The sequence below is a fragment of the Diospyros lotus genome, chromosome 4 (genome assembly GCF_014633365.1).
Source record: "Diospyros lotus cultivar Yz01 chromosome 4, ASM1463336v1, whole genome shotgun sequence".
Lineage (NCBI taxonomy): Eukaryota > Viridiplantae > Streptophyta > Magnoliopsida > Ericales > Ebenaceae > Diospyros > Diospyros lotus.
Window position 1 is genome coordinate 36251756 of NC_068341.1, and position 72089 is coordinate 36323844.

The following is a 72089-nucleotide window of genomic DNA, read 5'->3' on the forward strand; positions in this document are numbered from 1 at the left end:
AATAGTACCATGCAATACAACACATAAGAAATGCAATGGTTTCTGTAGCATAAACGTGATGGCAAGGCCCCCATAAACCAAGCATTAGGCCAAGCTACGCCCACATAGGAATACACACATGCAACATACTCTAAATGCACATGTTTGCCTAGGGTACCCAAATTGGCTCTTAGACCAATCAAGTCATGCAAATGCCCACACATCCCATCACACACAAAGCATGTCCCAGTAGTGAATGCAACCCAAGCCCTATGCAACACGCACATCATGATATGCACAAACTTAGGCGGGAATCTGGCAGTACTAGCTCTTCTAGCCTGTCTAATGCTTATCGTAACAGCCGATGACTGGCGCCTATACATCCAGCCATCAACTGCCATGACCTACGGTTGACAGTCAGTGGCTTTATACCCCATACCCTTAAACTCACTTACTGACAACATCAAACTTATACATTTTCCACTTAACATTTATTAAACCACTTCCATGACATCTCATGCACCCGTAACATAATCATTAATATACCATTTCTATTCTTATTCCTTCTAATTTTCATAGAACCATCTCAGCATACAAAATAGACTCTTAACATATTTCCATAATCTAAATCATATCATTTTCTAAGAACCTAGCCCTAATGGGTTCGGTATCATTCCCAAGGGAAGCGGGGCGATACAAAACCCCGTGACGGACATAAGAAATGACATCAAGGAATCATTTACTTAGCTTATTTAATCACCAATAGATCCATTATCAACATATAAGACATAAGATAGTGGCCACACGGATTTGCATTATTAATGCGTGAAACCGAATCACGGTGATGGAGGGTTTAAAATATGAAAAATAACAAAGACTCTCGCTGGAAATGAAGAACATGAGGAGAGGGTTAGGAGCTTGCCTTTATTTGGATGATTCTTGCCTCTTCTGTGCTCCCGGTACGAAGTAAAATGTTCTATAGGAAGTAACAAAATTGTAGCTTATATTAATCAGATCTAACCGTGTAAATAGTATATTTTAACCGTATAAAATCCCTAATTTAAATATATAACACTTATATTAATTTTTACTCACTTACTTGAAAATTTTAGACTTCAATTAATCCCAAAATCTCCTTGATTTTTCTCATCTTCCCTCCATTCTTTAGCTGTTGCGCTTCCTCTTCTCACTCCCTCAATTTTCTCTTTGTTTTGGTAGCAAAAAGTGGTCGAATTGGCCACTGAAATGGCCAAAATTGGCCTTAAAATTAAGTAAAAACGAAGCTTGGTGGCTAAGGCAATCGGAGGGCCTAGCGCGCGCCACATGGCGCGCTAGCTGCCGCGCATGGCTGCCACCGCCTTGGGTCGAAATGACGTCGTTTCGGCCCTCCCCTAGCTGATTAAAATCAGCAAAATCCCCAGCCTCGCACGCACACCTGTGGATCGAACCCATGACTGCCGCACCCCGCCCTTGCGCACGACTACTTGAGCCCGCACCACCTTCAACCTATATATGCTTTCAATTAAATTTAAAGTGACTTTTAGTCACTTTTCAAATTTTACACCAACATCCACAGCTTTCCATTAATTACACACGCGCCCCTTAATAATTACCCTTACACTCGATCTTCCATAAATTGACATTTACACCCACATCCAATTTTTCTCTTATTACACTTACACCCCAAAATTTTTAAAAATTTTGCTAAATTAATTTATTCCACTATTTTCATAAATACTCCCAATTAATTTAATTAATTACCTAAATTTCCTTTAAACCCACAAAGATTCAATAATCTCCACAGACACAATAATTAATAATTAATATTTCTCTTAAACCCAAAAATATTTAACAATTGTTAATTGCTCCCACCAAATTAATAATCATTTATTTAATTCCCATATTTCGAGATGTTACAATATATGTTATATATATATATATACAGATGGAAGGTAGGCAGGGGATGGAGCGACTGCGACGGTGCCGGCACTAGGCTGGAGGCGGCGGTTGATCTCCAGCATCACCATCATTCACGACGCCGCATGCATCAAAAACCCTAGCCTAAAAAGCTGGCCCCTCCATTGTTCAAAATGCCGATTTGGAAGTTTGTGGTGCAAGGCGATTACATAAGAATCGGGACCATGAACAACTCGTGAAGCAGGTCTCTAGATCTCGACGACACAGAGTCCCTGATGAGTGATTTCTCGATTGAGTTTGGTGGGACTATGATTGTCGTTGATAAAGACGAAGTGGCGGCGCTGTTCTGCTTGAGCTCATAGTTGAACGCTAAACTTGACATGTTCATAGCCACATTTAAGGTTGGGTTTAAGCTTCAAAAAATCAGTTGCATCAAGCAAAAACATGGGTTAGGCCCGTCAAATCTCGACATCACCACCTCCTTTGTAGCCTCCATCGCTGCAACCAAGAAGTAGAGATCGACCGCCACTTCTAGCCCTGCGTCGTCATCGTCATCGTCTCCTCGATCTCTTCCTTCGTCGCCATTGCTCCATCCCTTGCCCGCATTCCCTCTACACACACACACACACACACAACATATATATATCTATATGACATAGGATTTTCTTTTTTATTTTTTTCCACATGTGTTAAAGTGGGGCCCACTCAAAATGTTTTAAAATGCCAGGTGGCGTGCCACCTCAACGGGCGTACTCGCCTCTAGAATTGGATTTAGGTTATGGCTAAAATTGCAACCAATCAACCAAAATGGGTGTTTATTGCCAAAATTGAAACGTTTGGAAGAAATCGTAAAAACCTGAAAAGGTTTGGTTTTTTTATGCTATTAGTCTTAAATTTATTTATCAACGAGTCAATTTAAAGAGTTGAATGTAGAACTTCAGTTAGTATCTGAGACATATTTATCTATCTTCAGGAACACCCCACGTCTAGGGGCTTTCCTCCATTTAGAGTCTATCCAAGAGAGGTATCTAAGAGAGTCTCTTGACCTCTGTCAACAGTTTTCTGATCCTTCTTCCTGGGCCTAATAGTTTAACAGATCGTGACCATAACACGTCAATATCAATTATGTCTCTTGCAACACTAGTTTATACAATTAATTAGCTTTCAACTTTGGAATTAATCAAGAATTAATAAAAGGGCTAATCATGAAAATAATCCAATCCTTTTCGCGAATTTGCAATTTTATCCAATTTTTTAATTTTGACAATCAGGTTCAAATTGGCTTAACTGGGTGTAACTTTATCCAACACGTAAAATTGATTTAGAGAAAGTGTGTTCATACAGACTTGACATACCAGATGTCATATAATAATATTTGTGGGATCTATGTGTATATATAAGTAAAAAAAATGAAACAAAAAAGAAAAAATGTAATTTATTGCACATAATTTGTTTACTTTTTTCTTTTTACAAGTTTCATTTTTTTTAATTTATGTGTATATGTGAATTTCATAAATATTATTATTATATGACACTTGAATGTCAAGTCAATACGAACATACTTCTTCTAAATCGATTTTACATGTTGAATAAAATTGCACTCAACTGAGTCAATTTGGACTTAATTGTCAAAATTAAAAGAATTGAATAAAATTACAAATTTACAAAAATGATTAGATTATTTTCATAACTAGCTCTTAATAAAAAAAAAAAAAGAAGACAAAATTCTTCGGATATTAGTATTATAATAAAATCATTTTTTTTTCTCGCAAGACTAACTAATGACCACATGTGTAGAAGCTCAGACCATTTCCCATGTCAAGAGCACTTGAAAACGTGTACAATCACAATCTTTTATATTAAGAAGAAGAAGAAGAAGAAGAAGAAGAAGAAGAGAAGTTCACTATAATCATTGCATAGAAGTATTCATTGGAAGAGTTTTGTGAAAAGGGACATTAATTTTCATATTGAAAAAATCATCATTTTAGTTGTGTTTTTTATATAAATAAATTGATTTAAGGAAAATGTTGTGATACCAAATGGATAAAATGATGTACTAGACAACAAGAATGGTGTATTATATAGATACTTTTCTTGAATATCATAGAAATTCAAAAAATTCTATGCATGCATGGCACCCAAAGAGAAGCACGTACTCTTTGATTTGCAGCACTTGCAGACGGAGCAACTGCAGTTGGGGCTGCAATTGCAGCCGGAGCCACAATCGCAATTTGCTTCATGACTGCACTCTCACCCTGCAATTAAAACACAATAAAAACAAATCATAATAAAACTTTTATATTTTTTTTATTTTAATGAGAGGTTTATACTCGCCAGTGTACGAGTGCAGTTGTAGTCCAAATTTATATTTATATTTTCTGGATGAATCCAGGTCGTCCACTGAGAGATTTATTTATGACAAAAGAAAAAGAATGTCACACACACGCACACGCATTTGGACAAATTGACAACAAGATTTTTTATGGTTTTGTTTTTAGACAACAGATACTAGAAAATAAAGTAAGGCAAAAATTGAAATAAACATTAAACGTAAAAATATGAATTTGGATAGTGCTTGAGTTAAGACAATTTCAGTACCAACCCGTTGATTCCCAAATTTTAGCATAAAAGATTAGCAACATTAATTTAATTTCAGATATGAGGATTTGTTATTAAATGCAATTAGAGATGATGATAGTTCTAGGTTAAGCAATCCCCATACATGATATGCGGGATTCTAATTTAAGCAACTACCATAAATTCAATTACAATTAATATACAAAACAACTAAATTAATCATCCGGATTTGGGTATGATAGCGTTTCCAGTTCTAGTAACTCTCATACATGGCATGAAAGCTCTAAGTTAGGCTTACGCTCCAATCCAAACCTAGTGATTTTTTAATAATTAATACACACTCATACTGAAATTTAAATTAATGTTACTTATTTAAAACGCAGCTTTCTTTGGGATTCATTGGCGTTGGACACTGTCCTTGCCTTAACCCAAGATTAGATTTAACTACTCATTTTTATTTGAAAGTTAATTGACATAAATTTAAATGACGTAATTTAAATAACAGAATTTAAATGACAAGAAATTTAAAGGCATAAACTAACCGGCCATTTAGGCGGTGGATAATTAAATGACAAGAATTAAAATTGCAGAAATTTAAAGGCATAAACTAACCGGCCATTTAGGCGGTGAATAATTAAATGACAAGAATTAAAATTGCAGAAATTTAAAGGCACAAATTAACCGGCCATTTAGGCGGTGAATAATAAAGTAATAATAAATGACATAAGAATTTAAAAGAAGAAAGAAAAAAGTAAGATTATAAGAGAAAGTACTAAAGAAAATGAGAAAGAACAAGAACAATTATCAAAGAGAGAATTATAAGGAAACAACTAAACTTTTATTCAAGAATAATAATCACACTTACAAATGCAATCAAGTGAGCTATTTATAGGCCACAAGATGCAATACAAACCATACAATTTCAATTATTCAATTAGACATAATTATATCTAATGGGCACTCACACACTTAAAGTTAAATGGATTTTAGCTATAATACACACCTAATATTAAATGGATTTTAGCTAAAATACATACCTAATAAAGCACTCATAAAGTTAAATGGATTTTAGTTATAATATCCACCTAATAGTTAAATGGATTTTAGCTAAAAAACACACCTAATAAAGCTCTCACATAAAAAATAAAAATAGATTTCTATAAATTGGTTTTTAATCTTCATTAGGATTAAAAATAATCCTTGGGCCTTCTCCAAATAATATTTTCCATGGGTTGCTCAAATTGGGCCTTAATTCTTCATGGGCTTGAATTCTTCATGAACTTTAATTTTTCATGGGTTTGATTTCTTCATAGATTTGAATTCTTCATGGACTTGATTTCTCCATGGGTTTGATTTCTTCATGGACTTGAATTCTTCATGGACTTTAAGTCTTCATGGGCTTGAATTCTTCATGCCTAAAAAAATAAAAATAATTTAATGTTATTAATAAATTATATATTATATATATGTATTACACATGGCACATATATATATATTAGATTATATTATATATATATTACATGCATGCATATAATGATATATATGTATTATATATAATTTTATATATTATTATTATTTACTTTAGAACTTCATTTCATTCATCTTTCAATTTAAATTTACATATAACCATAAAATATATATTAATATCTAATTTAAACCATATTTAAAATCGAAAGAAGGGTATAATTATAACAAAATTTTTACAAACTTAACCACTAATCATACTCCCCAACTTAAACATTGCTAGTCCCTTAGCAATCAGACTATACACCTGCCAAACTTTATTCACAATAACTATATGAATGTAAAAATTTCAAATTCGAAACCAAAATGCATAAAATCGAATAAGTAATTTAGCATTCTAAATCAGATTTTTGGTTAAAGGTCATACAATCTCAGGAATAGAAATTAGGATAACCAACACACAGACTTACTCCCTCAAAGTTTTGACTTCAAATCTCACTATGAATTTTCTCTCCAATAAAAAGGATTCCTCAGGTGTACACACAAGGGGGTGCACCGTTATAAGAGTAAATGCAGAACAAGTTCAAAACTCGGTGCCATCCCAAATACAAGGAACGTATTTTCATGAAAGAACAAGGAAATTGACATAGCTTCATGATTAGAATAATGCTCTAGATGAGTAACTTCTGAATTTAAACATGATTCCCTACTCCAAACTCGAATTCTGAGATCACATGATTTATAGCATCAACAAGGACCAGACTGGGTTGTAATGGGGCTATAAGGTTAATACGGGTTGTCAAAGAAAATGTAGAGTGTGCAAAGGGTGTGTCGGGATTTTTTTTTTTTTAGCATTTATTTTGAAACAGTTATGCTGAATAGCTAAGAGAATTTGCCCCCTTTTTTTTTTCTTTTTCTTCTTTTTTTTTTCTCTTTTTTTTTTCTCTTTTTTTTCTTTTTCTCTTTAAATATGAAAATAGAAAGACAGATTAATTCCCAAGATCACACCAGGTTGGATAAAATTCATATGGTTATGGGTTAACCGAGAGTAACGAAAGAAATTGTACTACAAATGGCTCAAATGGGATAGCAAGGGAGGTTAATTTAAAGAAAGAAAAAGGTTTAATAGGCTCAAACTGAAAGAAATTGATCCCCCTATCATGCTTCTCAGTCATCTAAGTCGAAGTTTGAAACCAGTAAAATTCATCCGCTATCATACTAGACATTCAAAGCGAATTGATATTTTGAAGCCATTGAAAAGATAAGATAAACAAGAGAGCATATTTAGAGTAAGTATTATTTCACTCAGAATTAATGGTTATTAGGCTCAAACACTTACTTGGGTAATAGTCTCCACTTCTGTTGAGGGATCATACAATGTACTAATCAGCTAATTACTGTTACCTTTGACTTTATGACCGATAACCAATTTTTAAATTTTGAATCCCCGATGAATGCAAATTACTTATTCTAATGCACATACGTTTTCAAATAAGAAATCAATGCATCCATGTTTCGTATTGCAAACTTAACCGGCTATCAGTGCATAACTTCAAAACTTTAGGAATAGCGTTATTTGAAACACAATTTTTTTTTTTTTTTAATAAGAGCAGATAAAGATAATCAATTCACACAAGACTACAAACTTGCAATAGCAAACTCACAGTTAAATATGAACCAGATAATTCATAACTAAACCTTACACCCCCCAACTTGAATTGCAGTAATAAATTAGGGTTGTTAGGAATACCTGTAACTCCACAAGTTCATTTTGCTGTGAACTGCTAAAACTTAAACAACAAATGAGCACACCATATATATATATATATTTATATTTTCATACCAAAATAAAAATTGATGCAAGTCATAAGATAAAAAAATGCGTCTCAAGAGTACAAAAAGTACTCCTTACTCAACCATCTTATCAAAGACTTTGCTAACAACATTCCACAGTTTTGTTTTGTTTTGTTTTTTTTTTTTTTAAAGAACACAATCAAGAAAAATTCTGCGAGTTGTACAATAACTAGATGCGTCTCAAGAGTACAAAAAGTACTCCTTACTCAGCCATCTTAATAAAAGGCATTTCTCACAGTGATAAATCTAAATTAATCGGACCCCTTTGGCGCTTGTTACTAATTGCCCTAGACCAGTCTATCCGAGGCTCATGAGGATCGTACTGTGGAACATAAGCATGTAATTTCTCTAGCAGCTTATCAATGGTGGATGTAGAAATGAGAATCTTTCTTGCTGAACGAGAAATGAACTGTTGGTCCACAGCCTGATCAAGAAAAGAGAGTAACCCATCGAAAAAATGGTTAACATTTAAAATTCCAATGGGTTTGGTATGGAGATTACTCTTGGCCCAGGAGATTATACAAAAGATTTCTTCAAGTGTTCCAAAACCTCCTGGTAAAGCAATGAAGGCATCTGACTGATAAATCTTACAAGCCATGTGCTCAGACATAGAAGTCGTTTCTATAAGTTGACCGCGTGTAATCCCGGAAATATGTGGTTCAGCTAAAGGGATTGGCATTATACCTACCACAGATGAATTTCCAAGATGTACAGCTTGTGAAACATAACCATTCAATCCACGACTTCCCCCTCCATATACCAAATTATTTTTTTTTCTCTCCTAATTTTTTACCAAGTTCGTTCGCTGCAAGTGCGTAACAAATATCGCTCCCAAGTTGAGAGCCACAAAGTACGCATATGGTATTGATTCGACGAACTAACTGGCCTTCCATGTTTGTTCCTTTTGTATGTCCTGAAAAGAAGTTTGGCGATCAAAAGTAGCTATACAACAATTCAACAAGAAATAAATACAAACAAAAATCATGCGTATGTATAAGTAGTTGTGATTGTGGCTCACATCTTCCTCTGGTTTTACGTCCAGAAACGGCTTAAACACTTTCTATGAAGCGGGGATAAGCTTCCCATCCAATTTTCTTATAGATTGGCAAACAGGGTCGTTTTTAGTCAGATTCCCAAGACTATAGCGTTGGTGGTCACTTCTGAACTGGGTCCATAAAGCAAGAAGTTCTCTTTGCACTATTCCACATGGATGCGTCTCAAGAGTCAATCGGATATCATCCAAAGACTCCTTACTCAGTCCATCCTTTATGAAACTAATTTTATCTTCTCGATTTATGGACGTAAACCCCACAGATTTGCATCGTGTGTTACAGGTCCATCGAGCACATTTGTAACAACCATTCACTCTTTTCGCTCTTCTTTTCTTGGCAAAACTACTCTTCCCTAAGCCTGGAAAATGCTTAAAACTAGGTGAAGTTTCACCAGCTAATCGAACTTTTGCTTCGATCAGCCAACGAATATCTTCAGGGATGTTATTAAGCATCAACAACCTAAGTCTTTCACACCTAGCAACATAAATTTTTTTCAAATCATTCTGCGGGAGAGATGGATAGTACTTGTGAATTTTTGAGAGATAAAGATCCATTTTTTTTTTTAAAAAAAAAAAAAATTATACTAAGAAGAAAGTAAAGAACTATAAACTTTACAAAAGGGATGAGAGTACCTGATCGCAGAATAACACAAAGGAGAGAAGATTGAGCTCAAGAGGGGTGACTTGCCTCATACAGATATGGAGTCTCTTATAGAGCAATGGGCATCACTATTCTACACTCGACTCGAGGCATGCCATAATTGCACCGTCAGACTTGACGTCGTTTAGCGTCTCATTTTTCAACATTTGGCAGTGTGCCTTTTTTTTTTTTTCAACGCTCGGCGCCTCTGTTTTCAACATTTGGCAGTGTGCCTTCTTTCTTTATAGGGCAGTGTGATTGCACTGCCCAAGAAAAGATGGCTACCACCAGCGTCAATTCTGTCTCTCTCAATTCAATTTTTTTTTAATTAATTTTGTTTTAATTTTTTTTTTTAGGTAAAATTTTGTAGACACCTTACCCCCAACTTAAATTGCGTATTGTCCTCAATTGGCAATAAAAGGATAGAAGATAGGCATACCTGGCGGTCTTCAATACATAAACTCATATGGAGAAATTTTATTTAGACTGCACATAGAGAAACACTAGTTAAGTAATGAAGAAAAGGAACAACTTATATGTATATATATATATATATAAAATTATTTTATTATATTTTTATTTATTTATTTATTTTTTAGAATTTTTTTTTTCTTTTCTTCCAATTAAGGATCAAATGAGTGGTTGCCCACCTAATCGTATAATATCTCCCATTCACTACACCACTTTTAAAGTTATTTTCAAAATTATATAAATTGATTTTTCTCATGAATGCACATATATATTTTGAAAATATATCGTCCGGAGGTGTTGGTTTTATTATATCCGCGTATGGCACATTAATTTGCACAAACATCTCACACGTGTTTGGTTTAATTTGATCCTCAATAATATCGACTAACCTAAAAGATAGAAATTGAGGGGTAAATGTGGATAAACTTATGATTTTTTCACATTTTGACTCTCGAATTTTATCCTCTTCTTCCTCCCAGGTTTCTTCTTTTCTTACATCATTTTGGTCTTTTTCTTCCTCCAAGGCTTCATTGACATCTACCTCACTGTGATCAACCACTCTCTCTTCTTGCACCAAAGGGTGTACTGTCCTAGGGGCATCAAGTTTCTCAATTATTTCTCCATTCCTTAAGACAGTCACTCCTATGTCCTGCTCCTGACTTTCACTTTTGATGATGGGTTTTATTAATGTGATTTGGAGTGAGTTGGGATGGACAGGCTCTGACATGCTCAAAGTCTGTGTTAGCTGTGTCAATTGGTTCCTAATGTCCTCTGTAACTCTAATGGTATGTTCTTGACATTTGGACATTTGTGTAAAAATTTCCATTTGTCCTTGCATAAATAGATTGAAGGTATCTTCTAATGAACTCCCATGAGGGGGTTGATATGCATCGAATGTAGACCCTTCATTAGTTTGAAATGATTGAGGCTGGGAAAGGAAGTGCTCATGTGGTTGGGCTATAAAATCATTTTCCCATGAGAAATTTGGATGAAAGTGTGAATTAAGGTGATATGCATCAAAGTCCGAATGGTAGTTTTCCTCATGGTTCTGGTAATACATTCTCTCATAGTTGTGTGTGTGTGTGTAACTGGATTGACCATACAATACCTCCTTAAAAGCAGGTATTATAGGGCAGTCATCCGTTAAATGAGCTGAAGTCTCACACACAGCACACCAAACCTCAATTTCATGGTAAGTGGGTAACAAATGGGTAGTGTCTGATTGCAAATCAAAAGTGGTTTGCCTAAGAGGGTATAGATAATCCTTAAGAGGTCTAGACAAATCAGATTCAAAATGATAATTTTCATCATGATAAGTATCTTGTGCAGACAGATTGTAGTAATTTTGAGACATGAGTGTAAAGTTGACAATCCAATTGCAGGTAAAGACTCAGAATGATATGAAAATACTGTTTCAAAATTCTACTTGATCTCAGTCTCATATACAATGCACAAACAAAAATAAAGTAAAAGAGAAATAGAGTTACCGATTTTATCAAGAGATGCTTATTCTTTTTTTTTTTTTTTTTTCTTTTTGTTTTTGCCTTAATCTCCCCGGCAACGGCGCCAAAATTTGACTGCACTCTCACCCTGCAATTAAAACACAATAAAAACAAATCATAATAAAACTTTTATATATTTTTTATTTTAGTGAGAGGTTTATACTCGCCAGTGTACGAGTGCAGTTGTAGTCCAAATTTATATTTATATTTTCTGGATGAATCCAGGTCGTCCACTGAGAGATTTATTTATGGCAAAAGAAAAAGAATGTCACACACACGCACACGCATTTGGATTGACAACAAGATTTTTTATGGTCTTGTTTTTAGACAACAGATACTAGAAAATAAAGTAAGGCAAAAATTGAAATAAACATTAAACGTAAAAATATGAATTTGGATAGTGCTTGAGTTAAGACAATTTCAGTACCAACCCGTTGATTCCCAAATTTTAGCATAAAAGATTAGCAACATTAATTTAATTTCAGATATGAGGATTTGTTATTAAATGCAATTAGAGATGATGATAGTTCTAGGTTAAGCAATCCCCATACATGATATGCGGGATTCTAATTTAAGCAACTACCATAAATTCAATTACAATTAATATACAAAACAACTAAATTAATCATCCGGATTTGGGTATGATAGCGTTTCCAGTTCTAGTAACTCTCATACATGGCATGAAAGCTCTAAGTTAGGCTTACGCTCCAATCCAAACCTAGTGATTTTTTAATAATTAATACACACTCATACTGAAATTTAAATTAATGTTACTTATTTAAAACGCAGCTTTCTTTGGGAATCATTGGCGTTGGACACTGTCCTTGCCTTAACCCAAGATTAGATTTAACTACTCATTTTTATTTGAAAGTTAATTGACATAAATTTAAATGACGTAATTTAAATAACAGAATTTAAATGACAAGAAATTTAAAGGCATAAACTAACCGGCCATTTAGGCGGTGGATAATTAAATGACAAGAATTAAAATTGCAGAAATTTAAAGGCATAAACTAACCGGCCATTTAGGCGGTGAATAATTAAATGACAAGAATTAAAATTGCAGAAATTTAAAGGCACAAATTAACCGGCCATTTAGGCGGTGAATAATAAAGTAATAATAAATGACATAAGAATTTAAAAGAAGAAAGAAAAAAGTAAGATTATAAGAGAAAGTACTAAAGAAAATGAGAAAGAACAAGAACAATTCTCAAAGAGAGAATTATAAGGAAACAACTAAACTTTTATTCAAGAATAATAATCACACTTACAAATGCAATCAAGTGAGCTATTTATAGGCCACAAGATGCAATACAAACCACACAATTTCAATTATTCAATTAGACATAATTATATCTAATGGGCACTCACACACTTAAAGTTAAATGGATTTTAGCTATAATACACACCTAATATTAAATGGATTTTAGCTAAAATACATACCTAATAAAGCACTCATAAAGTTAAATGGATTTTAGCTATAATATCCACCTAATAGTTAAATGGATTTTAACTAAAAAACACACCTAATAAAGCTCTCACATAAAAAATAAAAATAGATTTCTATAAATTGGTTTTTAATCTTCATTAGGATTAAAAATAATCCTTGGGCCTTCTCCAAATAATATTTTCCATGGGTTGCTCAAATTGGGCCTTAATTCTTCATGGGCTTGAATTCTTCATGGACTTTAATTTTTCATGGGTTTGATTTCTTCATAGATTTGAATTCTTCATGGACTTGATTTCTCCATGGGTTTGATTTCTTCATGGACTTGAATTCTTCATGGACTTTAAGTCTTCATGGGCTTGAATTCTTCATGCCTAAAAAAATAAAAATAATTTAATGTTATTAATAAATTATATATTATATATATGTATTACACATGGCACATATATATATTAGATTATATTATATATATATTACATGCATGCATATAATGATATATATGTATTATATATAATTTTATATATTATTATTATTTACTTTAGAACTTCATTTCATTCATCTTTCAATTTAAATTTACATATAACCATAAAATATATATTAATATCTAATTTAAACCATATTTAAGATCGAAAGAAGGGTATAATTATAACAAAATTTTTACAAAATTAACCACTAATCACTTCACGATAGGCCATATGTTCTAGCTTAATTAGTTGAGGAACAGAAGATGCTAGGTAATCAAAGCCTTGGGTTTCTTATGTGAGGAGGATCCTGACTCTTATTTATATATAGTGAAGGTTGTGAGAGAAACGGTCAATTGATCCACCATAATTTTCTATAACATAATCGAATGTACTGATCTATTGGGCCATGGGCCCACAGCTTGGCACCTAGCCCCCAGACTAGATCTTAGCCCAAGAAACTCGGATAATCTTTCCATCTAATCCAAGATTCTTCCACTAGTAACGGATTCCATCAACCCTGGATAACTCGCGCACTGATCCTTATTAGCTCGTAATTTTCATCAAATCCAAGATCCTGGAGGATGATCCCTATCACTACTATGTATCTCAGCTTCTATCCCCTCACGGCGACCGACAACATGCAAGGTATCTCCATCTCTATATAAACCAGCTTGATCATAGGCCAAAATATGTTCTTTTCAAGCCTTATCCACACCATACTTTGACATTCTGAATCGCTATTGACTTGAGCTTCGGAGTGCTTGTAGGTGCCAATCATCCCATTGTTAGATCAACCCCATTAGGCCGAAAGAAATATCTGGTGCCCACTGTGGGGCCTGATAAAACTTGCCTACCACACATGCCGAATCCCTACAGTCTCCTCTACAAACCACCCATGGCTAGAACTAGAAGCCACAACAATATGGCCCCAAACTAGGAAAATCCAAACACAACCATCGCCAGAGAATTCAACAACCATGGAGGCCCTCCTCCAAACCATCCCATAACTTCAAGACCAAGTTGTCGAGTTAATCCATAACCAGCAATGCGACCAGCGTAATGAGTGGATTGACGATGACATAAAGGTCAGCCATCATCATCAGCTCCAGGCTACGCACACCCCTACTCCTCCACCATTAGCATCCTTGTACACTCTGAGCCACCTTTTCTTGGAGTTCATCATGTTTGCACCCTTGCTAGAGGGATTCCACCTTCCTAAAACATTGGAGTTATATAATGGAATCACCGACCCCCAAGGGCACTTAAGGATGTTCAATTCCTTGATGTTGTTAAGTGGAGGAACTGACCTGATCATGTGCCGTGCTTTTTCTAGCACTTTGAAGAAGTTTATCCTTTTGTGGTTCTCTACCCTTGAGCCAGGCTCCATTCACGACTTTTTTGGAGCTCACAACTTGCTTCCTCACCCACTTTTCCACCAGCTAGCTCATCATAAAACCTCAGCTAGCTTGATCAACTTGAAGCAAGGAGAGAACGAGCAGCTCCAGGCTTTCATGAATTGATTTAACTAGGAGGCCATTCAAATTAGGGACCTCAATTCGGTTATCTCCCTGCACGCCATCATGGCAGGGCTTATGCTCGGGTCCTTTGCTGACTTTTTGGCTCGGAAGCCTCCTGTCGACCTTAACAAATTTTGACTACGAGCAGTTGGCTATATAAATATGGAAGAAATGTCAGTTGCCAGGCGCAATAACTCCCAAGCATAGGCTCAGCCCAATTGCAACTGAACTAGCGATTAGGGCTATCTGCGAAGCATCACTATAATGCCCCATTTTTCGAGCGCACTATAACTTAAGACAATTGTGGGATAATGATTTTTTTTCCTAAAAACTATTACTAAACTATATCATTTCTCATATCCATCCCAAAATTTCCATGCAACTATCTCGAAAGAGAATTATCATAAATATCAAATGCAGAAGCTAGAATCGAACCTAACATCTTAACATTAATCATAACTCAATTCTTACATTCTCATTAACCATAAATAAGGTTATACATCATCATTAGCTATAAATGAGACTATACATCATCATTCCTCAAAACGTTCAGAATTCAAAGTAGCAGAACTTAAATACATGGGCTACATAACATACATTCAACTCATCATACAACTCATCATGCACTTAGCTAAGTGTCATTTCATGCCTCATTTATCTTTGTTTCTACTATAATCTCCATCTGGAACGTTTGAATATTCCAAGGGCAAAGCCCAAGTTAGATGATGAATCATCTAAATAAGGAAAGAAAACATTTAATGATCATGTATGTATGTAATGCACATAAAATCGTAACTCTCATATTTGAGTCGACTGCACCTTAAGATTATCCACCATTTTTTCAGTCTCCTTGCCAGATCGTGGTGTATGGGTGCATCCTTGGCAAAACAACGGCGCTAGTACCTAATCCTAAACCCATGCAACGTATGATCGTGAATCTCATCATGCTCATATGCATATTTCATAAATCAAAACATGTAAATGCAATATACATGATATTCTCACATCCAGGTATAACAACATGATAAGATCATTTACATAAAATTGGATTATGGAATCGAACCACTTACAAACCAAACATTTTCATAGAACTAAATCCAGTTAGGAAGTACCACTTACCTTGCAAAAAGATAATTTTGCCTCAATTTTGCGTCAGACTTCCAATCGTACTTAATTATGAACCTCGATGTAGCCTGGGTATAATAATTATTTAAAAAAAAAATTAGATTTCTAATTTTCTCTAATTTTCCTAATTTCTTCCATTTCCTTATATTATTTTCTTAAGATTATGAAATAAATACTTCCTCATAAAATTTTCTCAATTTATCTTCACAATAATTCCTAAAACAATATTCCCAAGCCCTTGAAATTTCCTCACAATTTTCAGAATTCATATTCTATTTATTTCTCATTTCTTCTTTGATTTTCAAGCATTTATTGCCTCAAAAATCCATAATAAACACCAATCATGCATTTCTCTTCCAATTTCATCATTAACAATTCTAAAATATCATTCTCATATTTTTGGAATATTTAAAGAAATTTTCAAAAATAACTCACCTTCCCGCGGAGCGATTTAGTATTCTTCTATTCTACGACGAAGCCTCAGTTTGCGTAACCAACGACGTCTTCTGCCACAAATTTTTACACGAACTACTAAACCCAACCGTTAGGATTTTTCTAAAAATTTTTGGTATTTTTCTCTATATTTTATTTTTCATATTTTCTTTCTTTCTCTTTTTCAAATCCCTCTCTCACTCTCAAATCTGTTTTTTTTTACAACATTTCTCTTTCTAATTTAAGTCCTCAAGCCTTTCAAGTTTTCTCTATTTATAGAAGGTTGAATTAAGCTTAATATAATTGTAGTGACCTACTTTCTTTAATTATTTTGTCATATTTCTTAATTATTTTTCCCTAAATCTCTCCCATAATCTTTAATTATTTGTCTATACCCTACTTTGTCTCTCACATTTCTCTATTATTTCACCCATTATTTTTGATTATTTGTCCACACCCTACTTTGTCTCCCACATTTCTCAATTATTTCAACTCTTATCTTTAATTATTTTGTCGCATTTTTTTAATTATTTTTCACTAAATCTCTCCCATAATCTTTAATTATTTGTCCACACCCTACATTATCTCCCACATTTCTCAATTATTTCACCCATTATCTTTGATTATTTGTTCGCACCCTACTTTGTTTCCCACATTTCTCAATTATTTCACCCATTATCTTTAATTATTTTGTCACATTTTTTAATTATTTTTCACTAAATCTTACCTATAATCTTTAATTATTTGTCCACACCCTACTTTGTCTCCCAAATTTCTCAATTATTTCACCCACTATCTTTAATTATTTTGTCACCTTAATTATTTTCCACTAAATCTTCTTTTGAATAGATTATTCTTTTATTTAGTTCATTAATTTTAAGCCTACTTTCTTACCCTACTAATTCTAAGCCCATTTACTTAGACTTTCATTTTTTTTCAACTTAGCCCACTAACTCTAAGCCCATTTACTTAGTCTTTCTTTTTCAACTTAGCCCACTAACTCTAAGTCCATTAGTTTTCTTAATTATAATCTTTAATGGATGTCAAAAAATATTTTAAATACAAAAAAATTAATTATTATTATTCTCAAAATACTAGGATATTACAATCATTGCCATCTCGGCCGAAGATGAGTGAATAGAGACCTAGCCAGGGGACGAAGAGAGCCAGCTCGGGTTCTTGAGCCACCTCGATTGCTTTATGACACTTAGACCCTGTTGAAGACAAAGCGAGATCGGATCTTCCAAGAAGTCTATAACTCAAAGGTCATTTCACTTCTTGAGGTGAGAGCCCGGCCTAACCTCGACCCTAATGTGGACACTAGCAAATGCTGCAATTACTACTAGATGTTCGGATTGAGAAGCTGGAAAGAGAAGGACACCTTCGCCGGTATGTTTATAGGAGACAAAGTCAGAGCAAAGGACCATGTGATGACCGACGTTCGAGGAGAAGCCGTAGCCCGTAATGAAGACCTTGGGCTGAAGAAGGTTAGGAAGCCATGGCAGCCCCCCAGAAGCACTGAGGACGGTGATGACCGTTAGAAGCACCGAACACCGGCTGAGAAGAATAGCTCGACACCCAATGATCTCCTTCATCGATGAAGACTATGCAGGGATTAATTAAAACTTAGACGGTCCCATGGTGATATTAGTGGTCGTGGCCAACTTTGCAATCAAGAAGGTCCTAGTTGACTAGGGAAGGTCGGTTGACTTATTGTACGTGTCAAATTTAAAAAAGCTGGGGATACCACAAAAAAATTTGAAGCCGTTGAACAGAAACTCGGTCCGCTTCTTGGGGGAATAGGTGAATGTGAAGGGGTACATTGAGCTGCTGACTACATTCGAGTCAGCTTCACTACTCAAAATAGTCAGCGTCAAGTATTTAGTGGTTGATTGCCAGACACCTTACAACGCCTCACTAGGATGCCTATCCCTAAACTCCTTGGGCATAGTTGTTTCTACACCACACTTGGCGATAAAGTTTTCAGTTTCAACCACCGAGGTCAGAGTAGTCCAGGCTGACTAAAAGGAGGCCCGATAATGCTACAATGACAGATTGAGAGTTTAGTGCTCCCCGCCTGGTAGGGGGAGCTGCAACAACCAAATCATTGCCATCAGTAGCTGATCTAGGTATCACAGCATAAACATGGTCGAGTTAAATCTGTGGACTGAGTTCACGGATAGCGGACCAGAAGCCGCGGAGGAGCTACTTCCTATGAGTTTGGGGACCCACCCAGAGTAGATAACTAGGGTTAGAACTATGCTTCCCCATGACCTCAAAGAGTCATTGACCACACTACTGTAACAAAATGCCTAATTTTTTGCCTAGATGCCCGCAGACATGCCAGGCATTGACCCGTTCTTCATCTTCCATAAGTTGGCCATTGATTCAAACGTGAGACCAGTCGTGTAAAGGAAAAGAAAATTGGGTAAGGAAAGGCGGCAGGCAGTAGCTGAGGAGACAACGAAGCTTCTCCAAGCCTGATTCGTAAGGGAGGTACATTATACTACGTGGCTGTCAAATGTGGTGATGGTAAAGAAGTCCTTAGGTAAATGATGGATGTGTGTAGACTTCATCGATCTAAACAAAGCATGCCCAAAGGATTCTTACCCCTTACTGAATATCAACCGGTTTGTGGATAGAGCCTTGGGGTACAGATACCTCAGCTTTATGGATGCATACTTAGGGTACAATCAGATCCAGATGCACCTAGGTAACGAAGAAAAGACAATTTTCATCAGCGAGTATGTGAATTTTTGCTACAAAGTCATGCCGTTTGGACTAAAGAACGCAGGAGCTACATACCAATGGTTGATGAATAAAGTGTTTGCTGATCAAATAGGTCAGAACATCGAGGTGTACGTTGATGATATGGTGGCCAAGACATCAGAGAACGAAGATCATTGCTCGGATCTTGCCAGGATCTTTGAGCAAATCCGACGACACAACATGAGGTTGAATATGGAAAATGCATTTTTGGTGTATAGGCTGGGAAGTTCCTTTGATTCATGCTCACCAATCAAGGAATAGAAGCCAACCTTGATAAGTGTCAAGCTATCCTCGAGATGCACAACCCTAGTAATGTGAAAGAGGTCCAACGACTAACAGGCTAGATAGTTGCTCTCTCCCATTTTCTCTCGAAATCAGCAGAACGGGATTAACCATTCTTTTAATGTTTAAAGAAGCCAATAGAGTTTCGGTGGACAAAACAATGTGAAGCCGCCTTCCAAGAACTAAAGCGCTTTCTAACAACCCCTTCCATCCTTTCCAGGCTAAAGCTTGATGAAGAGCTTATGCTCTACCTATTCGTCTGTGAAGGCGCACTCAGCTTGGTGCTAGTAAGAGAAGATGAAAAAAATACAACGACCAATCTATTTTGTTAGCAAAGTTTTGCAAGGGCCCGAAAATGCGGTACCAAAAGATAGAGAAGTTAGCCCTAGCCTTGGTTACTGCAACTCTGAAGCTCCAACCTTACTTCTAGAGTCAACAAATCATGGTGCTAACTGATCAACCAATCATGTAGGGGCTCTAGAAGCCTATGCTTTCAGGCATAATGATTGCATGGTCAGTGGAGCTTTCTAAATTTGGCATACAGTACCACACAAATATATTAAATCCCAGGTACTGTCCGACTTAGGTGTTGAGTTATCTTCATCTACTCAAAGTTTTGATAGTAACCCTTGGATTTTGTCGGTGGACGGAGCTTCAAACATCAAGGGAAGTAGAGTAGGAATAATCTTGGAGGGACCACATGGGCTTCTGATCGAGCAGTCCCTTCGCTTTAACTTCAGGGCAAGTAACAACCAAGCTGAGTATGAAGCCCTCATCGCTGGTTTAGGCTTGGCCAAAGAAGTTGGAGCCACTAGGCTGATTGCAAGGAGCGATTCCCAACTGGTGGCTAATCAAATCAAAGGTGAATTCCAAGCAAAAGATCGTCATCTCGGCAAGTATCTCGACAAGGTCAGAGTCCTATCTAAACTTTGAGTCTTTCGACATTGAGTATGTTCCAAGGGAGAAAAATTTAAGAGTAGACTTGCTCTCAAAGCTCGCTAGCACCAAAGCCCCAGGAAACAATCAGTCAGTTATACAGGAAACCTTGGGTTCACCAACTGTTGACTTAGAAGAAGTGCACACTGTGGAGGTAGATCCTAGCTTCTTGGGGTTCCCCATCATCTGATTCCTGAAGTAAGAAGTGCTGCCTGATGGCTCGGAGGAAGCAAGAGAGTTAAGGAGGATGGCTAGTCTTTATACCATGGTCGAAGATCAACAATATAAAAGAAGATTTATCATGCTACTTCTCTAATGTGTGGACGAGAGGCATGCTAACTATGTAATGTCTGAAGTTCATGAAGGGGTTTGCGGAAGCCACATTGGAGGCCGATCCTTAGCTTAAAAAATACTACAAGTCAGATACTATTGGCTGACCATGCGCAACAAATGCCTGGAATACGCGAGGAGATGTGATAAGTGCCAGAAATATGAAAATGCTTGTCACTCCCCACCGGAAGAGATGCACAATCTTAATGTATCTTGGCTTTTTTACAAGTGGGGGATTGATTTACTTGGACCTTTCCCACTAGCCCCGGGCCAGCTCAAGTTCATTGTGGTGGCCATTAACTGCTTCACCAAGTGGATTGAAGTTGAGCCCCTAGCAACAATTACGGTAGAAAAGGTTAAAAAGTTCGTTTGGAAAAGTGATATTTGCAGATACGACCTGCCCGGGCTAATCATTTTCGACAACAACACTCAATTCACCAATGCAAAGTTTTGAGGATTTTGTGGGGAGCTTGTCATTCGTTAGGATTTCACCTCGACTGAGCACCCTAGAGAAATGGGCAAGCCAAAGTTGCTAACAAGGTCATCCTCGTTGGGCTCAAGAAACGACTGGATCAGGAAAATAGGGCATGGCTGGAAAAGCTTCCTATGGTGTTATGGTCATACCACACCACAACACAGACATCAACGATGGAGACCTCTTTTGGGCTCACCTACGGGTCAAAAGCAATGATTTCGATGGAGGTCAAGAAACCAAGCCCCCGAAGGCAACATTTTCAAGAAAATACAAATGAAGATGAGCAAAAAGTTGACCTGGATCTCCTATAGGAAGTACGAGACCTTGCACATATCCGAAAACAAGCCGCTAAGCAAAGGGTAGCTTGTAGGTATAATTTCGGGGTCACACCCTAGAGTTTTGGAGAAGGAGACCTGGTCCTGAGAAAGGTGGAGATCGCAAGGCAACAACTTGGGGAAGGAAAGCTTGGTGCCAACTGGGAAGGCCCCTACCATGTTATTCATAGCTTCGACAACAGAGCCTACCACCTTGCCAAACTCTCAGGATAACCCCTGCCAAGGGCATGGAACGCAGCTAGCCTACGAAAGTATTACAGCTAAGTAACGGTCTAATGATCATCCCTGAGAATTGTTCAGATAGTACTCGAATTATTTTATTTGCTGACATAAGTTAAAGTTTGATCTTGTGTCTTTTACTTAGATTCAATTTATTATTTTATGCCATTTTTTACGTTAGCTTTGTTACAGAACATATTATCCAATTCTACGCTGACATCCTCTTGTCAATAAAATTAGATGAGAGGTTCATATGTTTAGCTCAGATGTTTAGTTCTTTCGCATGTCTCCTCACCAAGCCGTGCCTTGCCCAACCAGGCTACCTACGCTTGGGCTAGTCTTGGTTGGAAAAACTTGGGTCATCCTGGTTTCCTCACTAAGGCGTGTCGTGCCCAGCCAGGCTTGGTTAGTTCGCCCACTTGCGCCCGGGCCAGTCTTGGCGAGCAGACCTCGGGTCATCCTGGCCTTCTCAAATCCCTTCAAACCAAAAGCACTCGCCTGACCTCGTGTTTGAAGTGAAACAAGAAGCAAAACATACCACGAAACCAACATCCAAAAAAGAGTCGATCAAAGACCCACCAAAAATTGGTCCATAGCCTCATCCTTCAAAATCTCAAACTCGGCTACATACCATACAAAGATTCAATACAAAAGCTAATGTGCGCCCAACTTCGTGTTAGAAATAAAAAGCGAGTCGTACAAAACAATACCAACAAAAGAAAGAGCATTGGATAAATTAACACTAAACAATACATGTAAGCTAAATTCTTCATTTTATTATAAATTGGGGTACACATTACAAAAAGCAAAAAAAAATATTTCAGGAAAACTACAACCCAGAAGGCCTGGGAGCACACCCAGTCGCAATAACTATCTCTGAGACAAGGTCTACAACAATAGGGTCCGTCGACTGACTAGCAACTCCCTCAACCTGATTCTCGACAACCTCTACTACCCTCGCCGGAGGCTCGGGTGGGCTAACTTGGTCAACAACAGTTGGGTTCACAAGTCGACCATCCACGATCTCCTTGAAGGGGTCGAGGGAGGAGAAGTCGACCCCAAGAAGAAGCAGTTAGGCATGGGATAAGGCCTTCTCATACCCAACCACAAATTGGTTGGCGGCCTCGTCCAGCAAGCCCTCAATCTTAGACCGTGCCTTATTGACCTCGACCTTCAAATGAGCGACCTCGAGCTTCGCTTGGCCAACCTCAAAGAGAGAGGTTGCCAGCTCGGACTTTAGCTTCCCCTCAATCTCTTTCGCTAGCTTCAGCTTGGTCCTTTGCCGGTCTCGTTCCTCCTCTAAGGTTTTCTTCTGGGCCATGAGCTTCTCATAGACCTGGACCACCTTCACAGTCGCCGACTCCGCCTCATCGACTCGTGTTTACAGTCAGCTTTTTTTCTCCTCCCACTCCCCCCTTATTCGTTCGACCTTCTCTTTATGAGCCCACTTGACACACTGCCATTGGGCCTAACACTCCACCTTCAAAGACCAACAAGCGCTAACTAGTCAAAGGGCCTGCAGCTCAGCCCAGTCGTAAAGCCTGGGCTATCCTAGGTCCAACATCTTCTGGCTATCGGTGGGGTCAGATAGGTGCTCTTCAATGAACATCTAGGGGAGAAATTGTTTGTTCCACAGGCTCCCCGAGTGTTGTCCCTTAGCTAAACCTAGAGCGTCCTCATCCCGGGAAACCCTTATCTTCTTTAGTACCAGCTGGCCCCCATTGGCATTAGCTGGCTCTTCGGTCTGAGAAGAGGCAGAGGCCTTGGCCTTGGCAACTTTGGAGGTAGGTTGGGAAGTCGGCACAGGACCTTTTTCTGGGGCAAGGGGAGCGATAGCATGAGCCTTCTCAGCTCAGCAGCTCCAAAGACGGGGGCCTCCTTAGCAGTCTTAAGACCAAACTAGTCTTTGTCGCCTCGTCTCTTTTCCTCTCAAGATGCCTCCTCACCTCCTCAACAGTCATCTTGGGGGCCATCTCGCCTGAAACAGAAGACAAACACGGTAAGAAACAATAGAAAATAGCCAAAAAAGAAAGGCATGGAAAAATTGACCCATATAGGCGGCCAAACCCTCTCGGTTATTCCCATACTTGACAAGGGCCAAGCTCTCTAATACTGGACATTCCTTGAGGAGATCCATCGTCGGGTGGTCCTCCGAGATTAACCTCCGGTATTCCACTCTTGTGATGGAGCTCGGTTCCTTGCTCCAGTATAAAGGGAATTTGGTGGCCGCGTTCTTGTCTAAGAAGAAAGCAAGCATGTCTTGTCGAGAGGCCATTTTGAAGAGAAGAGAATCAAAAGAATCAATTTCATGAGTTACCTGTGAAAATGAGCGAAATCTGTAGAACAAGAGTGAAATGGGAATTTGGCCCAAGCCAAAAGCACGTGAACGATTGAATGGAAGAAGAACATAGAAGCTCTCGGAGAACCAGGGTTTGGAAATCAGAAGCAAACGCAAAAGTGAGAAACGGGAAAACCACCTACATGTGTCCTTATATAGATATCGCACAATACATCCAATGGATAGAGATTAAGCGTCGCCAATCACCTGTAGAGATAACGTCATTTGTCACACTTCTTGACGTGCATTAAACACCTTGGGTTAAAAAATAACAAGACAACTCCCTGTTTGCCCACAACGTCACATCTTTTGGAACGGAAGCTTCGATTTTTGAGACTGCATGGGTTACTCGTCAGTACCTCAAAAAACACCCCCCGAAACTACTGAGTTTGTCCCTTAAGCTCGGCCTTAGCAAGATCGGTTTTAGCAAGCCCGGTACTAGGTTAAGGCAAACTAGAGCATTATTAACAGCTCGGCTGCATTCCGGGCTCGGATGCTTGCCCTTGAGAACATCCAACCTGGGGGGCTATGGACCATACTGATCCATTGAGCCATGGACCCATAGCTTGGCACCTATCCCGGCCCCAAGATAGATCTTAGCCCAAGAAGCTCGGATAATCTTTCCATCTAATAGAAGATTCTTACACCGGTAATGGATTCCATCAACCTCGGACAACTCGGGCATTGATCCTGATCAGCTTGTAATCTTCATCAAATCCAAGATCCTGGAGGATGATCCCTATCACTACCGTGTATCTCGACCCTCTATCCTCCCACGATGGCTGACGACACACAAGGTACCTCTATCTCTATATAAACCAGTCTGATCATAGGCCAAGGTATATTCTTTCCTAGCCTTACCCATACTCCAACATTCTGAATCACTATTGACTTGAGCTTCAGAGTGCTTACAGGTGGCAGCCACCCCATCACACAAATCGCGACTCTTTGTTGCCATTGCAACCATTCTGATAAACCCCATTGGGCCGAAAAGAACACACAAGTACTTAAATGTCTTAATATGATTTGGTCTTATGTTTAGTTTAAAATCTAGGAATCAAATATAAGAAAAAGAATGGTCTTGGAGAGTGAAGATCATTTGATTAGAGAGTTGGTGATATGATTCTCTAACAATGGGTGTAAAATAATGGTCTTCCCTTAGCATCTCTTTAGCAAAGCACAAATTAAGGGACTTTCTCCCGTCTTATTGTCAATCATCTTGTAACAAATGTTTTGAAGAAGACAATGTTATTTGGTCTTATTACATGAATTGTCTAAAATGTCCTTGCATTGCATTGATTTTAACAAACATATAACCATATTTTGCAAGACAATTCTTCCAACTTCCTTTTTACACTGGATTTCCTTTTGCAGCCAGAAAACAAAGAATTTTGCACAGCATCATTAGCGTACACAAGATATTACTCCACATATAATGGGATTACAAGACTCGTGTTCCTATAATTTTAGAGTTCAAAAGGGTAATAGTACTGGTACAGAGTTTTTGTGGTGGCCCATCATCTTGTCTTCACTGCTGGTGAACCTAAGGAGAGGAACCAGTGCAAATGCCAAATCAAATGACAAGATCATCTAAACCCCCGAAGCAAACAATTTATTAGTTAAGTTATTGTTCTCCACATCACAAGTTGTGTTAGCTTGTTGCAGTTGTTAAGTTCGGTTAAAATTTCGATTTGAACACTAACCGATGCGACAATGATTAGCCTTACAGCTCCCGAAGGACCACCAACAATGCAGGCTAATATGCTTGGGGCAATGGCAATGCACCTGATCACCTGCAGGTTTCTCAACCAGAGCTTAATTTTCAGATCTAGAAAGCCCCTGCATCAAGCAACAGGCAGTAAGCAAAGGACATGCTGTTAATGATCTCTCTCCACGATATAAAAATTGATAATTCTTAAGCAGCACCTGCATGAAATATTGGCCACCATGTATAGGTCCTTGTAACTGTTACCCTCTGTCCAGACGCAAGCAAGGATGTTGCATATAGTTTTGAACTCCACTCTCCCCTAGCATTATATTCTACGATGATGATGTGTTGTTTGATGCGAGGATGTTGCATATAGTTTTGAACTCCACTCTCCCCTAGCATTGTAGGATGTTGCATATAGTTTTGAACTCCACTCTCCCCTAGCATTATATTCTACGATGATGTTGTGTTGTTTGATGCGGGTATGCAGAGGGAGAAGGGGTGAGGCCCACACTCCTTTTGAGTTTATCTATATCAGGCAAATATTATGTCGTCCAATACAGATAAGATAATATTTTACTATATTTACATATCACCACCACCATATGTACTATCTAAGTTGGGATGAGAATTATAAACTGTAAAGTAAACTGTATATTGCCCTCCGAGGTCGAGCCGCATGGTTCAAAGGTGGAACTTAAGTGCTTGGCACTCATCCCCTAACTGGTTGTACGAGTTCGATTTTTTGGGTGCATGATCTCTTGCGATTTATCAAGGGAATGAGCAACGGGAATACCCGAAATGAAACATCATAAAAAAAAAAAAAAAAGAAAACTGTATGCCTACAACAATGATAATGTGTTCGTAATATTTTTTATACTTGTATATATCTAATGTACGCAATTAATGGTAAGCATTAATTTTAAGCCTAAAAGATGGGAGAGAATGACGTGGCAAAGAACCCATGGATGATCCAAATTTCTTTCCATGAAATTGGCAACCGCATGGACCGACGATTAATCGCCACATCGTATAATAATATCGTAGTCGCTGGTCAACAATCCCAACCGCCCGTTTCTCGCCCTCTGACACTTGTCGCGATCAGAGACGCCCTTGATTCCCGCAAGGCGATGCACGAGGCATTGAGGGCCAAGTATTATCGCACACCTCACCGCACCCTAACATTCTCCGCCTATATGTACTCAAGGCAGCATCGGCCTTCCTTGCCGCCATTGCTGCTAAACGTCGCGTTTCTCTGGTTTTCGCATTGAAAAATGATCGTGAAAAGCTCGCAAGACTGGGACGACTCCGGGTCGGACCTGCAGAATTACGGCGAGATTTTCTTGCGGATGTCGACGTCGGACAGAGAGGAGAGAGAGCGAGTCGGCGAGAAGAAATCCTCGGTGTTGGATGTGGAGGCGGAGACGGATCAGGAGAGTTTTGCATCGTCGGAGGAGATGGATGAGTCGCCGAGATCGGTTGCGAAGTTCCGGCGATGGACGCCGAAAAAGACCGCCTACGTGCATAGTCAGGTTTTAAGGATCAGGGAGGAAGATTTGCATCTCGGTGAGGATATCGAAGCGCGTGTGAGCGCCAAAAATAAGCTCTCCTCCGTCCATGGTGGCCACCACCATCATCCTCACCTGGTTGCTTTGCATGTGAATGCCACGCTTTTCTCAAGGCCGATCTTGCCAGCTTCGCCTCTTCGCGGCAAGTCAATACACTGACAATCAAGGTTCGTTCTCTTCATTTATTTCTTTGATTGGTAGTCATCCGTGTATTTGTTAATTTTACGTGTATGATAGCTAGGGCTTGTGGCGTTTTATAAATAGTTTCGGTATCTGAATCTCAATTTCCTCCAATCACATGGAAATCAGCTCATAGTTTCAGTACGAAACCAGCAATTAATCACATTCCGAAAATCTATTTCATTGTTTTCCTTCGCTCCAAATCTATCCTTCACTGTTTCTTTGGAATTGAGTCTTGCAATTCTCGTTCGTACTCAGAAATGCCATTGATCTTCCATCGTCCATCGATAGATTAATGAAAAATTCGAGATATATTTGCAATGTGAAGAAAATCACAAGAAGAAGATCTCATTGTTCCGAGGAGTACCATCATTGAGTCATTTCCCGCGAGAATTTTAACCCCGAATCTTCAAATTTTTAACATTTTTCGAAACCTCAATTAATTTTCAATTAAAAAACTATATCGAATCTGTAACTTTCCTGACAATATATTATCCTTTCCCTTTATGATAAAGGAAAAGGAAATGCGTCAATCTTTTGTTAAGATATTGGATTACTCATTGCCATGTAGCTTAGTAATAAACTTGACATCTTGAGTTTAAGTTTTATGCGTTCCAAAACCGTTTCTACGAGTGGGATGATCTTACATTATAAAAAACAAAACAATGGGTGGACTTTTGGGCTCTGCTACTGCTAGTGCTAGATATCATACATACATATTATGCTTGCACAAATGTTCTTTCTGACAGATTTATTCATTTGCGTTTGGTTAATTTTGGGCAGAGGAATGTGCAGAAAAACTCAAGAAAGAAATCGTCCAGTTGGGAATTGGGGGGATTCCACGAGTTGAGTTGAGTTGCGTTTTCAATTTCCTTCTTCCTAATAGCAAGGTTGATCGTAAAGAGATGGAAGAGAGAATTATCTGTAGTTACTGCTGTTGTACAGTTAGGAAGGAAATACTCTGTTTTCATTGAGAAATTAAATAATTTTATTTCATTTTCATTTTCCTATTGGCTTGTTTATTAGTCCAAAAGGTGAAATTGCTTGTCCCGGACGTCCCCCACACCCGGTCTGATAAGACGTGGGAGGAGATTAATCATGGTGACTCAACCGGATACAGTGACTAGATCCAGACTCACCGCGCACAAGGAGTCTCCCTCACTTTGGAGAGAGGTACCTTACACTGTCGCTTGTGAGATTCGATCCTCGATCTTGATCCAAGATTTATCATGAAAGACACTTTGTGCCTCCTTTTTTAATCAACTGAGCTGCCCATGCGGGCTATTGGCTTGTTTATTCCTTGGAATGGTACTGGTAATCGACAAGTGTGGGAGGCTAGTAACATTCTAGGAATAATGATATGGAGAGGACCAACACGAAGAGTAAGGTCACATTAAGAAGTTAGAAAGTTTTGTAAGTAAATTATAATATTTATCAACATAAAAATAAGATATTCAAGACTGATAGTTGTTCTCGTTTGACACGTGGGCTAATGGAGGTGGGTGTGGGTCCCACCTCCCATGCCTCATTTTCTCTTCATTTATTCACGTTGAACAAATTTTATATTATTTAAGGTAACAACCTAAAAGTTTTGATAAGATATTAAAATTACATTGAATAGATAAGGAATAGGAACAACAACCTGCTGGCTGCTTCCAAAGAAACGGATCTTTTCAACAGTGAGCAAGGCAGCACAGGCCCAAGAACAACAGCCCTAAAATTCTGAAACCTCATTGGGCTTAGCATAGCACTTTTTCCTCTTCCTGGATGTCCAATAGACTATCCAGCTAATTTAGACGCACTTTCTTTGAATCACAGGTGGTGGTACTGTCAGGTGCCTATTGTAAATTCCAGCAATCACTTTTATAGGTCTGGCGACATGATATGCAGGCACTCTTAATATATCAAAAGGGACAAGACACTTTTTAAAGAGATTATAGACCGCATATAGCTTTCCCCTCTACAGTGAATAAACGATAATTAATTTTTCACTAACATCTAAAATTCTCTCTCTCTCTCTCTCTCTCTCTCTCTCTTTTTCACATAATTATATAGAAATAAAATAATAAAAAATTAAAAAAAAAGTAACGACACTAGTGGTGCGTAGTTGCTGTCAACTAGCCACAACTATAGAGAGAGAGAGAGAGAGAGAGAGAGAGAGAGGAAGGAACCCAGTCTAGTCTAGGTTCCTCCACGAAAGGAGTTGGCCGGCAGAACCCAAGTTTTGTGGCAAACTACTTCCTCGTTTGAAGCCTCTAGCGAAGCTGAATCCTCCTCTAGCGAATTAGCTGAATGAGCCCACCACCACTGCCCAAATCCAAGAGTTCACCATCACCTGTTGCCGCCCATAAAATTGCCCTAGAACCACTTGAAATTGAACCTAGGCACAAAGTGAGAGAAAAGAAAAAAGAGAAAGGGGATTTTTTTTTTTTTTGGATGATAATTTAGGGTTAATAGTTTAAATGTCAAAACTAATTTAAAATCAAATTCAGAATTTTATAAAATAAAATCTCATTTAAAACTGGTTTAGTACAATTAGCTATAACTTGAGTACTATGGCATGGAGAGTAGGGATATCATATTCTGCTTTGCTGTACAAATCTGCAAAAGGCCCACTGTGTTGCTCCCGGAACAAGTGAAAAGCTTGCCATTAAGGGGGCGAGACCCACAGCCCACTTTGTTTATTAAATATTTTTAGTAACATTTAATAAAGACTATAATAGAAAATGGATTTGGATTTGCATTGCATCCCAACCCAACAAATTAAGTTCAAACACAATTCTAAAGAGGCAGCCAATATATAGATATTGCTCACCAACTTACCAACTTGTTGGTGGTTAGCCAAACCATAATCTTAAAATCACAACTTTATGTTTAAAATTTAAAAAAATGACCAAAAAGTGTTTATGTTGTTAATACTTTTTGCTATAAATTAATAGAAGTATTTCTTATTTTTTGTCCAACTTCATAAAACAACTCAATAGTGTGTCATACCATATGTAATATTGATAATATTTTATATTACTGTAGTCTTATTTATTTATAATATATCAAAATAAATAACTATATATAAACGAGGGATGGGGCCAAGCAGTTTGCCTTTGCATGTCACGTGACAAGGGTAGACAAGAGCATGGGGGGAATTAATTCCTCTGTTTCTTTTTTCATCTCTTTCCTATAATACATGTACCAGATTTGGGACACGACACGTGTCGTGTCGGGAAAGGCATGTGACATCAAATCTTTTACCCGCCAAATGGGTTGCCACACTCCCCGTGCTTATGTCCCTAACCTCCCCCCAAATCCAAACTATTAATTTATCCCCCCCCCCCCCCCCTCACTCACTCACCTTCTCTTTTTGCTCGCTTTTATTATTTCATTCCCATCACCACGTGAAAACTCAGCTTAGAGCTTTAGTTGCGCCAACAGCCAGGAGTCTTTAAATTTTGGTTTTATTGTGTCATGGAAGGCATAAATTTTTAATAGATGGAGAGTTACACGCAAACGGGCAAATAAAATAATTTTGATATTCAAAATTTTTTCTAAAAAAATAATTAATTATTTATAAAGAATTTTAATTTTAAAATATTAAGATAAATATTATTCATAAGAAATAAATGCCATTCATAACAATTTTAGTTTCAATTAGACTAAGATTAATCAAGATAAACGTTATCTATAATAATTCTAATTCTGTTACACTTTTAATCACTTTATATTTCTTTATAAATAAGCTGATACTCATTCTTGAAAAGGTATAGCATCTCTGGTATTAGTGTAAATATTACTCTACAATTTTTATCATTTTCAGTATCTGATTTAAGTATCAGAGTGTTTATGCGAGAACTTCTCTGTGCTCTTTGATTATTTTTTTATTTTTATAAATTCAAGCAACTTGACGATGACGTTTTCAATCAACTAAATTCATTATTGTGTCTATGAAACGGGTTTCAATCGCAACAATTAAATGGGATACAATCAAAAGATTTTAATTTGGTTTGAATTGAGACCGTTACCTTTTCTTAATACACAAAACAGAGAATTTTAATGCACTAAAATCCCTTTTAATGCACTATACTTAAACCTATAACCAAAGTAGGTAGTAAGCACAACATTTGAGTTGGTATATTATTATTGTTATATACTCTTTTAAACATATATAAAATCTATAATGAACAATGTGTCCATAAATTTCCACAATATAATAAGCAACATTAATAATTTTTCCTTTGTTTTTAATTCTCAACAGTCAATATATATATATATATATATATTGATATCATAACTTTACATGTAGGTAGATTCTAAACAATGATTCAGGTTTTTGTAACTTTTGGTCAACATTATTTTTCATACGGAGATAGAACAAAACAGTGACAGCATAAAGGGGCCAAAAATCTCATCTTCATCCCCAATATAAGTTTTGCACAGATAAAAAGTGTTTATTTTGTCAAATAACATTCAAACATTTAATATTCAACTTATTAATGATACCCACTAACCGAGAAATGTAATGGATTTTCAAATTTAGTTAAGGCCTCTAATTCTCATTCACCTAATAAATGTTAAAGGAAAAATCTAACTAAATTTACTAAATCAAACTCGTTGGGTTCCTCAAATTTTATCCATTTCTATGATAACAAACATGTAAATAACAACATTATTTAGCAAGAATTCTCCATAGATAAGCATAGGCCTAAAAATTGAACCAAATTGAATTAATTAATATGATTGATTGAATTTGATTTTTTTTTTTTTAACATTTCAGTTCAATTCTAGGTTTTGCTTCTTAGATTTGATTGACTTAAAGTCGAGACTCGGTTGAATTATCAGGTTTAAAAACTAGAGCCAACCCAATGTTTACAGTGAACATTTCTGTTTCTTGTTTCTTGTTTCTTTTCTCTTTTTTCTTTTTATTTTATTTTCAAATGCTAATTTTTTTTTGGAATGTTAATATCACATTTTATGTTATATTGAATTAAACTTAATACAAATGGTTATCTATTATTTTTTTTCAAAATTTATGTTATCAAAAATTTGATATCATTGTATCTATTCTGGAGTCTATACGTACCCAAAATCAAATTTTAGTTGGGTTAGGTTAGTTGGTTCAGATTTATTTTGCAATTTGGTTGATTCTTAGTCTAATTTTTACAAACTTGATCAGATTAGTTTCAATAAAATAAAGCATGAATCAAGAGTAAAATTCTTAAGCAAGATGAAGCCCTAGAGAGCTCTCTCTAGGGTTCCTAGGCTTTCCCTAGTTTATGAGTATATGTTGTCGTTGATTGTATATCAACCCTTTGTTGTTGATGATCATTATTCGACCTTAGTCTGCAATCAATCGCGCCACGGGCTTTAGAGAAGGACTCAGCCTTCTTGGTTCAACGAATGCCCTGACTTTCATCTCTATTTCCTTCTCATTTGGTTATGGGTTTCCAAGAAATTGATGCCTTGTGCTTTTTATTGGTCCTCCTTCTTTGATCTCCTACTTTCAGTTCTATTTGCCCGTCTCAAGGTGAGACACTTTTTGGCAAAGAAGCATGGTGGTGGTAAAAGAGGAATGAATCTCAATTGATGATAGAGGATGGGACTCAACATGGTGACGAAAGTATTAAAAAATAATCATGACCTTTAATCTATCAATGGTCCAAATTCTCCAAGATCGAATTTTTAGCTTCACATCTCAATGAATGCTCAATAAATCTGGACAAATTTTATATTTACAGAAAGCTACAGATGTCTAGTTTCAAATGTAATTAAAGGTACACTAATTGGAGTTTTATGGAGAAAGTTATGATTATTTAAGTAGAGGCTACTCAGTCTGCTTGGAATTTTGAGAATTTAATAGTTTTTTATGCATTTAGTGGGATTTATTGTATTTATTTTGTTGTTGCTATGTGACTTTTCATTTGAGTAGTGCAAATAACTAGCTAGTTTTTGAGGGAATCCATGTGTATGGGAGTTGAAAACCAGCAATTATGAGTTGAGTGAAAGTCTCTGAATTTTCTTTTTCTTCTTGTGTGAGTTATCCCACTGGCTTCTTATAACATGAAAGGGCTTATTGGGATCAACAACATGAACCATTTCAGTTTGAAGGAATCGAGATCTTTTTGTGGGAGGTGGAGGCAGACAACAATAGCGAGCAAGCAATGGGAAATTAGTATGAATGGAAGGTGGAGGACGACAGACAATGCATATGCACCAAGTAGTTTTTTAGGGTTTTTATTCTGTTATGTTTGGAAGCCTTAATTAGTTGGGCCTCATTGGGTTTTCTATATAAGTTGGGTTGAAAAGGGTTTTATTAGGTCTTAGGTTATTGTTTGATTTTAGTTTTTAGTATTATTTCATGTCTCTTCGGGATAAAGGATTAGGCTCTCTTTCTATGGTTCTGTAACCATAGTGCATTTGCCACGTAGTGGATTGTTCTGTAATATTAAAATCAAAACCAACTCAATTCATTGATACCCAATTCAATTGTTTCTTATTTTAAGAAAATAAAATCTATATAACTCACATGTTTGGAACACAATATTAAGATTAGTAATACCATTTGTTGAAGCTGACCCATGTTTGATATAACATTAAAAAAACTCTAAACCCTCATCCCAAGATTAATTAGTCTTAAAAATGTGTTAATCGGAAGGAGGTGGGACAAACTTGTCCCAAGAACCGACGGGCACTGATCTTGAGGGAAATGATATGTTTTGACAAAAAGGACCTTGTACTGTATGAACTAAGCTCTCTCTCTCTCTCTCTCTCCATTGGCAATCCATTGTCCCTCTCTTCTCTTGGTGGATTAGTTTATAAATTGGGCCATTAAACTAACGCTTGAGGAGGCGATGAAAGAATGGATTGAAGTTTGTCCAGTGGACATTAATGGAGTGTGGTTTTGACTTAATTGAGGGTTTAAGTCAGTTGATATTTTAGTTTGGAGGTGATGGGCATTTTAGTAAAATGCAACATTAATTAAGCCAAGGTATTAATTGCTACATCATTAATATTTCCCTTTTAAATAAAATAAAATTTAATACTCATACTTACCAAACCGCGGTTAATCCTTTGTTAACTCCAAAAACACTTTCACTGTAATTTACATAAAGGGGTTGGTTACAGGTACAGCAATTATTCAATTTCCTAGTCTATTGATTGGGAGAAGAGAAAAGGAGAGAAAATAAAAAAAAAAGGAAAGGGAAAAAACATGAAAAGAAAGTGCAGTCAATCTCAAGTCACGTTTTCTTCTTCTATGGTCCGGAAGGTTGGGCTACCTATAAATGAGTTGTCGTTGTTTCCTAATACCTGTTTTGTAATTGTAATTGTATATTGCAGTACAATCTTCTAATGTGTTGGGTTATAGATTTGTTTAGACCAACAGAATATATCATCCTATTAATTATTATGTAAAATGCCAGTTTTAGGTAAAGATATAATCTTTGCTTCTTCCAAAGATAATTGAAGAAGAAGAAGAAGAGAAGATAATGTATTTCTAGTTAATGAAATGTCTTTTGTATACATATATGTAATACAAGTTCACTTTTCTTTCTATTAATGAATTTGCTTACCCTATTCATCCCCCAACAACATCTAGGGCACTTTTTGGCTTACACAAATATAGAAATTAATCAAATGAAACAAAATTAATATCATTAATTACTATATGTAGGGTTGAATTCACTTGGGTGAGACTTAATGCAAATATTTGGGTACAAATAAAGAAAATACTATTTTCCATGTGAATTTAAGTATGAACCCTATGTAGAGATATGTGGCAGAATGGTATTGGCTGGTGCAGAGTGCTATTATTGGGTGAATTCAGAGGAGATGAGTACCCAATGATCACATGGTCTTGTGCATTCAGACATGTACATAAAGGCCCACTTTGTTACCTCAAGAACAAACACATTCACTTGAAATCAAACCCCAACTTGGGAACACGAACAAAAAAGAAACAATATTAATTAATAGCAATGTTAATCAATTCATTGATTAATTGAAACCCCCTGCTACCCATGATCTCTCTCTCTCTGTGGATTAATTTAACGAGAAGCTTGATTAACTAGTTCCAAATATACTGCATATTCTCCTATGCACTTGTCTTCTTCACATCCAACATCACTATCTATGTTTATGTACTCTCTCTTTCTCTTGTGGTCCTAGCCTAGCTACCTTCCTCTTTATATCTCTTATCGCTTTTTTCCAATTTCCATAGCACTGCCTTCTTCTTCTTCTTCTTCTCCTCCTTTCCTCCTCCTAAATTCATCATCTCCACCCAGCCTATACGGCCTATATTACCTATTTGGAATTCACAGCTTCAATATATATACACACACACACATATCAGAACCAGTGCTTCTTCTCATCTCATCACCCTTTAATATTTTGCCGCCGATCGATCTTTATATATATATATATTAAACTGCAGAGAGAAAGTCACCCCATTTATATATATACACACATAATTGCAGCCATGTCTAGCAGAAGATCGAGACAATCCTCAGCAGCGTCGGCGGGGACTTCGAGGATCACAGATGATCAGATCATTGATCTTGTCTCCAAGTTACAGCAACTTCTCCCTGAGATTCGCAATAGACGCTCAAGCAAGGTAGTTTATATTTACTTTTAATATATCATCAGTGCATCGAATATAAATATATATATATATTATTTTTCATAATTTATATGACATAGATATTTGTATGTGCAGTACGTTTATTCTAGTCTTTGTATGAACGTATTACAAAGTAAAGTCAAAGTTCACTGCACAAGGATTCAAATCCTTCCTTGTCAGCTGGACCTTGAGGCTATAAATATGGCCTCCCAGAATTACAAATTAAATCAATAATATATGATTGATAAGTGTGCAAATACAATTGCTATATATGTTATTTTGTACTTAATTTGCCTAGTTATTTTGAACCTAGGAAACAAGATCAGTCCCTCAAGATATATATAGATAGGTAGTACCATTGCAGCAGCTCTAAGTAACAAACCGAAGCCTCAGGAGGATATGATTAAACTGGGTATGTGTGGTCCAATGTTCATTTTGCAGGAGCAACTAGGCCACCACCATCATGTTGAGAAAACAACCCTCAATTCAACAATGGTGGCCACCCAACTATTATGATGAAGATGTGATGTACACACACACACACACACATATAATTACATATAAATATGTTATTACTGATATAATCATTATTATTGGTTTAATTATTCTTCTATGAGATGTCTCTGTGTTTTAGGTTTCAGCTTCTAAAGTGTTACAAGAGACATGCAACTACATTAGGAGCTTGCACAGAGAGGTGGATGACCTCAGCGACCGCCTGTCGCAGCTGCTGGCCACCGTGGACGCCGATAGCCCGGAAGCTGCCATTATCAGGAGCTTGATCCAGTAATGAAAGAGTACAACTACTCTCTGTTCCAGCTGCTATATAGCTAGTATTTCTGCTACTATTTTTTTTCTAGGGTTTCTTCTTTTTCTTTTTTTTGTCAAGTAAAATTTCAATTTCTAGGGTTTCTTCAAATATATATATATATGAGTGTAATTGTATGTGACAATAGGTAGTTACCCCTGTATAATAATGAAGGCTTAGGCTTCTCCATGCAAAGCCTTTTACATGTATTGAAGTTATTAGCTATCTGGTTTTCCAATCCTTTATTGTATCTGTTTTGGTAGCTAGCTATCTGTCTCTCCAATATATTAACTTTAATGTTTTTTGTTATCCCTTCTCTTTTTAATTTCTTGGCTGATCACGAGATGCAAGGAGAGGTTTAAATTTATAATAACATTAGGGTTTGAGACAAGAAGTTGGAGTAGGCTTACATATATATATCTAACAACCTAAGGGCTCAGTATGTATTTCAAAAACCCTAACAGTTATGGTGATCAGCTGCTAGTTTTTCCACCTGTTTTCTACCATTAATGTCTTGTTTTTGTATTTTTGAAAAGACAGATATTCTTCTCTAGAATATATATACTTTTTGTAGAAAATATATTAACAGAATCATACCACAGCATCATGCATTTTTATGCAGATAAATCATTGTGACATTATTTTTATTTTCATGATAAATTGATAGGAAAGACCCACATTATTTCTAGAAGAATTTTATATATGTACAATAGATGTGTTCTTATAGTATATATATCACTGTAACAAAATGTTATTTACACAAATACTTTTACAAAACTTTTTAGTGCGAAATGATACTATAACAGTTTTTTTTATATAATTACGTATGAATAATCACTTTTAATAATTCTTTTATAAATACCAATAAGTTATATCCTTTTTTGGTTTTAAGAATTAACCATTGTCTATGCAGTAGTTATAAAATCTTTCCCAATACAGAAGGCTAGACAATCCAAGGACAAAACTGGTGCTAGGAGCCCTTGAGGAAAACCTGATCTGAACATCATAATGTGGATATTGCTTAATTAATTTGGTGAAATTATCGTTTTCTAATTGAAGACAGCCATCATGCTTGGATCAGTAAAAGGACAGCTCTTATATAAATATTAAATGTGAACATCCACAGTTGATCTTCCATGTCTTGTTCTTCAGAGGCAATGGCCATGCAGTTGACTGAGACACCTTTCTGTGTAATTAATACCTTGGATTAAGTAAACAATATTATAAGAATTAACCTGATTTATGTCTCTAGCTATATATGGACAACAGCAGAGATTTCCCTCTGCAACCCTAGCTTAGTTAAGTATGCATTGATCATGTCTTAAGAAGGTCAATGCACACTCTAGGAGTGGCTAGTGTTTCAAACATTGTAGTTGGGCGGGGGTTTTAAAACCACTGAACTAGTAAAAAGACCAATGAGAAGAATTATATTTATTGGCTCGATGATGAGATTAATTATCGATGTTGGATTTGAGTTCCTAAGATTGATTATAGTGTTGTAGGCTCAGGCTTGACAGTTGAATCCTTAGATCATGGTCATGTGGTTTGAATGGACTAGCTTCCTTGTGAGATATTAGCAAAAACAGTTTGATGGTTCCTTACAAAAGGGTAGTTGGGGGTTAATAATGGTGAGAAGGGATTGGGTATGTTGAGTGACGGATAGGTAGGTAATAGTGAGGTCGGGATCAACCATAGCAAAAATACTTTGGTAAAGACCAAATTGAGATATTGTGTTTGACGATAGTAAGAGGTAGCATTGAAGATTGGTCACTTGTGGAGATCTTCGATAGAGGTATTGCCATGGGCTATGAAATGGAACAATTGGAAGATTTAGCTCAGAGTCAAGAACTAGAGCACCGATGACCCAATTTGATGCGTAAGTGTTAGTTTAGTGACTCAAAATTGAGTCAATTAATTGGATCAATAGGTATTGGTTGTTGGAACTCCAACGGCTAACTCCTAACTATAACTAATTGTCTTCTTGAAACTAACAAAAATCTTCTATAAATAAGAATAGAGCTGACGAGAATAAACACGAAAAAAACTATTTTGTATCCTTGTTCTCTACGTGAATAGCACTAGGATTGATGAGAGAAAGAAAAAGAGCTGTGAGTGCTGGGTGCTTGGGCATTAAGCTTGTACTTAGTGAGTTCTTGGAGAGATACAATGAGTTTTCTTGTGTGTTTGAAATATGTAATTGTGCCGATTGTTTTAATGGATTGACTAGGGAAAACCCATGCCGTGATGTAGGATTCCATAAGGAATCTGAACATGTAAATCTTGTGTTCTTATGTACGTGTGTTTTTCTGTTTCTTTTCTATGTTTTTTGTTTCTTGGATTGTGTTCTATTATGTTGATTGAGCTATTGGATGCCCAAGGACACAACAGTAAACAATAACATGATCTAAAGCAATGACTACATCTTGATCTAGAGACACGACGAGATTCAAGGATGGATTTGAGGTGATGAGAATTGACTGGATCAATTGAGGCAAAAAGATTATTAGATCAAGTCTAACGGGGAGAACCAACTAGATTTGGTGTGGTAGCAAATGACAATATCTAGTATGCCATCAAACCTTGACAAGATCTTATGACTAGTGATAAAGATGAGTCTTAGGGTGAGAATTAAGGCTTTAACATAAGTATTGTATTGGGAATAATGATTTTCTCTCCTTATCTCAAATTGAGATTTTTTTTTTTAAGTAAGTGAATTTATGGAAGATGGATTAACCAACATCTCTCAAGAGGTAAAGCTTATAAATAAAGTTTGCAAAGTAGAACAATAAGCTAGGTAGAAATATTACATATAAAATAGGAAAATACCAAGGTGCAACATAAAAATTGGATCACCTAAGAGGAGTAATGTAGCAATTTCAAGCAAAGGCAAGGTTGAGTTGAAGATGGTAATCAAGAGAAAGGACTAGATTCAAAGCATAGTTAGGTTAGATTTAAAATCCCTTGGAAGGGATAGACAATGAGTTGAATGGGCCATAACAACCAAGACAATCCAAAGAAATCTACTAGCTACATACACCAATAGAAAGTAATATTCTTCTTCGCCTTTTTGTAGGCTTAACAAAAACGCCCCAAATCTATTATACAAAGATTCCATGGATAGAGGAGCAAGCGAAAGCCCACGGTATGGCAATTGAGAACTACCTTTTAGTGATTGCATTAGAGACCAAAACCTGATGCCTCCCATGAGATATGACAATTAGGGATTGAGGACTTAGGTAATGTTTGGCTAATGGAAATAGGGAAACCAAGAGAGAGGGGCAAGGGTAAAGGGTTAGGACCTAGGTAAATCCATGGGTAAATAGTGGAATTAAGGCACAAAAATAAGGGAAATCAATCATTGGGCATGGAAGTCAGCCTATCTTTAAAAAAATCAACAATATAGAGGGTATGAGTGAAGAAATGGATGATAAAGAAGTAGACAATAAGGAAAAAAACCAAAAGAGGTTAGTGCAATAGTAATGGGCAACAAGAAAGGGTGAAGGAAAATGGAGATAAAAAAGAGCTTTAAGGTTGGGGAGAATCAGAAAGGGTATAAAAATCAAAGAGAAAGGATATTGCATGCATGTTGATTGAAGGTTATACCATTAGGGTTCAATGATTAACAATCAAAGTGGAACCATGGTGGCCATAGCAATGATGTCATATACGCGGTACTCTTTAAACCTAGGGTTACATTGGTAGATACCATTGCTAATCATTGATTGCTGGCCATCGACTGACGATCCTTATTGTCGCTAACCGAGTACCCCATGTCTTTCTTACAACAAGAAGAGTATATCTCTTCATCTACATCTTTAGGCCAACACTCTTTCTTCAGCCTTTCTCCTACCACCATGGTTGCTGTAACACCCGGTGTAACCGGTGTTAGGAGAACAGAAAAGGAAGTAAGAAAAATTCCAAAAATGCCCTTGAGAAGGTGTTGAATCCTTGAGATGAGGGTGCCCTATGAGAGGGACATTTTGGTAAATTGGATAGCAAAGTCCAATAAAAGGGTAATTTGGTACATTGGAGATAATTCCAAGGTGGAATTGAATATGGAAGTGAATTAGTTCCCATTTTGCATTATGTGGAAATAAATGGGATTGAAAATTCACAAAGGATGTTTTGGTAATTTTGGAGAGAATTTTCATAAAGGAATTAATTATGAGAAAAGGAGGAAATTAATTATGGGAGTGGAAATAATTAATTGGTAAATTATGTTTATAATTAATGGATGGGTGAGATGGAAGATTTGGAAGCCAAGTTTGTGTCTTAGAGTGACACTTGGCATGGTCTTATTCAAGCAAAATTAAAGGATTTAAATAAACCAAAAAGAATGGAAAAGATGAGCCATTTAGCCCATGTGAGTGTAATGATTTGTTGCAATAAAAAGAAATTGCAAATGAAAAGAAAATGGTCAAGCATTAATGGGGGAAAATGGGAGATTAAAATAAATGAGAAAGAAAAGCATTTATGTCTCTCCAAGTTGTCTTTCATATTTAATGTGGTGAAATTAGTCCCAATTAAATAAATGAGAAATGGGATATTTATGGGATTTGAAGACTTGATCCAATGGTGGAAAATTAGTCTTGAAATTGGAATTTATCTAATGGTAGAGATTTAAGGCTTTATGTTGGCATGGATTGCCAAATGGGATGTAAGGATCCAATAGAAGAATGAAATGGATGGTGGAGATTGGATCTCCAAAGAAGTCCATGGCTAGGATTCATTCTTGAGAAACACATGGATTGTGTTAATTTGGATGGTGGGGATTTAGTCTTCCAAAATGCATCAAGGGTTGAGATTAAAGAAGACTAAGGGCTATGGATTGTGCTTCTTCCAATGGTCAAGATTTATTCTCAAAAAGTAAAGGAGAAATGAAAGGTTAGGATCAAGTCTTGCAATTGGGAATATCAAGGCTAGGAAAATAAATCAAAAAGAAAAGAGAAATGAAAGTGTATAAAAAGGGAAGTGGACCTTCAAGCTCAAGTTTTTCCATTTGAAGAGTCTTGAGAAAGAAAAGAGAGGAAGATGGAGGAAGTCTTCCCTTTAGCCATTTGAAGGAAATAAAGAGAAATGAAGAAGAGAGAAAGAAGAAGAAAAAGGAGAAGAAGAAATCCAAGAAGCCTAGAGGTAAGGGTTTCATAATTTTCTTGTATCTCTCATTTTTAAAGGATTTCTTTATAATCCTAGGCTTGTTTTTCATGTAAGGAGTTTGAGGAAATTAAAGGAAGTGATTTTGGAGGCTTGAAGTTGTTGGAAACTTGAAGATCCATGGAGTATGAGGTAAGGGGAAAGCCCCAAGTGGATGGAGGCTAGCATGACTCTTGTATGCATTTTAACATTTTTGTGCTTGCTTTGCATATGCTTGTGTGCATGAGACTCATGGCCATGAAATTGTGTGTTGGGATGGGTATGTTGAAGCCTTTAACCTTGAGGGTTGAGGTATTGGAACCCTAGGCACTTGCATATGGCATTAGCATCTATGTTGTTAATTTCCATACTTTATGTCATTGCACCCTTATTGAGCTCTTGGAGCTCATGAGGTTATTTGACCTCTTGTAGGTATTGAAGCATGCTATGGAAGGGTTTGGCAAGAGAAAGAAGCTTGAGCATGAAGACATTGAATATTTTTCTCAAATGGTGTAATTTATGCTTAAGTTGTATATGCTTTATTATGTAAGGGTTTCTTAAGCCCAAAGTGTATATTTGGAGTGTATATTCCTTGAAGGGTTGATTTTTTTTTAGTGAATGAGATTGAGGCTTATGGCATGTTGAAGCCTAGGCAAAAACTTCACTTTGGTATGATATGTTGTGTATTCATCAAGAGGTGGATTAAGCCTTAATTATGGAGAATTAGAGGCAAACCAAGATAAATGTGAAGTTTATTTGTTTAAGTTAAATTCTGGAAAATTTGGGGTTTTATAGCCCAAGGAAAAAAAAAAAAGGGAGTAAAGGAGTGAAAGGGGGCAGCTGCAGGCTGCTGGAAGCAGCAGCCTGCAGCCCGCGCGCGGGCGGGCGCGCAGCCGCGCGCGCGGGCAGGCGGCCGCACGCGCCAGCAGGTGGCCGCGTGCGGGCGGCCGTGCCAGCACGCGGGCACGCGTGGGCGCGGCTAGGCCACGCGGCCAGCGCCTAGCGGGGCCTCGCGCGGGCCCCGGGCGAGCCAGCGGGCCCCGCCGGCCAATTTTTTTAAAAAAATTGGAATTTTTGGGAGAAATTGGGGCATTTCTAAATCGATTTTGGGCCCCGGAGGAATTTTCAAAATAAATGGATTTTCGGGCCTTTGGAGAAAATGCCGAAAATTTAAAAATTTGAAAATGATGAGTTTATCCTCCAAAATTGGTGATCCATCAATGGATTGGTTTAAATGGTGATTTTTGGAGCCCGATAAAATTCTTCAATGAAAAAGAATTAAATAAAATGAGAAAATGGCGATTGGGCGCCTGAAGGAGATTTTCTTTATAGCCAATGCGGTGTGGCTAAAGCCCAATTTTGCTAGTGAATCCTGGGATTCAGCGAAGGGAAGGACGAGCCTAGTTCCCACCTAGGGCGTTTCGTCTTGAAACACGATCCACCCTTCGCTAAGGCCGGGCAGGTGGACAATTCGGGTGATTGTTCACGAGTAACACCCGTAAGTGGGAGCGGGGCGTTACAGTTGCCCCCTCATTGTCACTGGCCAAAGTCTCCTCACTATTTCATTCAAATGAGGAAGCCCCATTATAGTTGATAATAATTCTTCTCTTAAACTTCATTTGCCTCACCCTTAATTATTTTTCTCAACATCTACCACCCATTTCCTTTAAGCACTAGTAATTGTGAACAAGCCATTGCCCTTATGAGATCCATATGGCTTTTTTGTCCTCACAACTACTCATATTACCCCTTAAAATCCTATAAACCCTCTAAACCCTATGCCCTTTACACTACTTGCAATTTTTCCCCTTATTCATAAAATCATCCCATGTAATGGCAACCACTCCGTTATCTAAGGCCCCTTAAAACTATAAACCAGACTTTTTCATTATCTTTATAGTTGGAGCATGTATCAACAATGTGGTGGAAAAAGAAAGATAAGCTCACCCAAACAAGTTCAAATATGTCTTTAGCTCATTCATTTACTCGAATTAATGGGTTCTGTTCTTTCCCAATGTACTCATGATAATGCTTAGGTCACCTTCAGTTCAATTTAATTCATATTCTCAAATCTTGGCAAGTTGAACTCTCAAATTTATTTCCAAGCCCTTCCCTTATTTTAGATGGCGAGGCTCTATTGTTTTTTCTTCACAATAATAGTCTTATTCTAGCAATAAGACCATGGAATTCGGGGATTCAAGATGGTAAAAGAGAGGACAACGATGAAAGTATTCTCAAGCTCTATATGTTATTACCTTCTACTTTTTTTTTTTTTTAATTGCTTCTTATGTTGACTTTTCTTATTTTATCTATATCTCATGATACTAGTCTTATTGGGTTTTCTAAGTTTGGGTGGCTTCTAAATGGCCTACATGTCAACAACGACCTTTAAGGGTCATTTTCCCCCTTTTCTAATGAGGCAAGAGCTACTTCAGTTAGTCCCCCTAATCATACAATAATTTTGTTGGCTCACCAATCTTTATCAAATTCACACAACAAAGGCTTAGCTTTCTCATATCTCTAGTCCTTTGGGTGGTAGAGCTTTGACTTTTCTTGGTTTATTACTTCAAGCCCCTTCGTGTTTAGCTAGCTAGATTTGTTGTTTTTTTTCTCTCTTTTTGTGAGCTTTTACCTAAATGTACTTTGTTAGCAAAAAAAAACCAAAGAAAAATGCATGTGTCACATAAGAAGTTAGTTTTTATTTTTTAATATTTTTAATAAATAATTAGACTATATTAACATGTGGAAGTTAACTTGCTTTTCCTTGGAAATCTCTATATTATGGAAACTTCACGCTGAAATGGCAATGTGCCAGTCGAACTGGTTAGCCTTTTCCTTTATTACCATCTTCTTAGCCTTCACTTTCATTTTCCCTCTGCCTTTTCTCGTAACAGATTTACATATCATTATTATGTTAGTTGTATTTTTCTTTTCAGTTAGGAAGGTTATTCTATTATGTAGTTATGAGTAGTGTTCATTTCCTATTCTGCCTATTTAAACGCTTGTATTAGCTTTTGCTTTCTTGGATGAGAATTGAGGTATTATTTTTACGCCTTCTGTTTGAATATGGTATCAAAGCAATAGCTCGCCCCTTTCCATCGATTCATGTAGTCATTCTAGGTTTTTCTCTAGCGATTGGACGGATCTTACATTCTTCTTTGTTCTGAGTTTGTGATTTCTTGCATTCATTCTGAATTCTATTTGTGCATAATCGTTCTATGGAAACAATGACTCATGATCATCTCTCTTTCCTGGTTAATGAGAAATTCCGCCATTCACGATGGATTGAGTCCTTACTACCTTCATCATTTTGACAGTCCTAGTCTACTTTTAGTTTCTCATGCCGTTTACATGAGACAATTATGCCTCTTAGAGTCAAGCGATAGTGATAGCTCTGTCAGTGAAGAACAAGCTAGGGTTTATCAATGGTTCAATTTCATGATCGTCAAGTGACAATTCTCTCCTTAATTCCTAGATTAGAAACAACAATATTGTTATATCATAGATCCTCAATTCTGTGTCTAAGGAGATATCGACAAGCTTGATTTACTTAGAATCCGCACACGATATATGGATCGACCTCAAGGAAAGGTATCAACAGAGAAATGGTCCTAGATTTATAAGTGCTTATTTTACAAAGCCTAAAACAATTTGAGATGAACTCAACAATTTTAGACCTATTTGTACTTGTGCAAATGTTCTTGCGGTGGTACTAATAAGCTTAAAACAATTTGAGATGAACTCAACAATTTTAGACCTATTTGTACTTGTGCAAATGTTCTTGCGGTGGTACTAAGGCACTTGCAGATCATTACCATATAGAATATGTGATGTCTTTTCTTATGAGATTGCATGACTTCTTTTCTCAAGTTCAAGGTCAATTACTTCTCATGGACCTTATCCCTCTTATTAATAAAATATTTGCATTGATATCCCAAGAAGAGAATCAAAGGAGTGTAGTTGTCGTTGGAAATGATTCAGCCTTGTTTGTTGTTAAACATGATGTAAATAAGGGTAGTCATAGTAGGTTTCAAAAGAAAGATAGTCTTCCAAGGTTTAAGGTGAAACAGAGGAATCTTAATCAAACAAATCCTGCTCACTTGCATTCTAATCAAGTGACTTCTAATGCTATCTAACATATGTCTAAAATTAATCATAATCCATCTAGTAATTAGGATGTGGGAGAGTTTATGCAGTCCTTGAACCTTGTATAATACCAACACTTGTTGAATATGCTGAGTTCTCATCTCATTACAACCAGGACAAGAGCAGAACTTGATGCTACTCCTGAACAAGCATCAGGTACTTGCTTCTCTATTTCTGTTAATCCGATACTTAGTAACCCTTGGTATTAATTGGATAGTAGATTCAGGTGCCACAATTCATATATGTCTTAGTTAATCCTCCTTTGATCAGTTGAGGCCTATTCAGAATACCTATATTACTTTACCCAACCATACTGGGATTTCTGTATCTTATGTTGGGAATGTGAGACTCAGTGATCACTTGGTGCTTGAGAATATTTTATATGTGTCTCAATTCAAGTTTAACTTGATTTCTGTGAGTGCACTAGTTGGGAAAAATTCTATGAGCCTTAGTTTTTCTTCTCATACCTGTGTCATTCACGATATCCATTGAATGAAAATGATTGGCAAGGGTAACCTATTGGAAGGGCTTTACATCATTGATGCGGATTCTTTTACATCTGTATGTCAGCCAACAGTTAAGGCATGTATTGTGGCTATTGTTATAAGTAAACACACTTGGCATAATAGACTTGGACATCTTTCCTTCCAAAGGATGGAAATAGTTAAAGATTTACTGTACTATAAAACCATTAAGAATGTTTCTTGTTTTATATGTCCACTAGCCAAACAGATAAGATTGTCTTTTGTTTCCAATAATCATATGTCTCAGCATGCTTTTGATCTTGTTCATTGTGACACTTGGGGGCCATATCATGTTCCTACATATGTTGGTTATAGATATTTTCTTACATTGGTGGATGATTGTACACGGTTCACTTGAGTTTTCCTAATGAGACATAAATATGATTTCAGGAGTGTTATTCCCAAATTTTTCTCCATGGTAAAGACTCAATTTAATATAAAGGTGAAGAAATTTAGATCAGATAATGCCCCTAAACTCAAATTTCATGATTATTTTGCTTCTAAGGGGGTGATTCATCAATTTTCTTATGTAGAGAGACCTAAACAAAATTCAATAGTGGAAAGAAAGCATCAACACCTTCTTAATGTAGCTAGGACATTGCTATTTTAGTCTCGAGTTCCAATTCAATTTTGGGGGGATTATATTCTCACTACCACCTTTCTGATCAATAGAACCCCAACACTTAATTTGCAATCACAATCCCCTTATCACCTTCTATACCAAACCCCTGTGGACTACACCTCCTTTAGAACCTTTGGCAACCTTTGTTTTGCATCCACATTACATTCTCATAGAACGAAATTTCACCCTCGAGCCTTTGATTGTATCCTTATTGGATATCCTCCTAGTGTGAAAGGATACAACTTGTATGATCTTTCCATTGAGACCATATTCCTGTCTCGTGATGTTGTTTTTCATGAAAATGTCTTCCCATTTCATTCACTCATTTCCCATAATGAAATGGTTGATCCATTTCTTGACCTAGTCCTTCCCAAGCCTACTCTGATATAACCTCTTCTCTTATATCCATTTCAAAGAATGTTGTTCTTGTTCATTCTCCAAATGTGGTTGAGGATTTTACTATCCTTTCCAGTTCACTTCCTAGTGATCCTACTCTTGTTTTCCCTATTGTTTGTAGATCTTCCAGTATTGCTAGACCTCTTTCCTATCTCTAGGATTTTCACTGTGATTTATTGACACACTCTTCTCCACCTCTTCATACAAAATTTGTATATCCTTTGATCAAATATGTTTCCTATTCCAACCTTTCTGACTCACATAGAAAATTTCTTCTTAATGTCACATCTCATTTTGAGCCTCAACATTACGATCAGGCAGTGCACTATGCTCACTAGAGGGATGCTATGCATCTAAACCATACATGGTCAGTCACTACTCTTCCTCATGATGAGCATGCTATTGGTTGTAAGTGGGTTTACAAGATTAAATATAAGTCTAATGGTTCCATAGAGAAGCATAAAACCTATTTAGTGGCTGAAGGGTACACACAACACGAGGGGTTGGATTTTATTGATACTTTTTCCCCCGTTGCCAAGTTAGTCACTATCAAGATGCTCCTAGCTTTAGCTGCTATTCATAAATGGTCTATAGTGCAGTTAGATGTTAATAATGCATTTCTCAATTGTGAACTTTTTGAGGAAGTTTACATGGACCTTCTACTTGGGTATAAACCTCAAGTACATGCTGCCATTTAGGGGGAGAGATTAGTATGTAGGCTTCATAAGTTCTATGGCCTCGAACAGGCTTCTCGACAATAGCTTTCTAAATTTTTAGCTGCTCTCATTAAACATGGTTTTCATCAGTCTAGATCTAACTATGGGTATTGGACTTTCTTTTATTGCACTACTAGTTTATGTTGATAATATCATCATCATTAATTGGTTTAGATTTTTTAGCCATAAATTCTTTGAAGTCCTTTCTCCACAGTCAATTCAAGCTCAAAGATCTTGGTCATTTGAGGTATTTTCTTGGTCTTGAGATTGCTCAGTCCTTTAAAGGTATTTTCTTCTCCCAGTGCCACTATGCTTTACAACTTCTTAAAGACACTAGTTTTCTATCTAGCAAACTAGCATTGTTGCCTATGGATCCTAATGTCAAATTGAGTTCTTTTGAGGGTGAATTGATTGAGGATGCCTCAGTATATAAGTGACTCATTGGCCGGTTACTTTACCTAACTATATCACGCCCTGGCATTAATTACTTTTGTTGTTCATAAACTTAGTCAATTTGTCTTACAGCCTAGAAGACCTCATCTTGATGTAGTTCATCATCTTTTACAGTATATAAAAGTTTCTCCTAGACAAGGGTTGTTCTTTTCTATAACATCATCTTCACAGCTTTGGGCATTTTCAGATGCTGACTAGGGTTCTTGCTTGGATACTAGGCAATCTATAAGAGGGTTTTGTGTATTTCTTAGTGATTCTTTAGTGTCTTGGAGGGCTAAAAAGTAAGGCCCAATGTCTCGTTCTTCTGCTAAAGCTAAGTACCGTGCCTTTGCCTCAGCTAGTGAGATTGTTTGGCTTAATCAACTCCTAATTGATTTTTCGATCTCTTCTACAGATCCTGCTCTGATCCTTTGTGACAATCAGGATGCCATCCATATTGCTTTCAACCTGGTATTTCATGAACGCACAAAACATATTGAGTTGGATTTTCATTTTGTTCGTGACAAGATTACTAATGGAATTCTCAAGCTACTACCTGTTCATACTCAACATTAGCTAGCTAATGTATTCACCAAACCTTTATTGGAAGCTAAGCTCTTTCCTTTGATAGCCAAGGATGGCAATTCTCAATGTTCATGGTCATCTTGAGGGGGAGTAACAAATTTACATGTCATTATGTCAGTTGTGTTTTCTTTTCAGTTAGGAAGGCTATTCTATTATATAGTTAAGAGCAGTGTTCATTTCCTATTCTACCTATTTAAAACACTTGTATTAGCTTTGGCTTTCTCAGATTAGAATTGAGGTATTATTTGTACACCTTCTGTTTCAATATCTCTTATTATCTGTTCAATCTACCTCATTTTTGTCTTAACCCCTCCTTGTCTTTGACATCTACTAGCATCAACCCTTATTCATTTTCCACTCAACCACCCTTTTTATTTCCCACATCCTCTCCTTGCTTTGAATTAACCTCCTTCATCTCCCTTGAAACAATTCTTTCTAGCTCCCCCTTCTCCCCATCCTCACATTTTTGCACATTTTTGGACTTAGTTGTGAAACATAGGGTCTTTGCTTCCAATGGATCCTATTTAGGCTTACAATGCCATTTTGATTCTCTTGGAAGTCGCTAATGAGTTCATGTCCCCTCCAACATATAGGCTTTGAGTTAGTTGAAAGTGCATATTCTAATCATATTTATCCTAAAGCTTAATGTTGCGATGTCTTTAAGCCGAATAATATGAGATCCTAAGGACAAAGCCTGAATTGACTAACGAATGTGGGGCAACAATCTTTTATGCAAGATCTAGTTCTCTTAGGGGTTAGTTTTGATGCATGTAGAGGTTTGATCTTGATATGTTTCTCTTCTTCTTCTTCTTCTTTTTTGCTTGGAACCAAATAGGTTAAAAAAAAAACCTTGCAAGAGGACAAATGGCATTGGAATAACTAGGTAAAGACAAGGTAACAAAAAGCACTAGCCTTGCCTAGCTAGGCACAACAAACCACAAACAAATATCAATAGAAGAAAGCACTGCAGCAAGCAAAACCAAAAAAGCAAAGCTAAACACAAACATCAAAAGCTTGGAAACCAAGGCATTAGAAAACACTAAAAAACCAACCAACAAGAATCGTAATTGCAATAACAATTAAAGTTATCAAACCTGCAATTTATTCATCTCGCCTTTGTCACTAGCCATACCAAAGGTAATTTACAACATACTTTAGGATTGAGTCCTGTGGTAAGCAAACTTAAGTTCCCAATGTAGCTTTTCTTGCCACTTCATGTGCCACAATATTGCCATACTGATGAACACGAACCACCTTCCATGATGTGTCCCAACCCAACAAGTATAAAATATCCTTTATGATTGCCACAAAAGTTCATGGTGATCACTCTTTAACTGGATTGTTGGCGAAATCCATAACCCTCATCACGTCTAATATAAAGATAACTTTGTGCTATCCTTGCTAACCACCCATTGAGTCACCTCTTTTAACATTATAAGGCCTCAACAATATTAGATGAATCTACTTCATCTATGACCATTTTGGCCCCATGGAAGACTCCACTACAATCTCACGCTATGTCTTACTTACAATACATTCATTTATAAAACTGACAGTGTGATTTTTATATAGGAAGGAGGAGGTTTACACCATTATTCAAGAGGCCTTCCACTCTATACATGATGTAGGCTATGATATGCTATCTTGGAATTTGCACCTTACACGCCTGTCATGTTTTCTTAACATTAGCTACTATATTTCTATTTGTTATATTATATCTTTCTTTCTTATTTGCTTTGTTATCTCTTGAATCTTCCAAGTCTTCTGCTCGAGGTTTATCTCAATGCACCTCCTAGTTTAAAGAGGCCTTGTGTCATTTTTTGCAAGGTCCTCCAAGCCAGCTTTAATTCTCAACCCAAAAAAAGAAAAAGGAAAAGTTGGAAGTTTTAATGGGTTTACTAAAAAAAACTAAAGAAATAAATTGCTTTATATGCATCCAACTTCAATTTCATGATTGTAAGCAAACCCTTCTTAAGCTTTTCCATCTGATACAAGATGCTTTTGGTTGGGGCAATCAATAGTTCGAAGCTTTACAACTTCATTCTGTGATGAATTTTGCTCTATATATAGAGATCGATTCAAAGAAAGCAATCTCAGATGAAGCCCAAGGTAAGAAGATCCAAGCTATTATATGGGTAGAGAGGTTGGTTCTCCATAAAACCTCTCCTATTTTGTTAATTTCCATTCCCATGTACGTAGAGACATGTTGTATATGGTGACAAAATTGATCCTAAAGAAGGAAGTGGTCTTCCTTTGGATCAAGTTATTAGTTAATCACAGCTAGTAGGTCATTCAATGAAAAAGAGAGACAGAATCAAAGTTATGTGTGGAATCCTCGACCTTTTCTTAGGGCACCAAAGGATGGGAAAGGAATGGGAAAGATAAATTGGCTGCATTTACCTATGTAACCTTAGTCTTAATTGATGAAACCCTTACTAATTAAATTCTCTATTGACTCATTTGAAGGTTTATTACACTTGTTTGGAGATTTATTACCTTTTAACCTCTAGCGATCCACATTTAATTTTCTTGTCATGTTACCTCATGACTTATAAAAGGTGTGATAATGTCCACAAGATCATAACCTTAGGTGAATAAAATTTTGAGTAGGAAAAAAAAACATAACTATCAATAAACCTTAATTAGTCCATAATTAAGACATAAGCGAGTCATATGCATCATTCAAACAATAATGCACCATATTCATACTTACACCTTGTTGGAATACACTAAATCACACTCTAGCTAACTTTGGTTAATCAAGCCTAGACCTTCAATCAATGTCCGGTATGCCTCTTTTGTACTTTAGTCATCAATAGATTTGGATCTTCAAGTCTCCCAAGGTTTTGTTCCCTGTAACTACTGAGTGGTTATTTCCACTTTTTTTGTTTATTTATTTTCCAACATATCTTGTTTATAAATTATTATACAAGGTGTACATTTTTAGTTTTTCGTTTAGTTAAACCGTTTTCCAAATTGAATACACCATTGGGTTTGCTATAGAAATTAGTACATATCTTTAGTGTTTGCTAGCTTGTTTGCAGTCCCTTTAGCTTACTGCTTACTCAAACACTGGATTATTCCTAATCTAGTAAATTAATTAAATTGATTTATAAAAAATCACAATTGATTAAATAAAAGTGTGAATTTTGCTTATGATAAAAAAAATAGCATGATTGCTTAATTTTAGTGCAATTCAAATATATCATCGTCTAGACATTTGGCACCAAGAAGGAATTTATGGAGTTTTTTATTTTATTTTATTTTTTGTCGATCGACGGTATATTTATATATATAGAAAATTAAAGAAAAGATAATTGAACATAAGGTATGCATGCTTAAGTTCCTATCCCTGCAGCATTCAACAGGAGAAGTACTTAATTATAGCATTATTAATGTTTTGGCATTTCTCAAGACATAATAACAGGAAAAAGAAAGGGTTTGTTATTTCAAAATCTAATGTCTTAATCAAATACAACATCCAGATATTAATCAAAAGGGAGATTATTGATAAAAGTATCCATGGTTACCCAACAAGCAGACCATAAACCAACAAATTATGCTTCCCATTTTCAGAATTAAAAAAAACATAAAACACTGTTGATCCTCAACATAAGCATTGACTTGAATCCCAACATCTGAGCAACCTTAAGAAAACATAAAACATACCTTGTCTTTGAACCAACATACATATAAGATCAAATTATCACAGGAATCACTGATCACTAATACTGATCATGAACACGGTTTCATGCAAATCATCCATTCACTATTAATAAGCAAGACAAGTTAAGCACGCGTGATGCGTGGTTGGTGTTGAAGTGATGGTATTAGTGACAAAAATTATATGTTTAGGTGTAAGTATAACAATAATTTCATCCCTGTGGCCGCAGACAGACCACCCATGATTTTTGTTGCTTTCACATCGATCAGGTATATACAAAAGGAAAAAGTTTTCAGAATTTACTCCATCCAGTAAATTTTAATTTTTAGTATTTATATTTAATTACCCAATAAATCCATGACCTATAAAAAATTCAATTATTCAATTTCATAACAATTATTGAGAGTACACTAATTGAAGCATATATCATCAAAAATATACATTAAATATAATAAATCAAATGAAAATCCAACAACAAATTAAAAGATATATTTAAAAAATCTTGTAAACCTCAAGTGCACGTAATGCTACAAACCACATGCACATTGAAAATTAACATCCAGGTTCAGAGTTCTAACTTCTTCTTCTGTTTTCGTTTATTAGGGTAGTGTGTGTGTGTGTGAAGTGATTAAATGAGCAAATTAGGAGATGAATTGACGGAGAAGGGGTCAGCTTTGGAAGACAAGATAGAGAGAAGGGTCCATTGATTGATAGAAATAGAGTTGCTTCCGGCAATGTGGAAACATCTAACCCCTCACATTTCCTCTTTGGCCACACAATGTGGGAGAGGGACCATACATACATATATATATGTTTTTCTAGCATCGAGAAATCCCAAAGCAACCCTACCTTTGACTAAGCACCGTCTAGAATATTTTGGTTGTTAAAACTTTCATTGATTAAATGTCAATTCATTTCACTAAATTAGAATTTTTTTTATTATTTGTATTTGATATTAAACATAAAGATTATTTTACCCTTAAACATTAATCATATATACATATTCTTTGTGTTTAATGCCAAACATAAATAACAAAAAAGTTCAATAAATTTAAGTTAGTGGAATGAGTTAGTAAACCTTAACGATTAGTGAAATCCTCTATATATATTTGTGTGCGTGAATAAAACTACTTTCACTTCGAACTACATTAATAGTTGAGGTTTAAGATTTTTTTTCTTTTTCTTTCTTTCTTTCACATGAAACATATATAAATTTAAGAGTTAAAATCGTTCACAATTCATAAGTGAGATTAGCTTTGCTTATTTAGTTATCACGAGTATTTCTTTTTTATGTTTTTTCAAATAAAGATTTCACTTGATAAATAATTTTTTCCGTGACGATGTAAATTAAGCCTATGATGAAAATTCCCATTTTAAACTAATTTTGTTGGCTCGTATATCTTGTTTACCCTGTAATAAAACACACGAAAAATATTTAAAAAAAAATGTGAAAACGAAAAGGAGGCAGGTTTGGATTTTTGAGAATGGCAAGCTTGTGTGTTCGTGGGTCCAGACCAGGCTTGTTGTGGCCCATGTGGGTGATCCAATTATTTGGGCTGGTCCGCTGGTTCAGGCCCAATATCTGTACGGCTTTGCTGTCAGGGGATTGGCCCCCAAGACATGTTCTGGACTTTTCTCCCACTCCCATAAACCTGTTTTCTTCGATTCTTTTAATAGTTTATTTTTTTTTAAGATAACGTTTATTAAAATGAAGAAGATAAAATTGTAATACTTTTCGGATCAAAATATAAAATAATTAAGAAAAAATTAGAAAAATTTCAATATTTTTATCAAACTATTTGTTAAATTTTTTGAAATATACTAAATGACATATGTATTATTTTTTTTTATCTGTAAGATTCAAGATATGTTTATTTTGAAAGGAAAAAGGACAGAGATAAGTATATTTGAAAAATACTATATAAAAGTCACGTGATTTATTTTTCACTGATTATCATTAACAAATATATTAGAAATGAAAAAAGTTTAGAATATTTTTTATACTTTATATTTTTTGATTTATATCTTAATTAACAAATATTATTTAAAAAAAAAAGAGAAATACAAATGATCATGACATACTGTGTTGGCTTCTAAATTCATCAAAAGTCAGTAGATGGGCTCTGTCTAAATCTAAGACCCTTTTCCCATTGGAAGTTATTTAATGAACAATAGTCATAGCTTCATCAATTTGATAGTATGACAAATAATCATATAAATAATTAAATAACACATTATTTGAGCTTAAAACCTCAAGTCTTGGCACTGAGAATGACTCCCACAAATGGCGGTGGAGAAACCTGCTTTAATATTTCAGAGCACACCATATATATTATAATGACAGATTGTTGCTTCCAAATTAAAGAGGACCCGAATTAACGGCTTGACGCCTCCTGTGCATTATTTGACTCAATGCTCTTCATTGCCCGCCAACCGCACTGCCAGCTATGCCTCTGCCAGGGGCTTCCCAATCAACATCTCATTAAATTGGGTTTGTTGGCCACAGTTCCTGTGCTAAATTCAACCCAATATTTGCCTTTCTAACATTATTACACTCACTCAGCTAAAATAGCAACAATGCCAAACAATTGCTAGGATTATTATTTTTTTAATAATATTAAGAGTCATAACTGATAACAGTATCATCATTTATGTGACTTCTTTTTATTGAATGAGATTAAGAATACTATATATCATTGTTTTCTCTACCTAACACCTCTCTTTAATAAAGATACGATATACCGTTATCAGTCATGACTTCTAATTTTACTGAAGGGGGTTCGGTGTGGTGTATTTAAAGAGTAAAACTACCATATGTGTTAATAAATTTTGTTATTAATTCATTGACACTCCACTTAGAATCACAAATTCCCATTACACCCCTTACCATTAAAAAAAAATCAATAATACCACAACTAAATTTTCGTACCATTTCCCTCCTTTTTAAGTCCTAATACTTGTGATTGCTACTATCCCACTATGGATGCCATTATTCAGTGGCTTAACAGGTGGAACTTTGATTTCTAGCTATTCATCACACTTGAGGTGGTACAAGCAGCCAGGCAGGCACATAGCCTCCATGGAGTATGATTTAATGATTAGATGGGCAGTGTCCTCCTGGAGCTGCTTGTGAGGCTGTGTGTTGAAGGCCCATTGAAATGGATGCAATAGGTTGAATTAATTCGATTTGGAGATGGGCAGGTAAATGCAAGGGCCTACATTTCCTTGGCTACTAACACTTGTATTTTCTGAATGTTCCATACTTCAATTGCATTTTGCTAATGTCGTTACATGGTTTTTCATTCTTATCCAAGGATATATCAGCTGGTGACACCCACAACAATTCAAGTTAGTGTTTATTTGATATAAGAAGGAATCCAAACTAATGTGATTTGATTGATTTCACTTCAAATTTGTTTTTTTTTTAAATTAATTTGATTCTATTTCTTTTTTTTTTTTTTTCTTTAGTCTATTGGAGCATTGTGTTGAATCTAACTATGCTAGAGTTTGAGTCTACTTAACCCGACCCAACTAGATGACTTATTTATATAATTAACTACAATGTGAGTTTATATAAAACCAAACTAATTTAACCGAAGAGCACTCATAATACTTTTTGCATAAATTACAATTATCGCCCTTAAATTTAACGAAAATACAAGCAATATTCCTCGCATTTCTAGGAAAAATTAAAATAAATTGATCATTTTACTCCTTTTTTATAAAACACACACACACACACACACACACACACACTCTCATTACAAAAATATATGATACCACAATGTAAAGATCGAAAATTTCTTCTCAACTCAACATATACAACAAAAGGATGACTTAGCACATAGCCAAATCTTTTACATAACATTCGGGCCCTATCCGCCCATAAGATATAGAATAACATAACATAACTTGATAAAATATGACAATGCCCTTCTGGGACACATCACACACTCAAGTCACTCAGGCATCTGTTGGTCAAGGGATCTCTTTGCACATACCATCTACACATGAGAAGTCAACCACTGCTGGACCCACCATCAACAATCTCTTCACCCTTACTTGGAATTGTTGTATCATATTTTTTTAATATATGAGAAAATGTGTTTGATGAAAATCAATCTTAGAATGAAAAAATCTTTATGAGAATCTCATATTTCGAAATAAGTTTTTCATATTTCGAAACAAGCATGATTATTGTTTTGGCGCAAATGTTCAAATGTTTGAAAAATCCAAAATTCAGGCATCATGTTTCGAAACTAACTTTCTATGTTTCGAAACATTATTTTGCCATGTTTCTATACATGTTTCCAAATGTCTTTTGATAAGGTTTAAATGTTTGCTAAGTTTATATGTTGTATTTCGAAACCTGTTTGAAAACTAAGCATATGTTTCGAAACCTATATAGTATGTTTCGAAATCTCTATCATCTCTATCAGAAGAGCATTTAAAAACTTTGTTTAACATGTTTTGAAATATGTTTTTGAAGTATGTTTCGAAACCTTCATAGCATGTTTCGAAACATTTGACTCTATCTGCAGAATATTTGAAAAACTGACATGCTTTTGCACTTTAATTCAAAAGCTATTTAAAAGCTTATTTTTGAAATAATCTCCATACCTTGATGTTTAAATTTTAGATATTTTGAAAGTGGAGAATAAAATAAAATCATTTTGTTTTAAAAGCATTGTCTCACACTCATTCTGTCTCTTGGTGCATAACCAGCTGTAAAACTGGATGTTTCGAAACATGATATATATATTTCGAAACCTCAGTGCAAAAATATGTTGTTTTGAAACCTACAATGTGTGTTTCGAAACCTACTTTATCATCTTGTCTCTAACGGTTATAATTAGCCAAAATTCTATTTTTCTTGGTATATATATCAGTTCTTTGATGACAAGAAGGATCTCTCACAAGCATACACAAGCATACTCATCTACAAGAGATATTGGTACATACACAAGCACAAGCAAACGAAACTCTTTCAACATGCTCTCAAGAAGATCATTTCAATTAATCCTAGGTGTGCTTTGTGGTGTGAAAAGGAGAAGGAAACTGAAACCGAAGCTCTCATCCTTTCAGGTTCTCCTTACTCCATACCAATAGGTTTGTAATAACTATTTGGTAAGGTTTTTAAGTACATTCGAATTGTTGGGTTGTAAAAGATAAAGTTTTATTTATCTTGTTGTAAGGTTTGAGTTGAGCCTGTAAAAACTCATTGTGTAAGGTTTTAGGGTGAACCATGGTAAAACCCTTGGTGTCGTTAATCGCTAGTGAAAGTGATTGTGTTTGAAAATCCTTCAAGTGGGTAAACTTGAAAGTAGTGAAGTAGGCGGGTGTCGAATCACTATAAATCTCGTGTGTAATTTGTTTTACTATTTTACTAGCTTATTCTCATTGTTCATGCTTTCAAAAGAATTGCTTTTAAAAGCTAAAAGTTTCAAAATAAGTGAAAACAGAGAGGAAAGTTTTGAAACATACTTGACAGAAAGTTTGGTTTCGAAACATACTTCACAGAAAGGTTTATTTCAAAACATACTTCCTCATGTTTTGAAACATAGTGTCCTGCATGCTATAAGTTTTTAAACTATCAAAAATTTACCCAAATCCCAATTCACCCCCCCTCTTGGATATATTTTCCATTATATAGAACTAACAGGAATGATGTAAATCAAGAGTGAGTCACAAGACTCAACAAGCATAAAGAAGAACGAGAAATGGTTAAGGATTGAACCATCCTAAAGTATTTTGCGTACATGCTATGAACAAAATCATACAACAATTCGGTGTATACATAGGTACTGGCAGGAGAATAACTCAACACTCACATGCCTTATGCACACTGTATACACATCCAATCCATGGATCTCAAACTATGCTATAAACACATAAATAAATATGCACATAATGGTACTTGGGGCCCACATAAGGTACACACACTAGCGCCCAAGACCCTATATACAAACTTGCCAGTAGCCATGAACATGTACCAAATCAATATCAGGAGTCACAACTCTCATATTGGAACCACCAGCACTGTAATCACCACAACCCCCTCAACACCATAACAGAAGCATGAGCCGAAACTCTCAATATAAACTCGAGTAAATGCTCGTATAATATCAAGATCATAGAAGCCATACTTCTTTTTACACAACTCAACCACTCATATCCTTACCATGCAATGCAATACATAAAAAATGCCTTGGCTTTTGCAGCATAAAAGTGATGACAAGGCCCTCATAAGTCAAACATCAAGTCATGTTATGCTCACATAGTAATTCACACATGTGAAATGCTCTACATGCATATGCTCGCCTATCATACACAAGTTAACATTCACACGCCAACCATGTCATGCCAATGCTCACACTCCCACCAAATACAAAGCATGACCCCCAATAAATGCAACCCATGACCCAACATCACAATACAATGCCATACAACAATAGGTCAGAATACAACAAACATCCAATAACGATTATCTGGAACCTATCCCGATAAGGTATGACATCATTCCACAAAGAAATGTAGGGAGAAACATGCCCTACTTAGCTGTTAAGCACAAAATGTATCAAGATACCGATTAGACTCATTCCACTCTCTAAGGAATTCGATATTAGAAAAGATAATACATATCCCATCAACGACTTTCAACCATATTTCAAACATACCAAAGAATTTCCCAATTAATCCCTCAAGAGCATTTAGATTTTCCTTAGAACCAAGAAGAAATTGCCCAAAACTTGCCAAAACATATCTTAGAAGAATTTGCTGAATCGATTGACAGTTGGCCAATAACGGTTGATAGAATTCCTTCTCAAGGCTAGATAGTCAACAGATGCAAGGCCATCTATGGACAAATAAGAAGCCATTTGTCGACAGACAGAGAGCTTGGGCTTGAGGTAAAGGAACCAAAACATGCAAACTTCATCAAATTGCTTGCACAACCTACACCTTAACATAAAACACATCACTCTCCAAGGTTTATAGAGTAGAACAAACCCTATTTTGAAACCCAAAAGAGACTAACAAGATCAACACAAAGATGAGAGAGATTTACAAAACTTTTAACATAGACTCCAATAAGAACAAGCCTTTGAAAAACATAGAGGTTTTCTTGTTTAAATCCACCATACTCCAAGACTAAGGGTTTAAGAGAGAAAGAGAGGAGTAAAACTTGCTCCTTAACAAAAAGAAAGAGGAAACAAGGCTTACAAAATATTAAGAGAAGAACTTGTAGCCACCAAAGAGATATAAGATGAACAGTCTTCTCCAAGAGGAAGGACTTCCCAAGGACCTCTCCAAATTCACAACTTACTCACTGTAATGATCAGTTAGTGGGTTCGGGTGACATATATATTGGAATGAGATATTTATTTAATGTGAGTAATAATTTGGTGAAATATATGTGATATTTGTAGGCAATGTTGAACGGAAGTGAAAAAGTCAAAGATTGGACTTATGTGGTAATAAGACCCAAAATTACTCAAGGTATGTGACCTGAAATATTATTTGGTGGAGTTTAATTAAGGCCTAAGCTATTTTGTGAATGTAAAGGATTTATTTGAACATAGGGGGAATTTCACTAAAGTGTTAGGGTTCTTTAAGTAAATTGTGTGAAAGGGTTTATGTATATATATAAGAAATGGTCAGTTTGCATGAGAAAAGGGAATTCAAAGGCTAAGGAAAGAAAAAGGGGAAGAAGATCGATTTGGAGAGAGGAAGGCAAAGGAAAGAAGAAGGGGAAGAAGATTGATTGGGAGAAAATAAGTAAGAAGGTTCACTTGTTGAGAGTGTTAAGTAAGGGTTATTGGAAGCTTATTGTCTCAAGTAAGATCATCAAGAAGGGCTCTTTAAGGCAAGTTCTGCTTCTTTTTTTATTTAAGAGACAAGTTCCTATTCTATTTCTTTTACATGGCAAGCTTCCTTTGTGGTCCCTTGTTGATGAAATCCTTGGTTTTCCTCTACCAATGATGATTTTGATTCTTCCATTTTCAGGTTTAAAATTCTTAAAACCCTTCATTTGAAAGGGTTTTTTTTTATAAATCTGGGTGATTGCGTCTCATGTCATTTTTTTCCAAATTTTTTATTAACCATACATTTCATCTAAATGGGGACTTGTTTCACCCCATATTTTTAAAAAGAAATGGTGCATTTATTGTTAAGGTGAAGTTGCATGCAAGAATTTGGCATTGCTTGCATGTATTTTTGGGGTTACGTGAGTTGTTTATGGCTTGAAGGGTGCTATCGGTCGACCATTTTCCATAATCTGTTGACTATCTTGGTATAGAGGGTTTTGTCGGTTGACTATTGCCTTAATCGGTAGACCATTTCGGTGAAAAAGCCTCTGTCGGTCAATAGTTTTCTTCCTATCGGTTAACCATTTTTCGCCTCTAGCAGCCTATGCATGCTCCACTGTTTTGGGCATAACTTTCAGTAGAAATATCTAATTCGAGATCCGTTTGTTGCGTTGTAAATTAGACTCGATAAGCTTCAATTTGGCATAGAATTTGAATTAATTGGACAAGTTTTGTTTAGTTTCTTCTTGGTCCAAAAATAGGTCTAAATGTTCTTGGGGGTGATTATGCATTCATTAGCATGGAATTGAACCCATTTGTGTGCATGTGAAAGGGGTTAGAGGACACTATGTGGCATGTGATGGTGGTGTGGTTTAAGTTGCTTTTATATCATTCTACTGATAACCCTTTCACGGATTATCTATGCTAGCAGGAGCTCCGGGAAGTGGGCCATTACACTCACTCAAGAAGAAAGGAAGAAGGGAGCTTGCCTTAATTACATCCTTCGGATGGCCGAACCAAAAAGAAGAAGCTTCCAACAGACTTACTTCCCTTCACTTAAAGACTTCAGAACTAGTAAATACACCAAGAAGAATGAGAGATTAAGGGAAGAGAAGGAAGAAGGAAGAAAGAAGAAGAAGAGAAGGAGAAGAAGAAGACTCATTACCTCTTAGCTTTCTCTCTCCCTCCACCGACTCAAAGCTTCTACAACCTTTCCTAAGCTTCTCCCCCCACCAATTTATATACCAATTGGCCTAGAAAACCAAACCAAACCAAATTGAAGATGGTCGATAGTTTCAAAGGCATTTGTCGACTACTAGAGACCACTTCTCTCAATTTGTCGACTAACCCGTTCCAATCTATCGACATATCCCTTTTTTTGCCTATAATCTGTCGACAAATTCCATACCATCTGTCGACAGATTCTTCCTTTGCACCAATCTGTCAACATCCTTGCTCCTTTTATCGACTACCAATAACCTTATCCTCTCACTTTACTGTTTCCTACCTCAATTTTCCACCTCTCACTCCCAAATACAATATCTCCAAAATATTGGGCCGTTACAGTCTTCCCCCCTTAATAGAATTTTGTCCTTGAAATTCGTCCCTGATTCGCCAAATAACTAATATGGAATTTCCTCTCTTGATTCCCAAGTAACCCCGTTCAAACATTAAACCTCTATACAAAAGATGATTGATTCCCCATTACTTTCTCCCTTAACCTTCAAATCATGATCCCACTCGAACTATGGTATTACCACCAACGTCTGAATATATATATATATATATATTAATTCCTTACATTACCACCTTCTAATTCTAATACCTAAAGTTCAATATTACATTGCAATCTCTACAATTTCACCTCCACATATAAACTACCATCCGATATATACTTTGCATACGTGCTTCTCCAACCCTAGTTAAGATTCCTTCCTTAGCTAAATTAACCATTCCATAATAGTTCATCTATTTGAATCCTTAAGCATATATTAATATATTAAATCTTCTTTATTTTAACTTCCCAATATAACACATGTAATTTCCCATTGCTTCGTATAGCAGATACCAGGCTTAGCTAAAAATGACTGATAGACGAAAGGAGAACGAGTGACTATTCGCGACCGACCAACAACTCTCTTTACCAACGATCGACTACTTCTTGTGCCTCCCTACTATTTTTCCCACGCTACCCATACATACACACGTAAGGCACCATGGCTATCTTTTAATTCACTATTTCACATCTCTTCAATTGACTTTCAATTTAATTTCTATCTCTATTTCTTTAACCTTTCAACATTCAATCAAAAATTGTTTTACTAGACAATTCTCACCACATAACTTCGTTAGCCATTAAACCATCTCGCAATTCATTTCATATAGTTCACTATTCAAATTATTATAGGTCTTATACATACCTCAAATTATTATGCCTGATAGCTGCCAAAGTCTTGACTCAAATCCAACACAATGCATCACTAAATAATCCCATATAATCAAGCACCTACAACCTTGAGTAATAAGTCTATATTCTAAGAATACATCCACTTCTCGAATTCTTAATGATCTCAAGTTCACCTAAAACATCATCTAGTCTAGTATTCCCAACATATTACATGTCACTCTTTTGAGCATACACTAGCAACACACGAGGCAAAGATCCACCCACCATTCTTAGATCGTTTCAATGCAAAGCTTCTTTTTCATTTTGTCTTATTATGTACATCACAAATGACACCAAAGAGAACACAAACATTAATTACTATACAGTCATAACATACCTTGATTAGGACCATCCCCCTCCTTTACATCCACCACTAGCACTTGGGGTTCCTCAACCATAGAATGGCACCGAGATTGTGACAATGCTAGTTGTAGAGCCACTCTCGGTACATTAGGCCTCCATCCTCCCCGTTATGATACTAAAGTCCAACAAATGCTGGCCTTATGGCCCTTCTGGCCACATCGAAAACATATCACATCTCGAGCAAGAGCCACCCTTGGACGATGTGGACAATTCCTTTGAATATGCCCCGCCTGACCACAGCTATAGCATATTCCTTTACCAAACTAACAAGGTCCCTTATGATACTTCCTACACATGCTACATGGTAACACCTCTCTTACATCCTTGCTTGATCGGCTTCCCTTCCTAGAGCTTTTGTGGCCCTGAGTATTACTCGCCCCCTCCTAAGTTGCGCACCATCGGGGGGTCCAACCACGCTCACCTGACCCACCATCAGTCGTTCATGCGCCATTGCGCCTCTGCTCACTACCATGCTGCCATGGCCGGCACTGCTTCCTCCCATATTCACTTCTGATTTCACTCTTTTCTCTTCTTGATTTTTGCTTCAAATTGCTTCCAATTTAAAGAAATCTCCACTGCCTCACTGCCTTGGCCATTACGCACCTATATGTATATCTATATATTATATATACTGTAGATTCTTAACTAAGAAACCTGAAGCAACCTTGGCCATCACGTAGGTACGTATATATATATATATTATATCCATATATTATATTATGTAATATAACATATTAATAAGGAAAATTACTCATTTAAACCCCAAATTTCTTCCTCATTTCATTTGGGTATTTCTTTAATTGCAATTACACCCTCAAACATTAAATTAATTATCATTGAGATACTTAAAATCCAAAATTAATAACTCCAAGTTAACTCGATAAGTACGTTTTTGCCCTGGTTTCCTCTTAGGACCTTTGTTTCATCCCGAAACCATTTCAGGCTTGATCTTTACATAAAATCGGAGCCCTGTTAGTCCATTAACTTTTCTAAAGTCCCTTACGATCATTCAATTTTTATCTTAGCTATACCGAAAACTGTCCCCATTTTTTTTTTGCTTTCATCATCATAAATCTCGTCTCGAGATGCTCATCAATACCATATCCTTTTCCTTAGATATCTAAGTTCCAGGGCATTCCTTGTAATTGATTCGGCTATTAAATTCTCAAACCAATTTCTGATTCCTCAAACTTACTTAAGAATTATTTGGCAATCTTATCATTTATAACACTATGCAATATGAGGTATCACATTCTCCCCCCCTTACAAAAATTTCGTCCTGGAAATTTGACTTATATTCATAACCTCAAAATAACCTTTACATACATCCTTCCTCTAATCTTGAGAATGCTACTTCGTATTTTTGAATTACCCATTTTAGGCTAGCTGTGCTCATTTACTCATAGACGTATATGCCTCCTCTATCTCTTTTATCAGATTCAGTCGAACTGTTAGGTTAGCAATGAGGTCATACGATCCTTTTGGCACTACTATCATCATCAATAAGCTAAAAGCCTCTACCAAATGCCATTTACAGGCCATCAACCCAATCATATTTGTAGGCATATCCCCACTTAATGCATCAGCCACTTCATTGGCATGCTCTAGGTAACATAATATCAATGTAGTCCTTGAGGAAACTCCACCTACCGTTGCTACCTCATATTAAGCTCTTTAACCATCTTATCACATAGGTAAGGCTTTCGCCTATACCATCATTGCCAACACTAAGTAATATTCCTCGTACCTTTTTTCTTTAATCATTATAGCTTTTTTGACATACCACTCATGTTGGATCATCTTTACCACATCGCTTTGGTTTCTTGGAAGTTGGATTCTAGGCTTAACATAACATCAATAATGCTGCCCAAACTTTGACACTTGATCGTCTCCTACAGTACACTGTGTTGCTTCGACTATTTGGTCTCATACCCCTACCACAAGCCAACTTATAGTCCTTCCACTGTGGCTACTTTATTCATGGTTCATCATGAGCCAACCACCAGTCCTCTACCTTGGTCCTTAGCCTCAGGTCCGTTGTTTTAGGTTATGCACTTATGGTGTTATCGATATGCTAAAACTCTTTGTTCCGTCAGTGAGAGCTATAGTGGTTTTTTTTATTATTATTATTACTTTCATACTTTCTTTTTGAATCAATATCAGTTCTAATCCTCAATCGTATGGATTTTTAACATCCTCAAGCTGAAATAATAGTTAATCTTCAAGGCAACATGCAAATTTCTCCTAGTAGCATCTCATACTCAATTTTTTTTTTTTGGTCATTAATCACACAGATCCATGGTTTGAATTGATCCTCATTTGGCTTGAATTAATCCCCAAGTCATAACATTTCATATCAATCGACTCCAATTATACTCTATTCTTAAGGCATCATCTCATGCTAATCATACTTTACTATATGGAATGTAATCATCTAATTTCTTTTATCACAATTAACCGTACCTCTTAAGGTCTACTATCTTGATCTTAGATCCATATATCATGGCTTAATTATACATATGCCATGAAATTGTACCTATAGTATAAATCCTGACTATCATGGTTACACCAAATGTACTAACCTTGCTTTAGTTTCATTGAAACATCTCCAAATTATTTCTTGTCATAACCTCGCTTTCTACATGGACATCCAAATTAACTTTCTTTTTAGTTTACCACTGACCTTTGACCTCAAATCCCACCATGCGTAATGATTATCTTTGTTTTTTTAGCTTCTTAGTTTATAACTAACTTATAACTGACACCTTTCCTAAAGATTCTTGAATGATTATCTTGCCTCCTTTGATAGTGTCATTATTATGATGACCATAGCGAGTTTCTTTCCAAAGTCAAGGTATCCTAAACCTCATAGGTTGTTTCATGACATTAATCCGGCTAATCCTTCCTCATTACTTTTGTTATCCATAGGATATCCGACTAATCCTTGAGAAACTCTTGATTCTTCTTGGATTCCTTCTATATCTTTTACCATAATCAGATTTACACCATTCGTTAGTAGTCACATTTGCTCTAATGTCACCATAGTACACTACCTATTATCTTTCACAATGATCAACCTTGTGGTTAATTCTCACATATTGCTTACATACTAGGGTATTCTTTTAACTATAGCATTAACAGATATCAAACGATCAAATTAGCACTTAAACCTATTCATAAAAATCATTTTCATCCTCATTTCATTACCTATTGATGAAAATTTAAGTTTTGTCCCCAACACCTATTTGATCCATTTGGATTCAGCTGACTGTCAATCTTGTAAATATTGTAACGACCTGTTAAAAGGTCTAGGGTATGTGATATTTTTCAGTTATAATTCTGTTTGAATCTTAGACATAATAAAATCTTAATAGCATAAATTTTAAAAGTGATAATGAGTTCATGGGCTTGTATTATGAATGGGCCTAGATGCAATTGAGGCTATTAGGCCAGTGTGTTGGGCTATGGAATGGGTCACAGAATGGACTGAGCCCAATTGAGAAATGGGATTTGAAAATTTTAAAGAGAATCATAATAGATTAAAATGGCTAGCAAATGTCAATACTACCCTTGATCTTCCTTTGATCATTGTTAGAGGAAAGGGACAATCGGGTCATTTCAACCAATTTGCAGGTGCAGACCTGTGTTCCTGTTGCATTTTCCCCCCTTTTTGCTTCATCTGCCGATAAAAACCTCTGTTCCCTCTTCTCGTTCTCCTCCTTTACGTATTTATCCTTTTCTTCTTCCTATTTATCTCATTTTTTTGGCTTCTTGTATCTGCATTTCATCTTGGCTGATAAGAGCTTCAGGGAGGGAGGTGATTCTTTTGCATCGCAAGTCATTAGGCAAGTTTCCCTTGCACCATCTTTTATCTCCGTGCAAGCTATCCTATATTTTCTTTCTACTGATATGAGTCCGTTGTTTTTTTAATTTTGGCTTGTTGTATTTAACTTCTTATAGTTGAGTCATTCTACGAAATGTTCAGTATTTCTTTGGGGTCTCATTATGGTCTCAAATGGGGTTTGCTTCCACCCCAAGTTTCCTTCAGTGAATGGCATTTTATTGATCTAGATATAGATACGAAGCCCTATTCACTTCTGTATCTTCTTGAGCTTAATTGTGTATACATGACCAAATGCATCTCACAGAAGCCTAAATGACACATCCGAATAGGCATTGTATCATCCAAATACATCTCACATAAACCTATATAACATATCCGAATAGGCCATGAGCCATCCGAATGCCACTCAAAAAAGTCTACATGACACATCCGAATAGGTCATGAACCATCTAAATGTCACTCTCATTATTTCTCATCATTTGTTTGACACATCTGAATAGGCCATGAGCCATCCGAATTCCACTCACAAAAATCTATATGACACATCCAAATAGGCACTATAGCATCCGAATGTCACTTTGATTACAACAACTTCGAGCCCGAATTTGACCTTGATGAATCCAGAATCTCTCAAAACTCAAAACATGAAAGTTATAGATATGTTTCTTGTTGTTTCATAGAATCTTCAATCATCTCAATCAAAGCTCAAACGAGAGAGTTATGCCCTGATTACCAAACGATGTAGAAACTGTCCAGAATAGCCTAATCTAAATATCCTAGCCTCCTATTCGGATATATTACAATTGTAGCAACTTCAAGGCTCATTTAGACTTTGATGCAGCCTAAATCCCTTAAAACTCAAAACGTGAAAGTTGTAGATATTTCTTTTCGTTCCAAAGCATCTTGAATCACCTAAATTGGAGCTCGGACGAGAAAGTTATGCTCAGATTACCAAACGCTGTCGAAACTGCCCAGAATAGCCTAATTGAATATCCCAGCCATCTATCTGAATAGATACACCAATATTCAGATACCTCCACCTCATATTCAAATACAAAACACTAGGATTCCAACACATCTGAATGCTAAGCCTCATATTCGAATATCTCAACCAAATGCAAGCCTATTCATCTGAATACATACTACACTTAGTTAATAACCTCCAAAAGTAACACACTACACCTCAAGACCAACCAACTCAACCTCAAGGGATGATAAAACACGGAAAAAAGAAATTAAATTCGGGTCATTCCAGATCCTCTGTGATCAAATCAATACAATTCTGCCAATGGGCTAACATGAGTAATATGAGCATTCAAGTAAATGGAGACTCAATTATAAAAATTGTGCTTGCTGGTAATGGTTTTTTTCACCATGTGAATATATATATATATATATATGTGCAGTGTGTGCTTGGTATTAGTTTTTTGGAAACCTTGCATTTTTTGCACAAGTCACATGATTGTGTCTTGATGCATCATATTATTATGAATCTAGTGCAAGGAGAGAGGGTACCCTAGGAGAGCCTAGCATGGGTCAAGGTGGCCATAGCACGGTAGGTAGTGCTCACTATTATATGTGTTGAATTTTTAACATGGTGTGTTTTGCATACCTTGCATGGTGGTTTATGAGCCTATGGGATTTGTGAGATCTTCACTTACGATGTATACACACGAGATGGATATACACACTTGCATAATTATACATGGTGGCATGAATGGCAATTTTGATTGGAAAAAATTCATGAAATATGATATATATATATGTCTGTACTAATATTTGATTTGTTGTCTCTCATTTCATTGTCACCATGATTTCAAAATTCTATAAATTGTTCCTTGTACTTGAACTTGCTGAGCCTTGTGGCTTACTTGATCTTTTTATGCCATTCTAGGTAGGGACAAAGAAATTATTAGGGGTGAGTCCAGTGGGACCGCAACCCAAGGGTAGTGATGTACAGAGGCACCCTTGACTTAGAGATTTTAGATAGTGATTTGGTGAGGCTTGATTCGACAAGATTTTATTTTGTTCATTTACATTAGAGCCTCATAATTGTTTTATATGGCCATAGAGCCAAGAATTGTCAAACCTTATTTTGTAAAAGAGGTTATGAAAATTTCATTGCGATAGATTAAATCAGAATATGAGTATTTGTGTGATGTCTTGTTCTATATCATTCTTGTGATGACCTTCTTTCGAATGTCCTATGCTAGCGGGCATATTCGAGAGCGGGCCACTACAAATATAACCTTTCCTTAAACAATACATTGGCAATTACTAGTTATCATCAACTATTATTCACTGAAAATTACCTTAGTCACAAATATGGAATTCTCACTTCACTTAGTTGTAGGACTCATCCTTCTACTCAAGACACTTTCCATTACGACGGCTTTCACTGGGAGGAATTTTACATAGTAGTTATAATTCTTTAGGAAGTCAATCCATAGGATTTTCTTTAGGAAATACCCCTTGTTCATGCCATATTTGGAATTCCCATCACTTACTCTGTCCTTAGAGCAATACTCATTCGAGTCATATGACTGTGTTTCCACCAACCATCTTTTGAGACTTTGGATCTTATTCTCAAGGTTTATCTGATTCGGCCTTCTAAACTTTGCTAAACTTCAAATTAGTGGCATACATGAAAGCCACTAAGGTTTTATGTTCACCGTATCAAACATGTGTCATTAACTGGAGATCCATCATCAATTGGAAATTCGTCATTAACTGAAAATCCTTTGAAAATCCATTAGCAACTGGAATTCCATCTAGCTTCGTCACCATGTTGACACATTCCTGATTAATACTTGACTGGGCAACCGTAACCCCTTATAGGTTTCGTATCCATGCCTTAACCACATGTTCAGCTTATCTCAAAAGCATAACATTGATTTAGAGATCCCTATATCCAAAATCTTTACATGTATCAGTAGCCTCATCTCAAACTTGGCTTTCATTTGGTAAGTCTTGCCTTTTTACGACACTTACTTCACATAACATTGTTGGGTCAGTTATCAATTCTTCCAATCAACCCTGATGTCATGGGGTCCTATTGGAAACACTCTCTCAAGTAAAATCAACTCTAGCCATAAGCATACTAGGATTCTTTTAACCATAAGTAGCATTACTTATTTAGTCATTATGCCACAAGATACCACTTGACATCACCAGGTCGATTCATAGGCTTTTAGATTGCCACAACATGTAAGTGGTCCTATCACGTTACCTTGGTCCCTCGTAACTTTAGTCTAGCCTAATCATAACCTACAATGCTTTCCAAGTCTTCGACATCTAATCGTCTCTATAGCAAACTGGTTACTTCACACAAAGGGCCTCTACCCTTTACATCATGAGCTAATCCTTTGGCCATCTACCATCTATCTTCAGTGGTCCCTAATATTAGATCCATCACTGGTAAACATCTTACTTGTAGCGTTATTCCCATGCTAGAGCCATTCCTTCTCCATGGGTCCCATTGGTTACACACCATTATCACTTTTGTGTTTTATCTTTCAACCTTCTCCTGCAACCTTCTCCCGATCTTAGTTTAATATTCTGGATACCTCGAGTCACCGCATGGTTTCTCAACATTCATCAAATCTTTTCATCATCATTTTTATCAAAAAAATCTCATGACCTTAGGTGTCCATTAAACCTCAAGCCTCATAAGGAAGATCTACTTAATACTCACCTAGTGTCAATGTGACCTTAACATCACAACAAAGGTCTATTTTACCCCCTTATTCATCATTACTTGAACAATAGCTCAGCTCATCATTGCTAATCCTATGGCTTCCACACGCATATCAATATATGCTCGACTCATTCTTTCTTAATCCAGTTTCTCTAAATCCCAACTCAACTTACTAGGGATTTTCCATTTCATACCAATGTCCGATAGGATCCATTTTTGCTACATGTCCTATCCCATCTTAGGATGGACCTCGTTTCATCCTTAAATCATCTAGGGTCCATTCATGCCTTACACTAGTTTTAATACCTAAAACTCAAAGAATTCCAATCCCTTGAACAAGAAATAATCTCAAATTCTCACATCCGAGTTTCCTTAATGTCAATACCCACTCTTGGGTTTTTCTTTTCCTCTACCGTATACTTCTATGGACATATCATCCTAATCGAAGCTATTTTCCTATTCATAGAATAGAAATATCGAAGTATATTCCCCAAATTATCATGTCTTTTTACCCAAACCTTAGGGTCCTAAAACTACATGTCTCGTTATCATGGTCACCAAATGAACCTCGAAAATATATACCATCTAACCCTAACTCAACAGCTAGGTCATCCTGACTAGCTATTTTGTCACTTAACAAGGTTAATATCCTCAAATCAATAACTTCTAAGTTAATACTAAACAAAACATACATGACTCATTCCCATGAGTCGTTTCCTCGAG

The 72089-nt window shown here is 36.3% G+C and overlaps 2 protein-coding genes across 2 annotated transcripts; both read left to right on the top strand.

Annotated features, from left to right (window-relative positions):
• The first annotated feature begins 27071 nt into the window (after positions 1-27071).
• On the top strand, positions 27072-28541 carry LOC127800565 (uncharacterized). Its single transcript, XM_052335257.1, has 2 exons — positions 27072-27567; positions 28364-28541. Exon 1 carries the CDS (start codon positions 27107-27109, stop codon positions 27557-27559), a length of 453 nt encoding a protein of 150 aa, XP_052191217.1. The 5' UTR covers positions 27072-27106; the 3' UTR covers positions 27560-27567; positions 28364-28541.
• A 7163-nt stretch (positions 28542-35704) lies between these two features.
• On the top strand, positions 35705-37270 carry LOC127800078 (transcription factor PRE6-like). The gene is made up of 2 exons (XM_052334494.1): positions 35705-36182; positions 36823-37270. The coding sequence occupies exons 1-2, from the start codon at positions 36048-36050 to the stop codon at positions 36973-36975; spliced, it is 288 nt and encodes a 95-aa protein (XP_052190454.1). The 5' UTR covers positions 35705-36047; the 3' UTR covers positions 36976-37270.
• Positions 37271-72089: the final 34819 nt, after the last annotated feature.

Bases quoted from the DNA above. Each gene is read 5' to 3' on its own strand.
- LOC127800565 (XM_052335257.1), top strand. From the start codon at position 27,107: ATGATCGTGAAAAGCTCGCAAGACTGGGACGACTCCGGGTCGGACCTG.
- LOC127800078 (XM_052334494.1), top strand. From the start codon at position 36,048: ATGTCTAGCAGAAGATCGAGACAATCCTCAGCAGCGTCGGCGGGGACT. The intron at 36,183-36,822 runs GTAGTTTATATT...TCTGTGTTTTAG, and splicing joins GCAATAGACGCTCAAGCAAG to GTTTCAGCTTCTAAAGTGTT.